Source organism: Arvicanthis niloticus, chromosome X (genome assembly GCF_011762505.2).
Source record: "Arvicanthis niloticus isolate mArvNil1 chromosome X, mArvNil1.pat.X, whole genome shotgun sequence".
NCBI lineage: Eukaryota > Metazoa > Chordata > Mammalia > Rodentia > Muridae > Arvicanthis > Arvicanthis niloticus.
This window is the reverse complement of record NC_047679.1, coordinates 110,187,603-110,238,753: the sequence shown is the minus strand read 5'-3', so window position 1 is coordinate 110,238,753 and position 51,151 is coordinate 110,187,603. Positions and strand designations below refer to the sequence as shown.

General features: G+C 38.7%; 1 long non-coding RNA gene across 2 annotated transcripts; it reads left to right on the top strand.

Moving 5' to 3' along the window:
• The first annotated feature begins 4,264 nt into the window (after window positions 1-4,264).
• On the top strand, window positions 4,265-43,994 carry LOC143435499 (uncharacterized). 2 transcript variants are annotated; one of them, XR_013105863.1, is made up of 6 exons: window positions 4,265-4,640; window positions 34,350-34,427; window positions 36,607-36,716; window positions 38,495-38,718; window positions 39,417-39,479; window positions 41,855-43,994. It is a non-coding gene; the product is annotated as an uncharacterized LOC143435499 (long non-coding RNA). The 2 variants fall into 2 exon arrangements; XR_013105864.1 differs by lacking the exon at window positions 36,607-36,716.
• Window positions 43,995-51,151: the final 7,157 nt, after the last annotated feature.

The following is a 51,151-nucleotide window of genomic DNA, read 5'->3' as shown; positions in this document are numbered from 1 at the left end:
ACCTTGATTTTGTCATTTGGGATAAAGTGTCTGACTGTCAGCCATTGGTGAAGGCAAACAAATCTTAGAATCGGGGACTTCTTCATCTTCCTACGTCCTGACAGCTTTTACTGCCCTTCTATCACAATGACTGTCAGGTAAACTGGGTCAAAGCTGGACACTGACAGCCCCATATTCAGCCAACCATCCCAAAGGGGAAACATCCCAAAGGTCTTTCAAGAGTACCTGCATTCCTGCCTGGACAGCCCCATGATCTCCGTTTCCTCTCTGGAAAGATCTTGCCTGAGTTCAGTTTCATCACCTCCCACCCCCACGTGTCTTACTGCTGAGGAGCTAGTCACACAAGAAGTTCTAGGAGGCTCTGGAAACATCAGCAGTTGTTCACTGTCATGTAACCTGTGCCTCTTAGCACATATCCTGCTCTCCTGCCCTCAGGGCCAGCTCACTCGCACCCACGCCTCCACAGGCAGTTAGTCTCCACAGGCAGTTAGTTTCACTGCGTAGAAGGAGACAGGGGAGGGAGAGGACATCACCCCACACCTATACCACCTCACACCAGAAGAGTGGCAGGGTCCTGTGCTCTTACCCTTGGGGCTGGCTCGCTGGTGTACAGCCTTGATTAGGGTTAGACCTACTGTGCTGCCCAGGCGAGATGCAAAGACCACTCTCCGGAGAGCTGCCGTCAGTGAGGGCCAGGCCTAGCTCACATACTTTCATGACCTGGGAGTCAGCTGTCCTGACTGCCTCAGGTGTCAACAGGTGAGGGGACAAAGAGTATCCCACCCCTCCAGCCCAAATCACCCTACACACTGCTGTGGCAGGGTCAGCTCTCCCACACTCGCGCCCATGAGACTGACTCACCTGCAACCTTGCTGCCAGGAACAGCTCTCCACTGTGCTTCCTGGGTGATGCAGGGCCTGCTCTTCTGAGTGCTGCCGGCCCTCCAGTGATAGATGGGGCTAGAGCTCTCCCGAGCACGGCATAGAGCGAGGAGGAGGGATAGGGCCAGTTTTGCATAGCTCCTGGATACCCAGGTGGTCCCTGGAAGCTGCCCTGACCAGGGACAGCCCCATGTTCTCTAGAGATAATATGAGCTGTGGGCATTGACACTGATCTGTGCAGCTGCATAGTCACAGACTCAGACATGACCCTCAGTGACAGCTCTGGATGGGACCTCACCATGGCTCCAGGTGACGGGGCTGACCACTCACAACAGGCTCCTCCTCTCCATCCTTGAGTTTCCAGTTCCATCTCTTCACAATGCTCCAGCTGCTCCATTTCTCTTTCTCTCACATCTGACCACCACATGTTAGGACACTGTGGTGACTCTTGCTGAATGCTGGCCAAAGAGCTGTCCAGCCCCTGGGTGACATCCTCCATCTGTGCTGTGGGTATCTTGTGGCCATGCACTGGAGGACATGTCTTTGGATAGCATGGTGGTCCACAGATGGTTGTCTGTCTTCTTCCTCCTGCACATTGGTGCCTGGATTTGATTTGATTTCATTTGTTTTTTTTTTTTAATCAGTCCTAGGCATAAGACAGCTTTGCATCAAGCTAGGATGAGCAAAGGACTGCCATCTGCTTTGTCCCTGACCAATATAGGAAAAACACCAACAAGGTGTCTCTTTGTCCAATGCCAGGGGGTGGGTTTTTCTTTTCATCTTTTTTGACTTTAATGTTTTGGCAGCTCTATAAATGAAAGGTAGGGTTTTTATGGGAGATTAGCAGGCACTGAACCACTGAGCCACAGTCCCAGACCTAATCTCATGATTTTTATAAGGAGCCATATGTATTGTATGATCAGCAATTAAGACTTGATTTGGGGCCTCAAATTCATGGCTTAAATTTATTTCTTGAGCATTCAACAAATACAAAGAATAGTCTACCAAGTTCCATGCCAACCACTTGTGAAGAGAGAGAAATGAGAAGAAAGTACTCTTCTGTTCTCACCCCTGTCTATCACAGTTCATGAGTGAAGAGGGGCCTAGCCTTTTATGTTCTTGGCTTTCGGAGCTGCCCATAGCCTCGAATTCTGCTCAAGTAGAATTTTCTAGCTAAAATTTCACTCAAGCCACACAGTGTTTATTTTTTCACTTCAGAGAAGGGAACACAGTACTGGCCTGTGACTCATACACAGAAAGTGTTCATCATGATGTTGTAAAAACTTTCCAAAAAGGATCCAGATATTTGTACTGCCTCCCCTGTAGTTCAGTAGACAAAGAATGTAGTGTGTACCCGTTGAAGCAAACAGCAAAATTTGTTGCTGTACAGGAGCCTGTTAGGACTAGCAGGGTCCACTCTCTGCTTCCTAGCAGATACTCAGATGAAAGGTAATAAAACTTATATCAGGGAAGTCACTCTCTGGAGCTGTATTTCCTGCTTTAAAATGCACATGGTGACAGCCTCCAGTTAGCCCAATACTCCAGAAGCAGAGTGAGGAGAATTGTGAGTTTCAGGGAAACCACCTGAGTTCCAAAGGTAGATGTTGTCTTCTATGCACAAGGTCTGTGGAAGCCCAAGACAGACCAAATTTCAGCACAGAAGATGAAGGTAAGCAGTCTCATATCTAGATGATGACTTATTTTCAAGTATTAGCTGCTAGGAGAGGAAGAGATAGTTTTCTCTAAAAACATACATAGTTCCCAGTAAGCCAACCATGCTATAGTACAAGGCCATGCAGCCAAGAATATGGGCATTATTTTAAAGCACACAAACTTGGGTATGTAGGAATAGGAGTGGGGTTGGGGTTGGTGAATGTGAGAAGAGTTTGAGAAGGGTTTGAATATAATCAAAGAACAGTGCACAGAAGTCTTAATTAATTAAAAATATTTAGAAAACCAAAGATGCACAATGCTGTCTTGGTAACATTGCAAAAATAAATGTGATTAATAAAAAAAAAATTACACTGAACATATTGAAGTCTCAGCCTTGAGTCTTCTCCAAAAGGAGAGCATTGAGATGACTAAGTGCAGATTTCTCTCATGTCCTTGCTCTCTGACCACTTTGAGACCCTGCACCATCCTTTAGCCTCCTTATCCTGGTTTGTACATCAGAGACAATCCTTAGCTTATGCAATGAGAGAGGATAAAAGAAAATCCTGTGGACTGGGGCTCTGTCTTCTCCCTTCTATGGTTTCCTCTTCTCTGTTCAGCCATGAATTAAGATCAACGGTGGGTTAAAACTGTGCAGGATGAAGGCGCCTCCCTAGGTAGTGCCTGGTGACTCACAGTAAGCTGCCTTCCACTCCCTGCTGAAGGGGCAGCATAGAGAGCCCGCCAGGCCACAAGAAGCTTTTCTTTGTGGGATCATCTAGCCTTGGACTGGAAAGCATGAACAGGATTCTTGTACCCCTACAGTTTCCCAGGTACAGCTCAGGCTATCCCAATTCCAGCTGGCCCACAACATAATATTAGTTTATATTTCCAGTTGCTGCTCTTTTTTTTAATATAAATTAAAGAGATTATAATTTACTTGACTAACTAAAGGTAAGAGGCCAGAGTTTCCTCGACTCCCTGCCCAGAATTTTTATTTTCAGACTTAACCAACATAAAAAGACTAGTGAGGGTGTGTGCATCCACTCTCTCATTATGCTTGGCCTGTACACTCCTGTTGCTTAGAGCAAATTATGAGGGTCATGTCAAACCAAGGCTTTATCTCTATGGATTTCAGTAATTTTCCATGGTACATAATTTAGTGTTACTTCTGTAACTAGGAAGTTTATAATGTCAGCTCAGTTGCTGCCTACTGGTCATTATTATTTAACAATGAAGAAGGTAGGCTGGGTCCACCAAGATGGCTCAGTGGGTGAAGGTGCTTGTCATTAAGGCTAATGACATGAGTTAAAATCCTCAGGATATATGTGGTAGAAGAAAACAGGACACTTCCTTAAAGTTGTCTTCTGACCACTACACCCATGTATATGTGCATGCACATACAAAAAAATGAATAAATAAATAAATGTAATAATTTTTAAAAAAAATTAGAAAGGTAGGTTTCATTATCTGAGTTCCTGAACTGGAATTTCTGCTTTGCCATCTTACTGCGTAACCTACCCAGGTACAATTAACTTTGCCTAAGTTTCTGTATCTGCAATGTAAAGATAAGAAGACTCTCTGCCTCATAAACTTATAATGGAGAGTATATGATGCTTGACATGAAACATTGAAAATAAGTTTTGGCTGGGCATGTTGACCCTAGCTTAGTTGTAGTGAACATGGAAGGCGGCTACTGACAGCCAGGCTAGGAGAAGCAGCTAGGAGAAGCAGCTAGGAGAAGCAGCTGACATCCGGGATAAAAGATAAGACCAGCCCAGCCAAGGCTGGGAGGAGATAACCAGCAGAGGAGCCCTGCGTATAGATTAAGAAGTGTGACGTTTGCAGTAAAGTGTTAAGGATGGATAAGGGTAGGATAGAGTATAAGAACCCTGACCAGAGAAGGAAAGTCGGCCCAAAATGACCTGCCTGTGAACTCCACGCCGGTCTGGACCCCACCCAGCCCGACGAGTGGATGAACGAGATACAGACCACCAACTGATCATCAGTGGGCCCAGAGAACTGACCCGAGCCATCGGAGCAAGACTCGCTGAATGCAAAGAGGTGATCCCGAGACGTCGGAGCCCGAGCCTGAGACGCGCTGGTCAGGTCTTGTAATGACATGTCATCTATCCTTCTGTTAGGAATACTAGCCACAGCAGTTACATTCTTTTGTCTGTGTGTGATAGTGGAAGAGGAGGTCCGCTCCTCAACCACAACAATTGTGTGTGACCCCGAGTGTGGAATTAAAGCATTAGAAAACCAGTCTGACGGCTGCTAGCTGCCTTATTGTCTACCCCAAGGGCACCTCCTGTCAGAACCAACTGGCAGTCTAGGGGAATAAGTGCTCACGACATTAGTGGAGCACACCAACTAGCTACACTAATTGGACTCTGCGTCTAAAAACAGAACACTCAAAATTTAGAGAGATCTGTGATGAGGGGCTTGATTTGATCCACGCATATTGTACATACACATCTATGAAATTCTCAAGGAAGTTTAAAGAAGTTGGAGCTGGCCAAGGTTTTCATGAGTAAGTAGTAGCATCACTATTATTATTGTTAGGGACTTTGTGGGGATGTATCTAATTACATATTAACTAGTATTTGTTAAAAAAAAATCCATTGTAATGTATTTGCAATCACACATTTTTAGCAATAACAAGTTACTTACCTTCCTAAGGTTTGCTCCTAATAAGATGAGGCTGGTGGTAGTCATTGAGCTGCTTGGATTGCCATCCAATGAACACTGCATTACTTATTTTTCCTGTTGCTGTGACCAAGAACCTGGCAAACAGCAACTTGGAGGCTTAGAGTTTGCGTAGATTCAGCCCATCATTGAGGGGGAAATGTGGTAGAAGGTGGCTTTGTTGGGTCAGTGTGTAGCTAGGAACCCTCACCTCCTCACATCTTGGTTTAACAGGATGAGAAGAGCAAACCCAAAATGGAGTGGAACTATAACACCTCAAATCCTGTCTCTAGTGACTTAATTCTTCCAACAAGTCTATAACCTCCTAAAGGTGGCATTCTTTTCTGAAACAATACTACCAACTGGGAAACAAGCTCACATCAGATTTGGGGTTGATTTTTAGTTTTCTACTTTCATAGACAGCCTCATGTTATGTGGGTCTTTTACTCTAATGAGGTAAACTACCGTTTTAAGTAGTATACAAACTTGCATGGAACGCTGTTAATATTTGTATACTTTTTACCTGAGATTAGAGCCAATTGAAAGAAAGACCCTAAAGTCAAGTAAGTAGAAATCAAATTAATCTTACTATTAAATGCTATCAATTCAACCAAAAATAGTGTGGCCAAACAAGGATATGGTTCAGACATGATGTCCTACATACATTCATTTGTTCTTGAAGCTACTTCTCCAATACCACTTCTCCTTCGAGATAATCTATTAATATTATTAGTGGGTAATGTAAGTTTTTCCATAATTTTAATGAAGTATACATTAATATTATGCAGCCCAAAACTTGGATTTCATGGCTATAGAGAAATCTACAATCTTGAGGAGTTATCTTGCTCCATATTTATGCAGGGAAACAGAAGCTGATCCTTACTGATGCTACCTATCCAATACTGTCCCCTAAGACACTCATTCTGCCACCCCAGATAATTATTTCTCCTCTTGTCTTCTTATCTCAGACACCAACGAACCAGTCCTTTTCATGTGCACTCTCTGTTTTGTGTCTTGATGACCATTTCACTGAGAGAATAAAAGCTCTCAGAGAGCTTTGTTCTTTTCAAAATCCTCATAATATAAGCTCATCTGCTAGCCCATTATATTCAGCCTTCTTTCCTGTTACTATGGATACACCATTCTGACACTTCTTAACAGAGGTCCTCGGTTTGCACACGACAGCCAATGACCTTTCCCTTGTTCAGGGATACTACATCAATGTTTCTTTGGTCATTCCATTATATTACCAGTTCTCCTTTCTTTGTCTGAGTTTTCTCACACTCAAGAATCTCTTCTGTTTAAAAAACTTGATAGAGCAAGATCTCTTTCTCTATGTACTATCTCCTTGTATGTACCACGCTGGCTTTTGTGTTTACAGCAGAACTCCTTGGAAGTGATGGAGTCCCTGTCCTAAGTTCTACTCTTCTAGTTCTCTTATGGACCATTGCCAATCATTCTTTGAACCTGTCCCTGCACTGACACAGCAGTTATCAAAATCCTAACTGACCTTTCCAGTGCAGGCAATTCATTCTTGGTTATCTTAGTTAACCCATCAGCTGCACTTGACAAAACCTATTGCTTGGTCCTCTTTAAGCTTGGCTTTCAGGACTAGCTGTTCCACCTCTTTTTAACTGTTCTTTTGCAAATGCCTATGCTAATGGCATCTTTACCCCCTGGATTCTGAATATAAGAATTCCACAGAGCTCAACCTCAGAACCTTTTCTTTTTAGCAAATGTTATTACTCATGCTAATAGCTCCAAATTATTTTTTCTTTGTGCAGCTCAGACCTCTCCAAAGAACTCCACATATTACCACTTAGCTATCTAGTCAACAGCTTAAACTTCACATGTCCAAAACCTGCGACCTACTCCCCTCAAAAATGATTTTCATAGCTTTTTTTCTATCTGTGTCAGGAATAATAATTCTATCCTTTCAGTTACCCTAGTACCTTATACCTAAAGTTACTCTAGGTCATGTTTTTTCTAGAACCTTAACAGAGATGATTCATGGGGCTGGAAAGATGGCTCAATGGTTAAGAGCACTGGCTGATCTAGCAAAGGTCCCAAGTTTGCTCCACATCACCCACATGGTAGCACACAACCACCTGTAACTCCAGGTCCAGGGAATCTAACATCGTTTTCTGGCATCTGAAGGCACTAGACACACATGCAAGTACACAACAATACATATGGAATCATTTTTTAAAACTAAAAAGAGATTCATCAGCAAGTACCATTGCTTCTTCTGTACAAGGATATCCACAATGCAATCACTTTTTTACCAGTTTTACTAAGGCTCAGTCTTATAATGGGTTGATATAGTTTATCCCTTGCCCTCTCCACACTACCAGTTCATTTTCTGACCAGAACTCAAAGTGATCTATGTAAAACTTTACTGGTATTATCTCATTCCTCTGCTTAAAACTTTTAACTTTTTAACAATTTCCTGGGTTTGTTTGAATAAAACACAAAGTGGATCTCTGCCCACTTCATGGTTGGCATTATCTAGTTCCATGATCTGCCCTGCTGCCCAGATGACCCTTTATTGTACCCTCTCTAGTCACACAAGCCACCTTGCCACTCAAAACTGTCTAGGCATTAGCTTTAACCTTTGCACATAATTGGTTTCTCTGCTTGAGAGTAAATAAAACTGCTAAGATAAAACATCATGACCTAAAGCCCCGAACAAACAAAACGAAATAGCAACAAAAGCAATGGGCAGAGTAAAACCCTTGGGGCTTAAAATTTTAAAGCATGTTCTATTTCCCCAGAAAATATCTTACAAGTACTATTAATCAACGTTGTTCTTCAGTGTGTGTACAACAAAATTAAATATCAAAAATGAAGATTCATTGGCCTAGAGAAGCTCTGTATATGAGTAGAAATTTTTTTCCAAACAATACATGCTTGGCTTCCTTTCTCACTTTCTTCAGCTCTTCACTGAAGTGTCACCCACTATTTGAAAGCTTCCTTAGGCATCTATTCAAAAAACACAAGTTCTCTGCATTATTATCCTGCAAATACTTAGAGTTTGCCCTGTTGACCTTGTTGTGTGGTTTTTTTTTATTTTTTAAAATTTTTTAACTCTTTTTGCCTACTCATCCTGAGATACAAGCTACTTAAGGCATGAGAAACACATTTAAAAAAATCTACTTTCTTCTTGGCGCTTGTCTAAGGGTTTCTTTTGTTAAGATAGAACATCATGACCAAAGCAACTTGGGGTGTATGTGTGTTTCAGCTTACAGATTCATAACAACATCCATGAATGAGGGAACTTAAACATTGTAGGAACCAGGAGACAGGAACTGAAGAAGAGGCAATGGAGGAGTAGGGCTTACCAGCTTTCTCAGCCTGCTTTCTTGCATCAGTCAGGATCACCAGCCTGAGATGTCACTGCCATAGTGTGCTGGGGGTGTTTTTTCAGCCAAAGTTCCCACTTCCCAAATGACTGTAGCTTGTTTCAACTTGACATAAAACTAGCCAGCACGAGGCTCTATCTTGTTTTGTGGCATATAGCAAATATTCAATATATATATGTTTTAGAAGTAAACCCAAGGTTTATACTGAAAGTGAGATACATATTCAATGCACTCCCCATCAAAACACCAATGAACTTCTTGACTGAAACTAAAAAAAAAAAATAAAAAACAAAACAAACAAACAAACAAAAAAACAAGTTCATGTGTAATCAAAAAGGACACCAAATAACAAAGCAATCCCAAAATCAGAGACCCAAAGCCCAAAACAAACATATGAAACAAAACAGCAACAAAAGCAATAGGGAGAGTAAAAAACCTTGGGGCTTAAAATCTTAAAACATATTCTATTTCTCCAGAAAAATACCCTACAGGCACTGTTAAACAATGTTATTTTTCAGGGTTTGTGCAATAAAATTAAATACAAACATGAAGATTCACCAGCCTATAGAAGCTCTGTATATGAGTAGAAATCTTTGATTTGAGATTCTAGAAAAATGAAAAATCTAAAAAGTATGAGGAACAAGTTTCTAAGAAATGAGTATCAGAATTGCTCACAGTCTTGTCACAGTCTGAAGAGATAGAATTGTGTGGTTTAGGAACTTCAACTCAAATGGGACTCTTAACTGCTGTCCAAGATAAAGTTATCTTGGTCCTCCTGCTAGGTACAATAAGAGCAAACAAAAGTCTGCGAATCAATGGTTTTCCCATTACTGGACGTCAAATCACAAAGTTTGGGAGTCACTAACTAATGCCACATAGGTGAGGATGGCTGTGTTGTTTCATGGGGACTGTGTAACTTGAGAGAGTTTCTGGATTGAGAGTTCCAGGAGAGAGGATGCAGTTAGAACCTACCAAATGCCCTGAGTTAAGGAAACGGAAGCTAGAATTCCAGAAGAACAATGTATTGGGAAACTGCACACAGCTTCCCAGAGAATCTTGAAGGTGTGCTTAAGCATTTAGTAAACTACTAACTACCATGTGCAAATGAGGAAAATAACTAAGGCGAGGGACAGAAGCACCCAAAGAATTAGAAGTAACAGTACTTTGTGCTCACACAGGAAAATAATGGTTCTTGTTTCTAATTAGCCAGACAGGAAAACTTTATAACTCATAGGGCATAGGGAAAATGCTTATTAAGGGCCCTGCTTCAAGAGTAGGGTAGAGTTAGCCCTAGACTAAACATTACTCTGGATCTGTCCAACAAATCGCAAAAGCTAGACCCAAAAGGTTGAAACTGTTTCCAAATGACTTAACAGCATCCCAGCCAGAGTTCAAGAATATTTATAGGAACCTAAGAATCTACACTATCCAACAAGGTAAAATTCACGGTACTTGGCACCTGCTCAAAAATTACCAGGTGTGCAAAGAAGCAGGAAAATACAATCCATAATGAGGGAAAGAGAAAACTCATCAACCAAGAAACTGACACTGCAAGACATGTTTCAGGATATCCTTCAGGCAGAAGGAAAAATGATACCAGATGGAAATATGAAAGAAGAGCATCAGAAAAGCTGACTAAATGAGGACTACATAAGCCTCTTGCTTTCTTATTGTTACAACTCTAAAATACTACTGAAATTTTAAGTTGAATAACACAATAGAACAGGGTATGTAATCCTTGCTTGTAGAATGTTCAACAACAGAAACAGGGATCAGATTAGTTGATAATTAAAAGTAATTGGAAGAAATGTTTCTTGATGATGGAAATTAGAGCTCTCAGAGTTGAGACTTGACAATTCCAAGGTTTCCTGGCCTATATGCTCTTCTGTACTATGGTTCTTCCGTGTTTCTTTTCCATATCCCTTTCAGAAAGGCCCAGCTAAGTTTCTGCCAATTAAATCTTCTAAAGTTTTCCTTTCTTGGTTTTCTTCTGTACTGATTCTGATGGCTTTCCTCCAATTATCACCCTCTCTGCTTTCAGAGGCATTTTGAAAATCAACATCTTCCAACATTTTGTCATGTAAGAAAGATCTTCCCTTTAAGGCTGGAGTGGGTTGGTGAGTGAGAGGCAAGGATGAAGGATGGGACAGGGAGTTTCAGAGGGGAAACCTGGAAAGGGGATAACATTTGAAATATAAATGTAGAAAATATCCATTAAAAGGAAAACAAAAACAAAAAAAAAAAAATCCCAAACTATACAAGCTGTGGGTTTTTTCAAATGCATCCGATGTGCAGACAAATCTTGTCCATCACCACTTCCCTTAATTGCATGGACTAACTCATTAAGATATTTTCTTCTGAATGATGAATTTAATGAAGAATAAATCAGTCTAGATAGATTCCTGGCTGGGCGGTGTTTTCTGTGGCTCATGCTGTTTTAAAAACTTAGACCTGAGTTTTAAAATCTTAGACCCGAGTCTTATGTAGTTCTTTAGTAAATTACTTTAGGATGGAGACAATTCTTATTAGACACACAAGTTGTGTCATCTCATACTTTACTGAGTATTTCTTGGAATGGGTGCTGATTGTACTTGTTTCCTCAAGGAAAGGAAAGAAGTGGGGCTGTGATCTGGATAAAGAGTAAAACTACTCATTTTCATGAAATAAAAAAGAATGATTTCTTTTTTGCTGTTAAATGAGGACCATAGCTTATACAACAACTCTGAGCCTGTAACTACAGATTTGATTCAAGGACATGCTTTGGCACCTAGCAAGTAGAAGATAAGAGGGAACCTTTGCTTTCACTTGAAACAAATTTGTACAGGCTTATAAAAGGGAGTTATAAAAATGAAACAATGAGGCTTACAAGGTTAGGGAATGGTTTTTAAAGTCCTATTAGGTAAAGCTGGGGCATCTGCATAGTATCCCTGGAAAGGTTGGCATGCATTTGGTTGGAAATGCATCTGGCATGCATTTCCATTCACTTTCCCAACTAAGGGGGATAGAAAGTAACTACCATGGCTTTGAAGAACAAAAAGTTGTCTCACCCCAGATACTGACTCATTTAAACCAGGATGCATAATCCTTTTCTGCTAAAAAGAAGTCTCATTTTCTCACTTACATGTATTTACATCACATCAAGCCTTGGCCTTTCTTTCAAAGATCCTTTTGTTGTCTTTCTGATTTATATATCTATCTTTTGTTATATAGCTTTCATCCCTATTTTACTTGATTTTAAAGACCATGTTAAGTCTTTGTTGATTCTCTAAGTGAAGCGGATTGTTACAGACATGCTATTCCAGACCCCAAGCTTTCTTAGCTCCTTTTCCCTTGGTTTCAGTATATTTAAATTTATGTTTTAAATGTCATAAATAATTTAGACTTTTCCGATTGTACAACTGTACAGTTCCATGTGTTTTAACATAAGTATAGATTTGTGGACCCATCAACAAAATGGGGATGCAGATAATTTCCATCCTTACAAAGAATTGCCTGTGCTATATTTTTATAATTACTCTCTTTATTCACCTTTAGCCACTGAAAGTTATTGGCCTATTCTCTATCCCTATGGTTTTGTCCTTTCAGAATGTTACTGAAATGGAAACATAGTAGACACGACCTTTTGAGGTTCCTTAATTCACTTGGTGTAATACTTTGAGATTCATTCAAGTTGTTATGTGTGTTTCAGTTCTTTCTTTTATGGTCAAATGCTATTCCAATCATGAGACATTTCTCGTTCACTTAAGAATATTGGACTTGTTAACAGACTGGTGCTTATGAACAAAGCTGCTATAAGTATGCAGGTGAAGAGGTTTTTTTTAGAAACATATTTTCATTTTCTGTAACTATCTAGGAGTTACACAATTAATACACAAATTTATATTTTAAGTGTACAAGAGACTGCCACACGAATTTTTGAGTTTCTCTTGCATAGCATCCCTTTCAACACTTAAAACTCTCAGTAATTCTCATTTCAGCTGTTCTTTTCTTGTTAAAATTTATTTATGTTTGTGTTTCTGTCTCACTGTGTGTGCAGTTGTGCACAGAGGCCAAATGAGGACATCAGATGCCCCAAAACTAGAATTACCAATGGTTGTGAGCCACCAAACATGAGAGCTGGGAACAGAACTTGGGTCCTCTTGAAGAGTAAAAACTGTTCTTAATCACTGAACCATCTTTATGTTTGTTGTGAGATAGTCTCACTCTGAAGCTCAGACTGGCTTTGAACTACTCAGTTGTCCAGAATTCTCCAGAGTACTGGAATGAAAGGCATAGGAAGGCACTATATTAGGTGTCTCTCACATGGACATCATTGATATGCGATCCATCTTTGTCTATTGTAACATTTTTTGTCATTGAAAAAAAATCTGTTTTCCTCTCTGACACTAGTAGAGATCCTGTAGTATGTTTTGTTATTTTTTATTCGTTTCTTCCAAGATTTATTTATTCACCATTGTTCTCTTCAGACACACCAGAAGAGAGCATCAGACCACATTGCAGATGTTTGTGAGACACCATGTCGTTGCTGGGAACTGAACTCAGGACCTCTGGAAGAGCAGTCAGTACTCTTAACCACTGAGCCATCTCTCCAGCCCTGTTTTGTTATTATTAATATGAAATCTATTTTTATCCTTTCACTTTCAATTTATTTTGTCATGGGATCTGAAGTAAGTTCCTTGCAGAAAGGCATAGATTGTTGATATAAATTTTCATTCATTCTAACAAGAGTGTTTCATTGCTGTGTATATAAATTAGCTACTAATAAGAAAAGATAGACTCTATAATTTTATCATTTGTTTTCCATGTCTTTTTTTATTATACAATTCATAGATCGCTACCTTCTTTGTGGTATAGTTGAATCTGACATTCCATTCCTTTGCCATTTCCTTTTTTATTATTGACATCCTCATTACAGTGTATTTGCATAGTCCTTGTAACCACTAATCAAAGGAAAAATGCTCCATCTAGAGCAAAGGACATGCTTCTTAATACTTTAGAAATATATTACATCTGTCAAGCAGACTATGGCTACATAATAACCTGAAATGTTCCAGGGGCTCAATTCATACATTGACACCCTAACTTCTAATATAATTGTGCTTGGAGAGTTTTGGGGAAGCAATCAAGATTATATTTGTGGTCTTAGTGTGATAGGATTTTGAGGAAGAGGACAGATTTTCAGCACTCTATATATTACTCTGTGCACCAAGGAAAAACCACACAAGGATATAACAAGTAGTTGGTCACCTTCAAGACGAGAAGTAGGGCCTTGCCAGAAACCAAAACTACAAAACCATCTTGATCTTGGATTTCTATCCTCCTGAATTCTGAGAAAATAGATGTCTACTACTTAAGCCACCAAGTATGTTATTTTAGCAGAATATTATGGGCAGCAATGGCTACAACAATGTTCTGGGTTGTTGAAAATAGAAATGGAACATTTAAAAGCCAATACTTAAGGAATATTTCATTTCCTTGCTATTGTAAAGAGAGCAGGGCCAAACATGGATGTGTGAATTATCTCTGTGCTAGAATATCATGTCCTTTGGGTGGATGCCCAGGAGTGATAGAGCTGGTTCAAATAGTAGTTCTAGTTTTAGTTTTCTGAGAAACCTCCACAGTGCTGTTCATAATGGATACATCAGCTCACATTCACTCAACAAAGCATGAAGATTCCCCTTTCTCCACATCCTTGGCAGCATTTGCCATTGTTTGTTTTCTTGATGATAGTCATTTTGACCAAGGTGAAATGGAATCCCAAAGTAGTTTTTATTTGTATTTACATGATGACCAAGAATTGGTTACTTGAACATTTTTAGTAGCCTTTTGTATTTCTTCATTTGAAAACACTCTGTTCAGTACAGTAGCCCATTCTTTAATCCAGTTGTGTGTTCTCTTGTGTTCATTTGTTTGTTTGTTTGTTGAGATAGGGTCTCACTAAATAGCCATGGATGTCCTGAAACTTTCTATGTAGATCACATTGACTTTTTCTATTGTAGATCACTTACAGAAAGCCTCCTCCTGCGTCTACCCCCCTCATGCTTTTCCCAGTGTACTCTACCCTGCTCTCCTGCATGCTTGCAGTTCAGAATGTGAACTCACAGCTCACCTGCTTCAGCTGCCATGCCTACTTGATGCCTCTGCCATAGTGTTACAGACCCTAACTCTCCAGATCAGTGATTCTCAACATTTCTAATACTGTCACCATTTAATGCAGTTCCTCATGCTATGGTAACCCTCCACCATAAAATTATTTTCGTTGCTGCTTCATAAATGTAATTTTGCCACTGATTTGAATCATAATATAAACATCTGATATACAGGTTATCTGATATGCAACCTGTGCGAAAGGGATATTTGATGCCAGAATCTCTGCTATAAAACCGTAAGCCAAAGTAAACTCATCTTGTATAAAGTGCCTTAGGATCATGTTGGCTATCAGCCTGTCATACACAGCCTTTAGTACATTGAAATGTACTGCCATTATTTCTAGTATGTGGAGTACTTTTTATCATGAAGGGATGTTGAATTTTGACAAAGGTTTCTGCATTTTGAGATTATAATGAAATTTCTGTCCTTGAGTCCATTTATATGATACATTACATTTAATGATTAAATATAATGGGCCACTGCTGCATTCCTGGAACAAAGTCAATTTGATCACAATGACTGGTCTTCCTGTTATGTTCTTAAAACTCAGATTTTAAAGTATTTGTTTTGAGAATTTTTGTGTCTGTGTTTGTGAGGGAGACTGGCTCTGGAATCTCAGTTATGTTGTACCCAAACCGATGCTGAGTTCATTAAAAGAGTTTGGAAATGTTCCTTCCTTTTATATTTTATTGACTAGTTTGAGAATGATCAATTTTGGAACTTCTTTAAAGGTTTGGTAATTCGAACCTAGACATTTTTGTTGGGAGATGTTTTTCTTCTCATTTGAATCACAATGCTTGTCCCAGATCTTTTATAGAAGTTCAGACTACCTGTTGCTGCTTTTACAGAGGACCTCAGTTTGGTTCCTAGTACCCATGTATATATATGAAATAATACAAGATTTAAAGAAAAATAAGCACCATATTTGTCTCATTTGTCTCTTCTTGGTCTAATGTTGGTAAGGCATGTTCATCTGGAAGTTCATGCAATTCTTTTAGAATTTCTTAATTGGTGGTATATAAGATTTTCTTTCTTTGTTTTGTTTTAGAGAACACAGTTTCACTGTGATTTTCTGACTAGCCATGCACTCACTATGTAGACCAGGAAAGCCTTGTATTCACAAACCCATGTAACTCTGCCTCCTTAGTGCCTCCCAGTGTTCCCCAGTGCTGGGAGCACCACTGTGAATGGTAGAATATGTTTTTACAGTATGACTTTTTCATTTTCTGAATTTCATTGTTATCTGCCTTCAACTCAATTTTATTAGTTTGGGTCTTTTGTCTCTTTTATTTGCTTAATTAGGCTAATGATACCAGGCATGGTGACATATGCCTTTAGTCTCAGCCCTCAAGAGTCAGAGGCAGGTTAATTTCTATTAGTTTGAGAGCAGCTTGGTATACATAGCAAATTCCAGGCCACCTAAGACTACAGAGCAAGACCTTGTCTGAAAATAAATAAATAAACAAATAGACTCAGTATTTTGTAAATCATGTTTATTTTCTCACAAAACCCACTTTTCTTTTCAGTTATTCTTTGTATTAGTTATCTTCTCTTTCATTAATTTCCCTACTGATCTTTTTAATCAAAGATCTTTTTATTTAGAGTGTGACAATTTCATACTATAAACATGGCATCTTGGTCCTATCTCTCTTAATTCTCCTCTCCTGTTCTCCTTAGGCACTCTCAACATGCTCTCGCCCCTTGCTTTGTGTCCTCTCCTTTTGTTTTGTAACTCACTGCATCCAATTAGTGCTGACTGTTGACTGATATCGTTGGTTTGACCTTGTGCAAGTCATCACAGCTACAGTGAGTTTATAAGTGCAAATGATTATGTCATGTCCAGAACAAGACATGTCACAACCTTCTATCCCACTTTCTGTCTCTCCTGTTCTTTTGACCCCCACTTCAGTGATGCCCTGATCCTTGGATGATGTTGATGTAGATGCCCTATTCATTTCCCCGATCTTAATTATTTCTTCCCAACTACTACTTTTGAGTGTGATTTATTCTTCTTCCAAAGCTTTGAGGGGCACCATTGTTTTATTTATTTTGGATCACTTTGATGGATTAACTAGATGCTCATAACTCTTAACTTCCCTCTAAAGACTGCTTTCATTGTATCCCATAGGTTTGGGTGTGCTGTGTTTATATTTTCTTTCAATGATATGAGTATTTTTTATTTCATTCTTTAATTCTTCAATTATTCAGTACTATGCTATTTAATGAGTCTATGCACTTTCTGTAGTTTTTGATCTGCTGTCATTTCCTAACTTTCTTACTTTCTGGTCAAACAGTTTACAGGAAGTTATTTCTATATTCCTATATTATTTCTTGAGAGATGCTTTGTGTCCTAAAAAACAATCTATTTGGGACAAACTTACATGGTTGCTGAGAGAAATGTATATAGTTCAGTGTTTGATTGGAACATGATGTCATTTAACTGTTATTTCTTTATTTTTTTTATCAGGATGACATGTCTATTGGTGAGAGTGGGGTATTTAAATCACAATACTTTCTATGTATTTATTTATTTATTTATTTATTTATTTATTCCCTTTATATTACTGCCCCCTCCTCCCAGTCCCGCCCCCATGACTTCTTCTCCATTACCCCTTTCATCCCTAAGAAGGAGGAAGTCCTGCCTCCAGATAGCGACCCACTCTGGCATTTCAAGTCACTGAAGGACTAGGTGCATCCTCTCTCACTGAGGCCATATAAGACAGCCTAGTTAGTGAAACAGAACTCACAGGCAGGCACCAGAGTCAGGTAATTCCCAGCTCTAGTTGTTGGGCGACCTGCATGTATACCAAGTTGCTCATTTGCTAGATATGTGTGGGAGCCTAGGTCCAGCCCGTGTATGTTCCTTGGTCAGTGGCTCATTCTCTGGGAGCCCCCAAGTGTTCAGATTAGTTGTAAATCATACAATATTAATGTGTTGGTATTACAATATAAATTTTTATCTATATGTTTATGGAATTCAGTGACGTAGTGTTCTGTGTGTTTAGAAGTATAGTGTCCTCTTTTTTATTATTTATTATTTATTATTTATTTTTTATTTTTATTTTCGTTTGAGGTGTGTGTGTGTGCATGCGAGCATGTGCATGAGTGTGGGTGAGTATATATGCCCATGCAGATGAGAGAAGAAGCCAGATTTTGATATCAGGATGTCTTTCTTAACGACTTCATCACCTTTTTTTTGAGACAAGGTGCTCTTCACTGAACCTGAAGCTTGCAGTATCAGGTCGATAAGATTTAATCTGCTTGTGTCTACTTCCCAGTGTTACACATACACATGCACACCGCAATGCCTGGGTTCTAGGTGGGTGCTAAGGATCCAAACATGGGTCTTCCTGTTTTCACGCTAAGCAATTTACCTGCTGAGACACCTACCCAGCTCCATTGTGATGTCCTCTTGATAGACTGTTTTATAAATCATATTGAAATGAGCTTCTTTCTCCTGATTTGTTTTGACTTGAGGTCTATTTTATCAGATAGGACTGTACTGACACCTGCTTGTTTCTTAATTACATTTTCTGGAATAACATTTCCCATTCTTTCCTCAATGATTATATCTGATATTGATTTTGAGCTACATTCTTGGAGGCAACAAATAGACAGACATTTTGCAAAATCAAATCTGCTGGACTGTGTTTTATTACCAGGGAATTGAGACCATTAATATACAGTTATTATATGAAAATATATGTTCTGTCATTTTGTTGGTTTGGTAATGTTTGGTGGTTTCATAAACCATATCTATTCAATTATTGCTCTAGCAATATATAGCATCTTGAATATATTAATCATTCTGTTCAGCCCAAAGAATTCTTTCTGGTACCTTTTGTAGAGCTGGCTTTGTGGTCATAAATCTCTCAACCCTACTTTTATAGTGAATGCTTTTTCTTTTTCCATAAATGATGGCAGATACTTTTGATGAATATGGAAGTCTTGATTTACTGATGGGGTCATTCAGAATTGAAAATACATCATTCCCAGTACTAATTGCTTTTAAAAAATGTTTGTTTTTGTTTGAGACAAGGTTTCACTGTGTACCACTGGCTGTCTTTGAACTCAGTCTGTAGACCAGTATAGACTTGAACTCACAGAAATCCACTTGCCTCAGCCTCCCAAGTGCTACCCATATTCCCAAAAGATGCCTCAGCATAGCACAATAAACACATACTTCACTATGTTCATAGCAGCCTTATTTATAATAGCCAGAAGCTGGAAACAACCCAGATGTCCCTCAACCAAAGAATAAATGCAGAAAATATGGTTCATTTACACAATTCAGCTATTAAAAATAAAGATACTATGAATTTTGCAGGCAAATGAATGAAACTAGAAAATATGATCCTGAGTGAGGCAACCTAGAGCCAAAGGACATGTATTGCATATACTCACTAATAAGTGGATATTAGACAAAAAGTACAGAATACCTAAAATTCAACCTACAAAGCATAAGAAGTTTCACAAGAAGGAAGGCCTTTGGAGAGTGGGAGGTGGGGAGGAACATCTATAAAGTGCCAGAGACCTGGGAGCTGACAGACTCTCAGGACTCAATGGGGGTGACTTTAGCCAAAATGCCCAACATTTGGGAGAGGGAACTGGAAGAGGCTACCTCCAGTAAAAAGATAGGGCCTCAAGTGGAGGGACTGGGTTACCAACACACAGTCAATATTTCTGACCCAGAATTGTTCCTATCTAAAAGAACTGCAGGGGCAAAAATGGAGAAGACTCTGAAGGAAAGGCTGTCTAATGACTGATCCAACTTGAGATTTATCTCATGGATGAGGGGGGGAAGGCCTGACACTATTACTGATGCTATGCTGTGCTTACAGACAGGAGCCTGGCATGGCTGTCCTCTGAGAGGCTGTACCAGCAGCTGACTGGGACAGATGTAGATACTTACACCTGACAATTGAACAGAAGTCAGGGACCCCTATGATTAAATTAGGGGAAGAAGGTTTTAAAAAGCTGAAGGGGAGGATGACCCCATAGGAAGACCAGCAGTCTCAACTAACCCAGACCCCAGGGAGCTCCCCGAGACTCAGACACTGAGCTACCAACCAGGCAGCATACAGTAGCTGATATAAGGCCCTCAACACATATACAGCACAGGACTGCCTGGTCTAGCCTCAGTGGGAGAAGATGTGCCTAATTCTGGAGAGATTTGAGGCCCCAGGGAAGGGGAAGGCCTGGTGATGGTGGGGAACACCCTCTTGGAGGCAAGGGGGAGGAGGAATGGGATGAGGAGATGCCAGAGGGGAGACCAGGAGGGGTAGCAAAGGTTGGAATGTAAATAAATAAAATTTTTTTTTTAAAAAGTGTGTGCTACCATGTCCAACTGCTTTGAGAACTTTTGTAAATAAATCAACTGTTATACTAATAATCCTACATTCATATATGACTTAGAGTTTTTTCAGATCTCAAGAAGTTTACTTTGTTCTATATAGTTACTGTTTTGATTATAGTATTGCATAGAGAATTTTTTTCTTGTCTGCCCTATTTATGTCTGATACACCTCTTGTACCTTACGGCCCACCTCTTCTCTTAGATTTGGGTAATTTTTGCTATGATCATATTGAAAATCATTTCTATGGCTTTGATATGAAATTCTTCTTTAATGCCTATTAACTTAGAAATGTGTTGATTTGTAAGCACCCACAAGGTCAGGAAATTACCAAGGGGCCACAAGGAAGGACATTCAAGGGAGAGGTAAGGAAATATACTGGTATAAAGAGTTAAAAGGAAATAACAGAACAGAGATGGTTAAACTGGGGTGGGAAACGGGGGTTAGGGTAGAGGAGGGTTTATGAGGAGGGTAAATAACACTAAAGACATTTTGAAAAAGACATAGAGAAACATACTACTGTAGAAGCTCTCTCTATATTCTATATTCACATGCATATGCCTTCATATACTCACATATATATTCACACACACATACGTGCACACACATATATGATATATACGTAGCACAAGAGTTAAAATGAAATTACCCTACAATAGGGGAACAGTGCTGCTACTAAAGAGCAGAGGCTAATAAATAAAAAGTGCAGTGCCAGTAACGGAATACAATTTATTGAGTTGTTGGCCAGTAGAGTCCCATAGAGCCCCAAACGTTAAAGACTATTTTTATTTTTATTGCGTTGTTTACCCTCTTTAACGTAACAGAAATACTGTGTTGCTGAAGATACCAGAGGCCTGACTGAGAACATGTCAAAATCAAGCTAGTACAGACCAGGAAACTTCATTCCTGCTAACTCTCATACTGCTGGAAGGTGCTATGGAAAGCCCTGAAGGACAAAAGTACGCATTAAACAATTCAGCTATGAGTCCTTTGAGCTGTGATAATGATTGACCTGGAAAGATTTGTAATAGTGTCATGAACATCATGGGAGCAACCAACCACATTCTGATTGGATTTAAGTCCCACTCCACAGCATGAAACCTATACTTGGTACCATTATTGGGTCAAGAAACTATAGCTAGATAGATCATAGGCCACAGGGACAATCAACTGCTATCATGCTGCTGCTGCTGAGAACATTGAATTAACCTATAAAGACTTATTATACCCATAGACCAATGCATCTCTCATACTTGATCAATTTTTAGTAGATGCTGACTAACAAAATGTTGCATAACTGACTAAAGATGCAGAGAATAAGACACAGTGTAATGCTCAATCCTAACAGAAGCCAACATATTGCACTCCCCCTTTCCGAGGCTTAAGGACCATTGTGGATGAGTGGGAGGAAGGAATGTAAGAGCTAGAGGCAGTGGATGACAAGTAGGAAACAATATCTTCTGGACACAGCAGGGAAAGTGCATGTATTAACTCACAGTGGTTGGGACTGCAGGCACCAAACATGGCAAAGCTCAAGGCAGATCAAATTTCAATTATGGAGAGAGTGAGCTGGGTACATGATTGCACCCCAAAGTTTAACAGCCATTGGCAATTTTTAGCTGCTGGAAGAGGGAAAAACAGTTTTCTCTAAGAGCGTAGTCCCTGGCAAGTCTCCGATTCTCCAGTGGAGAGTGGCATGGGGAGTTGGATATGATCAAAATCCACTGATTCCACGTCAAAAAATTGTCAAAAATTAAATCAAATATTATTTGTCTACCTGTTAAGAAAAGCAGGATAAATGGGTGATTTTTTTTTAGCAATGTCATGAGTCTAAAAGTCACTAGATTTCTAACATTATGTGTTAGTTCACATATTTTTATTCAAATGGAAACATCATGTGTTTTTCTTAAAAGCTGAATAATGAACCCATTTTTTCTACATTTTCCCCAACCATGCTATTTCATTTTACCAGTTGATACCACTTTCTACTGAACATTAAAGTTAACACATTGAAATTTTCATTCCCACTATTTCAGATTTTTTTCTTCAGAATGTCTAACTCTTTTTTGAATCCTATTTTTTATCCCATATTGACTTTCATATCTCACTCAAATGTTTGGATGCTCTTGAAATCAGTCCAGTTCATGTGTGTTCTCCTTGAGCATATTTATAAGTTTTTCTAAGTTTTCATTTTTTTATCTGGAATTTCATTTAAGACATTCTCCCTGAGAGTTATTGCTCTGGGACAAATAGTATTTAGAAGAGTTGTGTTGTCTTAATTTTTCATGTCACTTTTGTTTGGGTGTTGTGACTTGCACATTAGGAATTAGATCATTGGCTGAAATGTTACCTAGGTTACCTGTCACCTTTGTTTTCTAAGTGGAAGTGTTTGCAAAGTTTGGCAGGGACTAGGTTGTGATAGAATTGTGGTGAGGTTTTTCTCTCTTACATTGCTGTTCAAAACACCAGGCTCTATGTCTGCTCCTATCCTGAAAAGAGAATACTGTGTACAATGATCACCCTTCAAAGTTAAACCCTCTATGAAAACAGAGTAATCTTATCACAGGGAAATAACCTTTTGGATATAATTAAGTATAAATTATGAATTGGCAGTTCTTTGTACTCCAAATACTTAAAAAACTTTATGCCCTTTATTTCTGGCAACCATGGTTGTTTCCTCTTCCTTCCTTCCTTCCTTCCTTCCTTCCTTCCTTCCTTCCTTCCTTCCTTTCTCCCTTTCTCCCTTCCTTCCTTTCTCCCTTTCTTTCTTTTATTCTTTCTTTTTCTTTCTTTATTTTTTTACTATTTATTTATTTATCTATTATTTATTTATTTATTGGGTGTATATAAATGATAGTTATGAGGGGATTATTTCAATGGGGGTAGTGGATGCACAGAGAAAGATAGAGTCCCTTCTCTGACTTTTCCCTCATGATTACCCAACAGGAAGTAGAGCTAAGAAAGAGTCTCAGAAAACAATTACTCTCTAAAATCTCAGGACTGCATCTATGAAGACAAAATGAAAACCAACCATCAATTTTACTGTATGTAGAAAAGGATGGAAAGGATTAATTGTTAAATGGATCTCCACATGTTTTTAAGACAATGGTTCAAGAATGTTAGAAGACTGTGGATGTAGCTTGGGCTGTAGATGCATACACATTGCTGCTGAAGAAGTCATGAGGTTATAGGTTAACATTCTTGCAAATGTAAGTAATAGGAAATACAACAGAAACATACTTAGGGAAAAAAACAGGAAATGTGTTGGCTTAAAATTAGAAAAGCTTGGCAGTGCTGTGTTCCCAGTTAATGCAGGAGTTGGTGTAGCAATGGGATTGGAACATTTTTTCTGCCATCTGTCCACTTTCTTGACTGTATTCTCAGTTCAAGGTCAACTGGTCTCTAGGTCCTAAATTTAAGTCTTAGTCCACTTGGAGAATAATAAGCTTTTTTTTCCTATAGGATACAGATCACTTGGCAGTAATATTATGTTTGAAATATTATAGAAAATGTATATCATGAACTCCCCAGGCCAGCCCTTCCCTGAGGACATGGGGAAATTGTGAAACTGGAAGCACATGGACTAAAAGTGAGCATTCTGAAAATAGTTAAAAGGAAATTGGGCTGTGAATATCAGAGGAAGGTAGCAATGTGTTGGTAGACAATGAGAAGAGAAATAGCCAATACAGGTGGCACATGGAGATAGCACTTTCCTTTCCCCATGCCTTTGAGAAGACCATTTTAATGTGGCTTGAAGCTTAAATGATGCAGAGCAGATTTATCTGGTAGTTAATCATACTACACAGAAGGCCACTAGATCTTGATTAATTATCTTTTATGTGTTAAAAATAGAGCAATAGGAAAGCCACCATCTGTTTAAGTCTGAGACTTGAGATTGTAACTCAAAATGTACATAATGATTTTTTTTAAAAGAAAGAAGATCAGCATTAGAGACTTTTCAAAGAAAATGGGGAGCCAGAGCTGTTCTCAGGGAATAAGCATCACCAGCTTTAAACCTTTTTTTATCTTCTTTATGGCTACAGGTAACTTCAGGAAGCCTTTGTCTTCTGTCTTCTTAGGGAAGTGATGTCAAGATGCTGGCTGTTTCTTAGAACAGAATATAGCAACAACTACCTTGAATATTTACATACATAACCCAGATTTTTAGGGCTACACTTTCCTTGGGATGAGACTAGGGTTGTTCAAAGGCCAAAGAAAATCTTTCCCACACTCTTCTAGTCAGTCCAAAGAAATGCAAGCAGCATCTAAATTGATGGAGTGATGATTTTTCAGAGATCTCTTGGGGATGTGTCATTTAAGGTCTAAGATTCAGATGTCCTGGTTATAGCATAGTGTTTTTATAGCAATGATACTGAATCTGTAAGTTGTTTGGAGGCAAAATGAACAATTTAACAACTGGATGAACATGGTAGACCTTTTCATCTTTTGTGCCTTCTGAAACTACTTTCATCTACATTTTATAGTTTTAAGAGTTGAAATCATTCGTATCTTTTAGAAAATTTGTTCCTGCTGGGCAGTGGTGTCGCACGCCTTTAATCCCAGCACTTGGGAGGCAGAGGCAGGTGGATTTCTGAGTTCAAGGCCAGCCTGGTCTACAGAGTGAGTTTCAGGACAGCCAGGGCTACACAGAGAAACCCTGTCTCGAAAAAAGAAAGAAAGAAAGAAAGAAAGAAAGAAAGAAAGAAAGAAAGAAAGAAAGAAAGAAAGAAAGAAAAAAAAAATTTGTTCCTATATTTTCTCTTTTTGTAGCTATTTTAAATGCAGTTGTTTTCAATAAATTCTTGCTCAATTGTTTCACTATTGATCTCTTAAAAAGGATGTGGAATTTGTACACTGATAACTCATTAATTAGTTAATTAATTCATCCATCCATCCATTCATTCATTATTTGAGCCAGACTGTCATTCTGTAGCCTGGGATGGCCTTAAACTCACTGTTTTGCTCACGTTGGCTTTAAACTCAGAAATGTTCCTACTTTGGTCTCCGAAGTCCTGTTATTAAAGAAATGAAGGGCCTTCTGGTTTCTGTCTGTGTCAGGAGCTAATCCTATGCCACAGGGCACAGAACTGATCCTGTGTCAGTGCTCCATACCAAAATACCACTGGGAGAGAGATAGTCTCCCAAGAGTGCTGACACACCTTTGAGCACAGGTAAGACCACCACTTCTGCTCAAATTCCAGGCCCAAGAGGGACCTCCCCAGAGCCATCAGGACACAGGAACCAAGGAAAAGCCAGGGACAGGATCCTTCCAGTTTCTACATGTACCCCTGAGCTGACCCTGTGCCACAGCTCTCCATACCCAAATTCCTCCTGGAGAGAACTGGTCTCCCAGGAGTATTGACACACAGGCTTGCAGGGGGGACAAGCCACAGTCAGAGACAGCAAGACCAGCTAACACCAGAGATAACCAGATAGAAAGAGGCAAGCACAAGAACTTAAGCAACAGAAACCAGAAACCAAGGCTGCTTGGCATCAGACCTATCAGAATTACAAAGACTTCTCAACAGAGACTATGAAAGCTAAAAGATCCTGGGAAGATGTCATAGAGATCCTAAAAGAGCACAAATATTAGCCCAGGCTACTATACCCAGCAAAACTCTCAATTACCATAGATGGAGAAGCCACGATATTCCATGACAAAACCAAATTTACACAATATCTTTCCACAAATCCAGCCCTACAAAGGATAATAGATCCAAAACGCCAACACAAGGAGGGAAACTACATCCCAGAAAAAGTAAGAAAGTAATTTTCTTTCAACAAACCCAAAAGAAGATAGCCACACAAACATAAAAATTACATCAAAAATAACAGGAAGCAACAGTCACTATTCCTGAACATCTCTTAACATCAATGGGCTCAATTCCCCCAATAAAAAGACATAGACTAAAAGACTGGATACATAAACAGGACCCAGCATTTTGAGTTTTGTACAGGAAAAGCACCACAGTATCAAAGACAGACACTACCTCAGAGTAAAGGAATGGAAAACAATTTTCCAAGCAAATGGTCCCAAAAAACAAGCTGGAGTAACCATTCTAATATTGAATAATACCTCACACAATAATAGTGGGAGACTTCAACACCCCGCACCCGGCAATGGAAAGATCATGGAAACAGAAATTAAACAGAGACACAATGAAACTAACAGAAGTTATGAACCAAATTGATTTAACTGATATCTATAGAATATTTCATCTTAAAACAAAAGAATATACCTTCTTCTCAGCAAATTCATGGTTCCTTCTCCAAAATAGACCATGTAATTGGTCACAAAACAGGCCTCGACAGATACAAGAAGATTGAAATAATCCCATGCATTCTATCAGTTCATCATGGACTAAGGCTGGTCTTCCATAGCAACAGAAACAACATACATATACACATGGAAGCTGAACAAAGCCCTACTCAATAATAAATTGGTCATAAAGAAAGAAATTGAAGACTTTGTAGAATTTAATGAAAATGAAGGCACAACATACCCAAAATTATGGGACACAATGAAAGCAGTGCTAAGAGGAAAAGTCATAGCTCTAAGTACCTACAAAAAGAAACTGGAGAAAGCATACAGTAGCAGCTTAACAGCACACCTGAAAGCTCTAGAATAAAAAGAACCAAATACACCCAAGAGGAATAGATGGCAGAAAAGAATCAAACTCAGGGCTGAAATCAACCAAGTAGAAACAGAAAGAACTATACAAAATATCAACAAAACCAGGAGCTGGTTCTTTGAGAAAATCAACAAGATAGATAAACCCTTAGCCAGACTAATCAAAGGGCAAAGAGACAGTATCCAAATTAATAAAATCCGAAATGAAAAGAGAGACATAACAACAGAAACTGAGGAAATTTTTAAAAATCATCAGATCCTACTACAAAGGCCTATACTCAACAAAATTGGAAAATCTGGAGGATATGGACAATTTTCTAGACAGGTACCAGCTACCAAAGTTAAATCAGGAGCAGATAAATCATCTAAACAGTCCCATAACTCCTAAAGACATAGAAGCAGTCATTAAAAGTCTCCCAACAAACAAAAGAGCCCAGGACCAGATGGGTTCAGTACAGAATTCTATCAGACTTTCAAAGAAGAACTAATACCAATACTCTTCAAGCTATTCCACAAAATAGAAACAGAAGGAACACTACTCAGTTCATTCTATGAAGCCACAGTTGGAGATGGGATGGTTTCTGTCTAATCAGGAACTTGTCACAATTCCCTTTCGTAGAGGACTTTATAAGAGATTTTTTTCTACTTCTATCATGCTTAATGTTCCAAATAGATTTTAAAAACTGATTGAGTGCATATAACTTTTAGCTTCATAAGATATCATGTACATTTAAGAGTTGTTTAACTATTATAAATTATTTTGATGACTAAATAATGTTAAAGGTGGGGCTCTTAGTAAACCCACAGAACAAAACTAATTCTCTTTGCCTAAATCTCAGAAAGCAGCCTCCATAATACAGTGAACAAAATCTGAAAAGAAAAAAGAAGTGAAGGGCTGGTAAATATTACCAAAGTATGTTTACAAAGTTATCAAAACATTAATAAAATATTATTTTAAAAGGATATTCTTTTTCAATAATTAATTTCTTCATTCACTTTACATCCCAATCACTGCCACCTCCCTCCTCTCCTCTCAGTCCCACCCTTACAAATCCTTCCCCCACTGCCCCTTCCCCTTCTTCTCAGTGAAGGGGAAGTCCCCCTTGGGTCACCCCACTCTGGATCATCTAGTCCCAACAAGACTAGGCATATCCTTTCCCACTGAGGCCCAGCCAGGCAGTTGAGGCAGGGGAAAGGAGATTAAGTTCAACTGACTCTCTCTTGCACTTTAATGGCATTTGATAAAGAATATCATGACAAGCTACTAGAGTTTGCTGTACCCACCTTGATTCTTCCTTGGGCATCAACAAGTTTAATCTACTTGCATCATCAGTACATATTTCAATGAAAAATGAAAATGATGTTTTAAAAATCTTATTGTGGACAGAATTTGAACCTCATGAAGCTCCTTACAGAGTCTCATGAACAGTGAGAGGCCTGTAGAACATACATTCAGGACACTACACTAAGGTAACTATTAAATTAAATACCAAAAAAAAAAAAAAAAAAAAAAAGACTAAATAGCCAGATGTTAGGAAAAGAACAAAACAATATGTGCATATGTGAAACATACATTTAATCATGTATTTAAGCCCATTGAGATACATCTCTTGCTTACAAGAAGTTTCTGACAAGTACTCTCACTTGTTCTTTGTCTCAGACAGACTTGCAAACAAGGATGCTCATAGCTAATGTCCAATCTAAAACTCATACATCAAATGAAGGATGAGAGGTAACTATGCTCACCTTTTAAAAGCCACATCAACTTTAAAAAGAAATGGTATGGAAAAAGAACAACCTCTAACTTGCTAAATGAAGGCAGTGACTTATCACCAATTTATTTACAAATTGAGATTTAACCCTTCAGGTGAAGATCTAAGATTCATAGCATCTCAGGTTCCAAGAGAATGTTATGATTGGCATATTCATGTGCTTTCTATTTTTAAAGCAAACCCAAGGACAAACAGGAAGAGTTCAGAAAGCATCTTCTTAATTCCTTTTCAACAAAGACGAACTGTCTAATTCACTGCACTCACCAGGGCTAGGATTCATCATTCATGCCTTCGCTGTCCTTCTCCATTGTGAAGGTGTATCTATTTCATTGATTGGTTGTCCATCAGATCTGAATCTAATCTATCTCATTGACAGACTTATGCCTCTCACAATATGCCTGATTAGTTTACTGAGAGATGTTAGTCAATTTATTTTGAGCTGAATTACAGATTCTCTTATAGAGTTGTAACTATAAGTTGAAAGTGACCTTTGTAGTCTTCTCCACTAACCTACTTTGTAGCGAAATTTCCTCAGTAACATTTGTTAGGGTTTTGAGGTAAAGTGCCCCTAAAGGGTTATGTATTAAAAGTTTGGTCCCTTTGTAGGTAAGAGTTGTGGGTTCCCTAAGAGCAGGAGCAGGGGCTATCTCTTACTACAGTGCCTACCTTTGGATCCCTTTCCCCTAAGTAGGCTGCCTAGTCTAGCTTCCATAGAAAATGTTCTTAGTCTTACTGCAACTTGATGTGCCAAGGTTGGTTGATATCCATGGGGCTTCCCCTTTTCTGAGGAGAAGGAGAGAAGGGGTTGATGTGGGTGAAGGAGGCACTGGGAAGAGAGGAGAGGAAAGGAGGGTGGGGAAGCTGTAATCAGGATGTAAAGTAAATAACCTAAATAATAATTTAAAAAACACTTAAAAAGTTTGGTCCCTAATTACAACATTTAATAGCTGAGGATCTGAGGAAACAGATGAACCATGAGAATTCTGACATCACAAATTTAGCACATTTAGTGGGTCCATAATTAATTGGGATTTTTGAGAGGTGATGGGAAATTTTCTAGGCAGGGCCTAGTTGGGAAAAGTACATCATTTAGATCATGCTCTTGTCCTTGAGATCCTTTCTGTCCTTTTTTGTGCTTCATGACTGCTCTGATTGAAGTAAGTGGTTTTCTCTATCACATACTCCAGCCATCATAATGTTCTGTTTCACTATAGGCACTATCAATGGACTAAACCTTCAGAAATCATGAATCAAAGCCAACTCCTTTGTTGACTCTTTATTTTGTCAGTGGTAGAGGGTTAACTAATAGAACTCCATTGTTCTAAAATACCCTCAAAAGGCTAACTTAGGGGAGAAAGAAGTTTACTTTAGTCAATTTACATTCTGGGTAACCATTGTGGGGAGTTCAAGGCATGAACTTCAAATGTCTAGACATAATATTGCAGTCAAAAACAGAAATTCTTGGCTGTTTGTCTCAGCATGATTTCCCTATACTTATACAATTCGGGACTCCTTGCCTAGGGTATGGTGTTTCCAATGGTTGATGGATCTCCCTCATCAATTTAAATTAATTAAGATATTCATACACACACACACACACACACACACACACACAGAGACACACACACACACACACAGAGAGAGAGAGAGAGAGAGAGAGAGAGAGAGAGAGAGAGAGAGTCCTAAAGCAAATCCAATGCAGACAATCTCTTAATCTCTTATTGAGACTATCTTTCTTGATAATTCTAGGTGTGTTGAGTTGACAATTACAGATAACCCTCACAGTAAGTAGGTCATTAGATATTGCCTGGTAACAGGGAATTCATGAACTTAAGAAAGAAGTCAACCCTGTCACAGTTTATTTATTCTCTCTTTATTTTCCCCATGCAGATTCACTTGTTTGTTAGTGTTTTCCTTGTTTAGCTCATGTTTGGGCAATCAGGATGATGAAACTTTACAGGGATAGCTTCTGATATTATTAGAAGACACATTCTCACAGCACAGTATGGGGTATTTTACTTCACTAGATTTGGGCAAATGGACTTGGAACTGAGATGAAAGAGAAGGGACCTCTGTTTACATTGGTGTTGCAGGATTATAGGTTGGGATTTCCTCCAGCTCTAGTTTGCACAGAAGCAATGATTAGAAGGGAAATTAGCCTTTGTGGAATGTCGATTACAGGCTGATCACTTTTCAATACTCCAAGTCATTGAAAGCTTGTGAGAACTCGGTGACCTGGCACATATGGTAATGTGGGACGTAATGTTCACTGAGGTTAAATAGATTGATTAGTATCATGCAGCTCTTAGCGAGCAGAGGCAAGATGCAATATTGAAAAATTGTAACTATATGCTTTGATTTTGTCATATACTGGGCTGTGCTCATACTCACCCCCAGTTTTGTTCTTACATGGGTCAAAATCCAGTGCTGTTTTCATTACATTATTTGTATGTAATTCTGTTCCAGCTAGTTTCTAGTTACTCTTCTCACGCACGCATGTGCACACGCCTTGTTAAAATCTCTAAACCATGGTGAGTACAGTGTGAATCAAATATAAGGTTGTAGTAGTCTGTTGACTATTTTATCATTGATTTTGTTTAGCAAATTTAGGCTACAGGGATAATGAAAGGCCCTCTGAATTTAGTCAGTACGATTTACTTTGAATTCCATATACACATTTCATTTCTTTATTGCTATCAGCAGAAGCAGACATCTCTTTAAGGTCTGCTTCAGACAGCTCTCTCAGTGCCTATATGCTATGTATCATTAATTTTAAGACCAAAGTAAGAAAATATTACCATAAGAATGGGACTCTTAAACAAACTTAGTCTTTCCAGTTAAGATGAAAAGACACAGGCTTAAGTTGGATCTCTACTGACAAAACAGAAAACCCTGAGGGTCAGGAAGATTACTCTTCCTCCCAATCATGAGTTATGGTGGGGAAACTGTTCAAGGGCAGTCCTTTTAAAAAAGCAAATTGCTTAATGTATTACTAGCAGAAATGTGTGTGTATGAATGTGGGTATGTTCTTGTATATAAGCCAGAAGACAGCTTCTATTCTCTTCTCTACCTTTATGTAGGTTTTAGGGGTCAAATTTATAAGGTCATCAGGTTTGCCAGAAAGGCACATTTACTGGCTGTCTTAGGGTTTCCATTGCTGTGAAGAGACACCATGACCAAGGCAACTCTTACAAAGGACAACATTTAATTGGGGCTGGCTTAGAGGTTCAGAGGTTCAGTCCATTATCATCAAAAGAGGAGCATAGCAGCATCCGGGTAGACACGGGGCTGGATTGAAAAGGAGTGAAAAGTTCTACAACTTGATCCAAAGGCAGACAAGATCAGACTGACTCCCAAGTGGCTAGGAACAGGGTCTCAAAGCTTACCATTACAATGACAAACTTCCTCTAACAAGGCTACACTTACTTCAAGAAGGCCACTCCTCCTATAGTGCCACTCCCTGAGCCAAGCATATTCAAACCACCACATCCCACTCCCTGGCTCCCCATAGGCTTGTGCAAACACATGAGTCTATGGTGGCCATACCGAAACATAGCATAATGTAAACTATATTTAGTCCAACTTCAAAAGTCCCCATAGTCTATAGCAGTTTCAAATACATTACTAGTCTGAAATTCAAGGTCTTTACTGAGACTCATGCAATCTCTTAAATGCAATCTCTTAAGAAATCAAAATTAAAAAGTAGCTTACATACCACCAACATCTCAGGATATGCATTATCACTCCAAAATGTCATAGTGGGAAAATAATGGATTAAAACAAAACCAAAAGCCATCTAGGCAAACTCCAAACTCAGCATCTCCATGTCTTCAGATCTCCAAATCCTTTGATCTTTGCTAACTGCAACATAACTCTTTCTCTTGGGCTGGTTCTACTCACTGATAGCAGCTTTCCTCAGCAGGTATCCCACAGTTCTAGTATCTGTAACATCTTAGGGTTTCCAAGGCAACTTCAACATTAAACCTTGGTATAATGTCTGGGATCCACACATGATCATCTGGGATCTTTCACAGGGCTTGGGTCTCTTTTTCTAGCACTCTAGGCTCTGGTTTAGTCCACTCCTTTGCTGCTGTTCTTGGTGATCATACCATGGTACTGGTATTTCTGATTCACTGGAGTCTTCCACTACAATGAGGCATCACCAATAACCTCTTATAGGCTCCCTTTGTGGTGGCATGCCTCAAATTCTTTGCATGACCCCTTCAGCCATAGGCCATCAACTGCAAGTGAGGCAGGACCTTCACCAGTGGCCTTCCCTGGCCTCTCTCGGTGCCAAGCCTCGGCTGTTCTCCATGACCCTTTCATGCCTTCAAATCCAATACCATCTGGGTGATTCTTACGTATTACTAAGTCCAGTGCATCACAAGGTACAACCTTGGATATCTCTGGAACACAGTTTCCTTGTGCTCTCAGAAAAGACTTTCCACAAGATTTTACCCCAGTAGCTCTGGTCTTTCTTGCTCACTGCTAACTTCTTAGCTCCAGCTAACCAACATCAATTGTCCCAGTAGTCCTTTCTATTCTTGACTCTAAACCCAGAGCCACATGGCTGAAGCTGCCAAGTTCTGCTGCTTACTGTAGCTGAATCATGATCCCTTTGTTCTATTACATCATCACCAGCTTCCTGTTTTCCAACTTCTTCACTGCCTAAGCTTGGCTGTCCTGGAACTTGCTCCATAAACTGACCTTGAACTTAGAGATCTGCAGTTCTTCTGAGTCTCCTGAGTTCTGGGATTAAAGATGTGTACCACCATGTCTGGACCTAGGCTTGTCTCTACTTGGAACTTGCTCTGTACCAGGCAGGCCTTGAACTCAGAGATCTGCATGCCTCTGTCTCCTTGGATTAAAGATATATACCACTTTGAATGGGCCTAAGCTTATCACAGCCAGTATTTCTCAAGACCCTGATCAAAAGCCTGTGTCTTCCAGACTCAATATCTGGATCACAGTTGTGCTCTCCATTTTTGGATTGTAGTTCATTTCAGATTAAAAGTTCAAATGAAAACAATAACTAAGTCTCTTGTTCAACTGCAAAAGAATAAACAGTATTCTTAGCTGTGTGTGATCTTGCCCTAAAGTCACTACTCTCAATCTGTTTATCTCCTTGAATATAAGATACAATGCAATTATTTGAAATCGCTTTACCTTTGCCTCAGGCAGACTCTTCAGACAAGGGCAAAAACCAGCCACATTCTTCAACCAAAATACCACAAAAACAGTCTCTAGGCCACATACTGAAATTCTTCACTGAAACCTCTTGGGCCAGGTCTGCACAGTTCAAATCACCTCAGCACCAATATGTTCCATATTCCTACTAGGATGGCCCATTAAGCCCCACTTAAGCATTATCATTGCTTTCCAAAGTCCCCAAATCTACATCTGTCCAAACAAAACCATATTCTGGCCAATCAGAGCAATACCTCAGTTCCTGGTCCTCTGTCTTAGTTAATGTTTCCATTGCTATGAAGAGACACCATGGACCAAAGAACTTTTGTAAAGAACAACATTTAATTGAAGCTGGCTTACAAAAGCTTAGTCCATTGTCATCAAGAGAGCATGGTAGCATTGAGACAGATGTGGAACTAGAGGAGCCAAAAGTTCTACATCTTGATCCAAAAGCAGATAGGAGTTAACTGGCTCCCACATGGCTAGGAGGAGGGTCTCAGAGCCCACCCCCACAGTGACACACTTCCTCCACTAAGGCCACACCTACTCCAAGAAGGCCACACATCCTAATAGTGCAACTCCCTGGGCCAAGCGTATTCAAATCACCACACTGATTCATCTAACCTGCCCATCTCCCAAAAAGATGAAAAACCTTTTTTGTGTGTGTGTTTACAGTGTCAGCCCCATTGAATGGAGCACAAAACCAGATTTAAATTGAGAGAGGTGACTATGGATTTCATTTTGGAGTTGAAGGTAAGGAATCTGTTATCTGTGTTAGCACTAGTTTGTAAAAGGCAGAAGGATAAGTGAACAATGTGTTTCTGAAAAAGAAGCAGCCCCAAAGCAAGTCATGGTGCAAGATGCCACTGCCAGAATTGTAATGCTCCCTTAAATGTATAAGCAGTCATCTGTTAAAGCACATACAGTTTCTGTAATAAGTGTGTATGCACAAGTATTTTGCTTAGTGATTTGCGTGCACAAACAGATGGTTCATTGAATTATATTAAAGAATCCATCTCTATACTCAGTAAAGGGCAATTCGCCTTGCAGTGAACAGTATGTAGTGATATAAAAATATGCTATGGCTATGGAAGTACAAACTATGGCTATGCCATTTTATTTGTATGGTAGATAACTAGAAAGAAACTTTAGTATAGTAACAATAATTAGTGTTTATTGACTGATGTCTGTGTGATAGGCACTGTTGGAAAAAATATGGCTGGGGAACCCAGGGTTCCTCCTGCCATGCTGTGGGTAGTTGGCTGGGAACGCTCTGGGTTCCTCCAGCTGGAAGTTGGGCCCGGCTGCTCATTAACTAAAGGCCTCTCCACAGTTCCTCACAATTCCTCACCGCCCGGCCCCAACACACGAGGAAGTCCTTGGGTTTCCAAACCCAGTTTATTGACATGGCAGATGGTGGATGGATCTGGATGCACACTCCACAAAACCCAGGGCGGACCTGAGTCAAATAGAGAGGGGAAGAGGGGGGAGGGGCTGGGGAGGAATGTTTAATCGGCTCCACCCTCTGGCCTTCAGGTACCTCATTAGTATGTAAATCTCTCTAGGGCCTGTTCATCACGCCCTCCACCTGTGTACTTGACTGAAGGGTAAGGTGGAATGAAGATTAGACGTGTTAGGCCCGACAAGGCACTATACACACTTACATACACAGTATCATTTAATTTTCACTGTAATCTTATGAAGTAGTTATGATAAGAATCAGAGATGGAACAAAAATAAAAAAACGTTATGGCTCAAATGATGGAATCCAAGGCCATAAAGACTAAGACCATTGTCCAAGAGGACCCAAAGAACAGAGAACATATCCATAGCACATCCTGCTGGGCATTGAAACTTAGTGGAAATTTTCCTTCTGAATTAAAATTTATAAACTAAGATTTATAAACTTCTTTCCATTCATGAAACTTCAAACTCTCTCTCTCTCTCTCTCTCTCTCTCTCTCTCTCTCTCTCTCTCTCTCTCTGTGTGTGTGTGTGTGTACATTTACATGCCATTATGGATGTGTGAAGTCAGTTATCTCTTTCTACCATAAAGATTCAGAGGACCAAACTCGGGTCATCAGTCTTGATGGCAAGCTCCTTTACTGACTGAGCCATTCCATTGACCCTCGCGCCCCATTTTTGCCTGAGAAACCTTTACATAATGCTAGGTATATAGGTATAGAAAACAATATACAACTCAAACATTTACAGATAATAAATCATTAAAAATTAATTTAAAGCAACATCGTGGTTGCATAAAAATTTACCTTTTATAAAACATGAAAACAAACTTGTATGCTAATGAGACAGCTGTAGTTGCTCATGTTTACATAAAGAAGGCAATCTTGATTGAATATTTGATAGTACAGGATGTAGAGCATCTTTATAATATTTTTAGAGTTTAGCAGCATTTTGATTTTATAATCATCAATATTGAGAATGCCATGTCACATAAATACAAAGTACAAAATGACAGAAACATGTCTAGGCAAGACTATTTCATAAAATTATGGAATTGTGTCCTAATGCAAGCCAAAATTTCACTTAATTACTTCTATAAAACCCAAAAGTGACAACTAATTGGGTCATTTATTCCACTGAATCTTCTGGGGTTTTTTGTTTTTTGAGTTTTTATATATTCTGGGTAGTTACCCTCTCTCAGATATATAGCTGGCAATGGTTATTTGCCATTCTGTGGGTTTCTACTTTGCTGCATTTATTGAATGTGCAGAAGCTTTTAGATTTATGAGGCTGAGGTTTGAGTTGTCAGTTGTTGGCCTTAATTTCTTGGTTAATGCAGTCTTGTTCAGAATGTACTTTTCTATCCCTATATCTTGGAAGGTACTGCCTATGGGTTGTATCCCACCAATTTTATAATTTCAGGTTTCAAATTGAGGTCTTCAAGCCACTTAAATTTAATTTTTGTGCAGGGTGATAGATATGGGTCTACTTTTCTTCTGCATGTGGACTTCCAGTTTTCTATTGGCTGAAGATGGCGTCTCTTCTCCAATGTGTTTCCTATCTCATTGTCAACTATCAGGTAGCTGCTTTTACAATCATGTGTTTGGGTCTTCCATTTATCCATTGGTCTCCACTTCTGTTTTTGTCATAGAAACTTCTCAATATAAGAAATAAAAAATGGTGGAGAAAGAGGCCTTCCATGAGATTCAGTTGTAGCTGTGCAGATGTTGGAGCCCTGCCCACCAATATAGTGCTGTGGAAAGAAAGAAAGAAAGAAAGAAAGAAAGAAAGAAAAAAAAATGGCTAATAAAGATTTCAAGATGTGTTCATCACCTTTAACAATTATGAAAACGTAAATTAAAACAACTTTAAAATTTTACCTCACCAAGGCAGAATGGCTAAGATTAACAAAACTACTAACAATAAATGCTGGCAAGCTTGTAAGGAAATAGGAATTCTTTTTCACTACTGTGGATATCTAAATTGGTGCATCCACACTGGAAATCACTGTAGAGAATCTTAGGCAAACTTACAATAAATCTACCATATGGTCTGGCTATGCCACTAGCCACTCATTGGCATTTGTCCAAAGGATTTGACATCTTACTCCACAAATACTTGCTTAGCAACATTCATTGCCACAATAGCTAAGAAATAGAAACAGTCTTAATGTCCATCAACAGATGAATAAAAATTAAAATATACTACCTATACTATTTAGCCATAAAGAAAAATAAAATCATATAATTTGTAGATAAAAGAGTGGACCTAGAAAATATTACATTGAATGAGGTAGCCTACACTGTGAAAGACAAATGTTGCATATTTTCTCTCATTCATGGTCCCTGGCTCCAAATATTTAGATGAGAGAATACAGCATAGAATAACTGCACCAGTCAAGAAAATATAAAGAGACCATGGGGAGAGGTAAAAAGTGTAAATAGAAGGGTAGAGTGATATGAAGCAGAAAACAGAGAAATGGGGAGGAGTCATTAACTGGAGATAAGAAATGAAGTGAATACAAAAGGATAAGGAGGAAGGAGGGACAACGAACATCAAGGTTGTTTGATAGAGCCTCAAGGAATCACTTTATATTTATATACAATACATATAAGTACATACTCACATATATTTTATGTGCTATATATATGTGTGTTATATATTATGAATACATAACAAAATACATAGTATAATATGATATAATGTATAGTATAGTATTATACACACACATATATATACATATATATGTATAGTATATATATATATACACACACACACACACACACAATGATATTCCCCACAAGAACTATAGACTAACAAAACTAACAGACATGACAAATCTTTTTTCACAAGATTTGTTCAGGGTGGTCCAAATGATTACCAAAACAATATACATTATTGATGCTGTCATTGGTTGCCTTTCATAAGTTGGGCGTGACCCCTTGTTACTGAAGAGACTGCTCACTCAGTACAGAGGACTTAGAGAGTTTGAGCTGGATCTAATATGAAAGCCTCTTTACTGTAGTCTAGTTTCCATGATTCTAGAAAATTATGCAAGCAGCCAAGGGAGGGAAGCAATTAAACAGTCCTACTCAGTGGCACCAACTATGATAAAGAACAAGTACCAACATAGCAAGATATGCATAAAGATTCAGTAAGGCATTCACATGTTGGTGGTAACCAATAGCTGTCTAATTGGGCTTAAAGGATAGAAATCATATCTACATGATGAAGGAAACCTTACCACCTTCTGAGGTTAGTGGCATCTATAGGCATTAGAAAAGAATCTACTATCATCATTGTGCTTGGCCAACATAATTCCTTACTGCATTCTAAATATTGTCTTTCTAACCACAGATACAAGTATCTACCATCCTTTGTCAAAGAAACCTCTCTTTATAGAAAATGGAGACCATGACAGAAAACCACAACTGGACACAATACAAAGACCAATGGATGGTGGGGAGCCTGGTCCAAATAGATACAACTACATTACAGCTCCTGCATATATGACCCAATGAACATCGTGGGAAAAGGCCCAGAATGAATGTAAAACCAGAAATACCAAGAATTCTTCTGTGGTACAGTCTTTCTTATAAAAGTCTGCAGAAACATTGCGATTCTAAACTTGTGAAGGTGGGGATGGAGGCCTGACCTCCAGTAATTAAAGGAGACCCTGTAGTGGCTCCAGTCCTCCTGTCGTTCTCCAGTGAGGCATGAGGGCCATACCCATCCCAATGTCTTTTTCCTGGAGAGGGGATACTTTGGATATCAACCCCTATGCGGTCAGGCTTGTCCCTCAGGGAACCCAGAAAGATATTTTAAACTATTATTTATATTCCCTTGCAGTGCTTAGCCTCGCAGCCTAAGCAAAAACTCAGATCGCCAGTCAGAGGGGGTTCTGAGTGGCCCCTCTCTGCTTAGTCTAGGGGCAGAAGTCCCCTCTTTTAGGTTGAGCGGAGATGTGTTTTGGGAACACCCTGGATAGAGTAACAACCTCATCTTGAGTCTCGTGGTCCTCCATAGCTAACTTATGACAATGTACCTGAATAGGTTTTGCTATCAAATCATCTATCTGTTGTTTCACAAAATTAGTAAGCCTATTTAGGGCCCAGGGAACAAAAGAAATAAGCAGAAGTAATCCAATTGATGGTCCCCAAGTTGAAGGAAGTAGGGTTGACAATCATGGAGAGGTTGAAGACCAATTCATGTACAAAAAAAATGAGAGCTGGCACAAGATTTGGTAACCCTCATACTGCTTTCATTTTCTTCCTTTTAGAGTGACAGCAACTGATAAAGCATGCCACTTTGTATTTGGAAGAATGACACCAACTTTATACATGTGAGTAAAAAGATTTGGAAGCAACTAATGTGTGCATGGTTAACAGTGGCTCATAAATGCTCTTGCCTTGGTGCTCAGTTGGCTTGAGCCTTTTTACATAATCTGCTTCATAAGAAGCTTGAATATCCAAATTCCTGAGAAGTCATTCATTTTCACATATTTGATTCTTTGATAATTTTATATATTTAAATAATACATTCAGTTATCCATCCTACAGTCCTGTTCTCATCCCACTGGACTTCTCTGAGAAGTCCTGCTGCATGTGTCAATATTATTAGAAATCAGGGTAAAATGGTTTCGAGGTTAAATGAATAAAGATGAATCCCTTAAATATCCACAGCCTTGCCATATTGGTTAGAGGAAAGTCTTGAACCATCTAAGACATTTGCTCAAATAAGTGACAAATTGTTTCACTTTGAAAGAGAAACTGAGTTAATTTAGTCTCAGAGAGAGACTAAAGATTTACTTTACTTATAAAGATTATTACTAAGAGAGTAATAATAGAACAGACCTCTAGGGCTTTGGAGCAAGACCATACATCATCTATGTCAGAACAATAACAAAAGGTCTTTGAAGAACCTTCATCTTATGCTACTAAGTCTTAAAATGTTCACATCCCAACAAAATAGTAGCTATTGAAGTATTTTTTTTCTACAATTGGAAACAAAAGGCCTTTTTCAGTTATACTAAATTTATACTAAATTTATAGTGTTCTTTTATACAGCCACAAGCAAAAGTCAGGTTTCATGGTTAAAAGACAGTGTTGACTTTTAATAAATTCTAAATATTTTTTAAACTACAAAATCATAATGAGAGACAGAACTCTCGAATATAATTTATATATATTATTTCAAAATGCTATACATTCAATTTATTTCCTCATTAATAATGTGAAAATGTATATTAAGTCAAATTAATATAATATTAAAGATGATAAAAATCAATAATTTTAATATGCATATAACTTCCTTGAAAGCACCAAAAGAAGAAATTATTTGAACAAAATAAGGGAATATGTTCATAAAATCACATTATGGCTGCCAAGCAAGTAATAGCTTCTCTTCTCCCAATAGAAAAAAAAAAAAGATCACTAAAAGAAAGTGTTGTATTTACAAATATGCTACAGCCAGCGCACTTATAATTAAAAAACAAATGTGAAAAATAAATTTCTCTTTTTCTAGATTGGATACAAAGTAACATCTTAAAACTTAAAAGATGGAAGAGTGGACTAATATCATGACTCATGACCTTTTAAATTACTATTTGATCTGACAGTAATGAAACTGAACTAATGAAATTCTGCAAACAGTGATGAATGCTACATTGTTAGATGATTGTCATGTGAGGAACTAACTCTCTGACATGGTTTTCTACAATTTAGTGTGATTACCCTAAATAGTTAAAGCATTTCAATGATTGTCTAAATATATTTAACTTCACAACATTATTTGCTAGTGAAGCATGTGACACCTCAAATTGAAAATTTATTAAAAATGTGTAAGGACATGGAGGAGGAGAAAATAAGATCAAAATATATTTAAATTTTAAAGTGTTTTAAAATAATAAAACCCAACTTTCTTCAAGGGGCTAAAAAAAACAGGATCAGTGATACCATGCCAAAAAAAAAAAAAAATGGGGAGAGGAGCGAGGAAGAAAGAAGGAAGGGAGGGAGGAAGGAAGAAGGAAGGGAGGGAGGGAGGGAGGGAGGAGGGAGGGGATAAGCAGGGAGGAAGGAGTAAAGCAAAGAAGAGAGAAAGAGAGGGAAGGATGAAGAAAGCAAGCAAGGAAGGAGGAAATGTTATTACAGACCAAGGAATTTAATGATATATGAAATATCATATAATATGATGACCATTTCAATTAAAACCAAGTGTTAAAGCAAAAGAACTTTCTAATTTTTATATGGTACTCAGTTTGATAAAAACAAATATATGCATTGCTCTTATAGCATGAAGAACTTTTCTAATAGGTGTAATTTAAAATTCAAATAATTTATTTTATTGTATTAAATGTTTCATAAGAAGTTATTAACATAATTTGTCTTGAATGACTATGTATTTGTAAATTAATAATATGCAAAATAAAATGTGTACTTAACAAATGAGTATCCCCTTAAAATTTACATAAAATGTCTACTGTTTGGGCAAAAAATGACCTCAAGTGAATCCCTTTTGTAAAGCCAATTGAGCAATTAAACAAAAGAACACAGGCAAATATTGCTTATTCTTCTACTTGTTTGGACTTTGAGTTTATTAAAGTTTAATGTAGATATATAGATTGATAGGAAGTAGATGAAAGAAAAAGTACGCATATGGACTAATGATAATAGACTATCATGAACAGAACATTTTAATTAATTCATTTTTATTTGCTAGTGATCCATTAAAAATGTGACTGAGGGAAGATTAAAGAACACAGTGAACTACCCTTTCCTTTCTGGCCTGAGCGAAGCAGGCTTGTGGGCCAGTGACACTCAGAAATAAAGAGGTTTTGGAACCTGGGAGAGAAACATCAAGCAGAAGGATGACGAGAAGACTCCACAGGGAGCAGTCCCTGCCTGTCTGCTGGACAGAGAGGGGAAGTTGAGGGCAAAAGTACTTTCCAACATGATTAAGCAGAAGCAAAAAAGAAAAGGCAGGAAAATGGGAGGTCCCTCTACCCAAAGTTCTTGCCTGAGGAGAAACAGAAGTGTTGAAAGTTATTTGAACAGTAAAAAGAATAAAGAAGACATGGAAGAGAATGACTAATAAAGTCTGCTTTGTTGGTAATGGTTTTACAAAAAAAAAACCAAAACACCTAAATATGAAAGGTTCATTACTCCAATGGGTCTATGTTTCAAAAAAGCCCACATCACACACCCTGAGCTGAAAGCAATTTTTTGCCTGCCTATACTTGGTGTCAAAAAGAATCCATCATCCACATTATATACAACCCTGGGTGTGATCACCAAAGGTACAGTTATTCAAGTGAATGTGAGTGAGTTGGGCTTTGTGACACAAGGAGGCAAGGTTATTTGGGAAAGTATGCCCAAGTTACCAACAATTCTGAAAATGATGGGTACATAAATGTAGTCTTGCTGGTTTGACAGTGACATGATACAAGTCATTCCACTCACTACTGAAGACCTCAACACTGTCAGGAAAACACCATCGCTGTGACATTTCTGAACTACCAAGCAGCCTTACCCCATGTACCATCATCAGGAAGTATTTATTAAATTATAAAGGAAAATAAAACACTGCCAGATTTAAAAAACAAACAAACAAACAAACAAAACATAATGGGTTGACCAGATGATTCAGTGAGTAAGGACACTTGCCATCAAGCCTGACAACCTGAGTTTGATTGTGAAATCAAAAGGGGTGGAAAGAGAAAACCAACTCCCATAAGTTGACCTCTGACTTCCTTTTATATAACATATAATATACATTCCTTGCAAAATAAACAGCTGAATAAATAGTTTGACAAAAATAAAGAAAAATGAACTTGAAGCTAGAACTATGGCTTAGGTGTTGAGGCATGTATGAGGCAATAGGTTCAATTCCCAATAAGGAAAAAAATATGGTACTGTAGTTCAGTTGGTAAAATGCTTGACTATCATGCATGAAGCCCTGGGTTCAATATGTACCACCTCACAAAGCCAGGTATGCTGGCACGTGCCTTCACCTTAGCACATGGGAGGTATAAGAAGCAAAAGCTCAAGATCATCATCAACTACATAGTGGGTTCCAGGTCAGCCTGGAATACTTGAAACACTGTCAGAAAAAAAGAAGAGAAGAAAATATAGGTAAACATGGTGGTACACTTCTCTAAGCAGAGAAATCAGGTGACTGAGGCAGGATAATGGCCAGCTTGAGGACAGTCTAGGTTGTGTAGCAAGTTCAAGGTCACTTGTACAATATGCTAAGACCATGTCTTAAGAACTCAAGGGTAATAAACACGGCTCAGTGATACAGCATTTCACTTACATGTACAAGACCCAGAGTTAAATCCTTGACTGTAAATGAGGTAGTAGGAAGAGGAGGAGGAAAAAGAAGAAAAACACTGTTAGATTATAGAGAAATGATGAACCAATATGCAGAAGGCTAAAAAACTAAGATGAAGTAAAAGTGACACAGAAAACCAGACTTGAATAGTGTAGAGTAAGAGTCAGGGATGAGGGAAGGATAGGATTCAAGTTGGCAAGAAAGAAGGAATTTCACAATGTTTGGTCTTAAGTTAGGTTCCTTATGCTTTATGATACAGCAAAACAATAGAGTGATGAAAAGGTTTCTTTGGCTTCCATATCTTGAGTCACAGTCCACTGAGGGAAGCCAAGACAGGAACTCAAAGCAGGAAACTGGAGACAAGAGCCAAACCAAACCAAACAAGAATGAAACATTCAAACGGAACAAGTTTAGACACAAATTTGAACAGTTTTTCAAAGATTTTTTTCTTAAACTTAATTACAACTTTAATTTCCCTTCCCTCTCCTCCCATCAGACCCTCCCATAACGTACTCCTTGCTCTCTTTCAAATGCATGATCTATTTTTCATCAGTTTTCGTTGAATGCATATATGTATAGACATATAGATTACTAAATAGAACCTAGTGAATAAAGTTGCCCATATGTATAATTTCAGGGCTGACCATTAGTGTTTGATAACCAACTGGTGTGCTCTTCCCTAGGGAAGATTCTTTCTCCTGCTATTAGCATTCTGTAATTGCATGTGACTAGCTCTCCGTGTAGCCCTGAGGCTCCCCCCACCCCGGGCTTTCTCCTGGAATTTGGACAACTGTTACTACCAAGACATTGAAGGATTCTAACACTACTACTTAAGCCATGCTGACTAGTACTATCTGTTGTTCTAAAAAGATTTGTCATGTAGCATGGATGTAGAGGAATGGGAAGAACCCCAAAGGAGGTAAATTTAAATTTTCAATATGATGACACTGGAAATGCTTAACTAAGCCTAACAATCACCACTTAAGCAGTGCCCTTTCTTGCATGGAGTAAGGGTTTCATAAAGTTATGGTCACACTGAAAGAAAAGCATGCTAACATTAGTACATATTTTCCTCCTCTATCAAGTAAAGATAATCATCAGATGCTGCTACTGTCTTTGTTCTCCAAGGACTAGACTAGCCTTATAGTAACAGTATTGTATAGGCATTGTCACAGAGATTTTGAAGAAGACTGACTCATAGGAAGTTAAATTACCCATGTGGGACTCAAGATGGTAAATGGAATATCTTTGAAAGTACACAAGTGAGTAATCTAGGAAGGAAGAATAGTCAGGGATAAATCAATAGATGATAGAAGATAAATAGGTTAGTAGGTAGATAGATAGATAGATAGATAGATAGACAGATAGACAGATAGACTGAAACTCTTTTTTAGGAAGTGAAGCCATTTAACATCTATGTTGTTCAATACTGTTCACACAAATGGTAGCTGTTACATAATCGTATTGTGGGTAATATAACTGAGAAGCTGAAATTTAAATTTAATCTTTTCATTAATTTGGAACCTGTGGCTAATGGCTAATGTATTACAGAATACACTTCTCTAGAGTATATTCTCTAAATCATTCCTAATTTCCTCTCCATTATTCATTAAGAGGATGCTGGGTGAATCTCTGGGGTCACTAGGATTCTGGAAAATGAGCTAGACAACCATGAGTGTATAAAGCCGTAGAGTACTGAACTGGACAGACTGGCTTCAGTACAGTGCCCGATAAGCCTGTGGAACAGAGTTGAAGCACTGGCACTCATGTAAAAGCCAAGCACGGTGGTATCTGCTTGTAATCTCTGTGCTAGGGAGTAGACATAGGAGAATCCTTTGGCTTGCCCGCCAGCTAGTTTATTCAGACAAGCAAACTCCAGGTTCAGTGACAGATAATGTTTCAAAACATAAGGTAGAGAGTGAAAGACACCTGACCTTTGGACTCAGCACACACTTGCACCCACACATGTACACACGTACATAAAGAGATGACAAAGGGTCATGTAATTATTTAAATGAAGTTTACATTTCCATGTTTTAATGTATTCACCACCCTCTGAATCACTGACATCAAGAACATTCATATATTTTTAAATATTTGCTATTTATTTTACAAATATGAGTGTTTTGTTTGCATGTATGTAAGTGTAGTGCATATGTGAGTGGTGCCGATGGATACCAATATTGGCTGTTAGATCTCCTGGGACCAGAGTGAAAGATGGTTGTAAGCTAAAATATGGGTAGTAGAAATTGAACCCAGGCCCTCTTGAAGAGCAGTCAATGTTCTTAACCTCTGAGCCATCTCTCAAGCCCCAGGCATTTACGAATCTGTTTAATTTATCTAAACTGACTTTTCATTGATCACATTTCCCAGATAAAGAAACAATTTCTCCCAAGGCCAAGGTTTTCCAACAACTGGAGACTGCTTTCTTTCTCCTCTAACCTGACGCACCAGGACCTTTTCTTCTCTGTAGAAACAGATGTCTCCACCAGAGAACTTGTAGCAATCTTTCTGTAAGAGGATCTCTGGAGACATTAGCCTGTGTATATATCCTTAAGCTCCTTCCAGCTATAATCAACCACCTGGTTACCCTGGGTGTCAGAGAATTGTTGGTTCTGAAGACTGGAGGAACCAGGTCCAGGGGCCTCATCACTAGGGACCATAAAATCAGAAGACAGCATCCTGGAAACGTTCCAGATAACTTGTAAGTCCAGCCAATGCCAGATGTGATAGTCTCCATGCTTGGGAACTCCACAGCTGCTTTTATTCTGTTCAGGGTGCTTTCCTTTCCTTTTGGTAGACCACCAGCTGTCCTGTTTGCTCCAACTCGGGTTACAAAGGCAAAGTTCACTTTAGCCCAGGGAAACTGATCTTCCTTCACAACTCCATAACAAATTCCTGAAGAGATGACCTCAATCACAAACTGTCTCCTTTAAAGTAGACTTGCAGGGGCTGCTCAGAACAAAGCTGTAAACATCTTCCACCACATCTGAAAATGCAGTAACCTGAGGAGAGACTTGCATAGCTGATATCTGGGATTTGGGGTTACATTGTATAACTAGAGGCTTATCCATCTACTTAGGGTTATTTGGAGGGCAGTCACTGCAGTCAGTTAAGTAACAGATGTGATCTCAGTGACAGCTGCCTGTAAAGTGCATAGTGTGCACAACACAAGTCAATACGTGTGCTGTTTGGACATTAGCTGAACCTGAACGCCTCTTTGTTCTCTATGAGTCTTAAAATTTTCTCACACTATCATGGGCTTCTTCCATATTAATAAATGAATGTTCTTGAAATGTCCCTTAGATATGTATATAGTTCTTTAAAGATTATCAATTCAGCATCACACAACTAGAAATACAGTGTATCCATTCTGCGAACACTCAACTTTGAATGGGGCTTGAGAGCTAAGGTTTTGTTTATGGGCTAAGGTTTTGTTATGTCACTTTAACAGAGGGACTTATGAGGTATTGCTACTAACACATGAGGTGTACATAGGATTGGTATAATTTGAGAATAGAGTCATCTTTTGGGCTCACAAGATGGTCCAGTGGGCAAATCCACTTGCCTCCAAGCTTGATGTTCTGAGTTCAATCCCCCAGATACATGTGGCAAGTGAGAGAACCAAATTTCAGAAGTTGTCATCTGATCAATGCCTGAGTAATGTGAAATATAAATGTATGTGTAAACATGTGTGCACACACTCATACAGTAAATGAATAAACATAATGAAAAATTTAGATTCCTCTTTTTTTTTATATGTAGATAGTAGCTGTCCACTTGTGCTTAATTTGTGGTTGGTACGCAGCCCAGGAGCACCTGTTTTTAAAATTGAAAACTTCAGAGATTACCTTGTGTGCTGCAGATGTGGTATGTTGTTCTGTGGAGTGCAACTGCTGCCATTGTCTGGCACATCTAACCCATTCTCTGTTTATAAGAACATGATGTATGGGCCTATGACATGAAGCACATTTGTGGACATAACTTGGCAATGGTTACACATGTGATCGGACAAGCAATCTCTGTTTATTGTGGGATTGACAATAGCATGGCTTGAGGTAGTCTTTGCCATTGACAGAAATATATTAGAGACAGGTGGCTCAATACTGAGGCTAGAAGGGAGCAGTCCCCTCTATCATATTACTTTAGTGTTTGTACACGAGACAAGTGGAAATTAGGCATGATTCCTACATGTGGGGACACAAGATAAACTATGTATATAATGGGCACGAGCTAAAAAATTTAGAAAACATTAAATAGGACTAGGTGAGGATTTGGGAGAATTCAGAAAACAATAGTACATCACTTTATTTAATACAAAGCATGATTTTTGTTTGTTTGGGTGTTTGTTGAAACAGTGTCTCACTGAATAACCTACACTAGCTTAGAGCTCTAAATCCTCCTGCCTTGGCTTTCTGAGTACTGGCATTACAGGCATGAGCCTCCGAGCCTGTATAATATGAGAATGTTTATATAAGAGTGGGGTGACCTGAAATGTAGTGATCATTTGGCAACAATTGGAAAGTCTTGTGCCTGAAGTGACAGTAGAGGACCTGCTTGTTATGAATTTAGTAAATCTAAAGTACAGATAGGCTCCATTGCCATGAAACCAATCAAGAAGAGGACAGTCTAGACTGGCGAGAGCATTACATAGACAGAGAAAGGCAGCTGAGTTTCACTGAGCATTTCTCATGATATTATTTTGTTTCATCTGCTTGGGATTGATTGGGATTTCACTCAGTGTGCTTGCCCATCCATCATCTTTGCAGTTCAACATAGTTGAAAATTTTTCAAGCAAATGATCCTAAGAAACAAGCTGGAGTAGCCACTCTAAAATTTCCAGCCCGAGAACACAAAGGGAAGGACTCATGGCTCCACCTGTATAGGTAGTTGAGGGTGTGCTGAGACAAAGAATGATGTTGACCTGTGAGCTTGCTGAGTGCTCTGAGAAGGGTGACTGGAGAGCTGTATTGGACATACGTTCTTGACCTACCTTTGTTTGACTATATCCCAGATGGGTCAAGCTGCCTTGCCTCAAGTTTTCAGACCTTGTGGGATAGAGAATAGAAAAGAGAAACTATGTCTCTTGTATTCTTCATAAAGGTGCCCAGCTATTAGGACTCAATCATGTACTGGTCTAGAAATCAATCCAATATTGGAAATAACAATTTGGAAGACTGGATCTGGACATTGTCAGTAATCCCTCATCTCTTAAGTTGTTTTGCTCAGGCCATTTTATCACAACAGATTTTAATCAAATCCATTCCATAATTACCAATCCCATTGAAGCGGAGTTTTTTTTTTTTTTTTCCTACATTAGAGTTAGAAAAGGCACAAGAATTGATAAAGATGAATAAAAGAAGGGACTGAGAAGAGTTGATTAAGATAGACAACATCCATTTATGAAAGAAGGTAGTGGTTCTCAACATGGGGATCGTGACCCCTTTGGGGGTCAAAAGACCCTTGAACAGGGGTCACATATCAGATACCCTAAATATCAGATATTTAGATTATACTTCATAACAGTAGCAAAATTACAGTTAAGATGTAGCAATGGAAATAATTTTATGGTTGGGGGCTACCACAACATGAGGAGCTGTATTAATGAGTCACAGCATTAGGAAGGCTGAGAACTGGATTAGATAATCTACTGGATTCGATAGACTAGATGGTATTTATTGTACAAGCTTGAGGACCAGAGTTCCATCACTAGAACCAACATGGTTTGTTTTAAAGCTAGGCATAGAGGAGTTCACATGGAATCCCAGCACTGGATAGGTGAAGACAAGGAGATCCCTGGGCACCCACCATAGCCTAATTAGTGGGGAAAAGAGGAAGAGACGGAAAAGAGAGAAGGGGGGGGCAGAGAAGGAGAAGGAGGTATTAGGATAGACAAGAAAGGAAGATTCAATTTCAGGTTGTCTAGGAGTGCACTCTCTGAAGGCTTTAGAGGCTACTTAGCCAAGACAATAATTAAAAGGAAGTTACATAATGTATATGGGGCCTTATAGAGATAAACAGTTATGATCCTGGCCATGGTTCTCTGCAAGAACATAAATGCTAAGCTCATGAATGTGGACAATGAGCAGAAGCCAAAATAGCCAGAAAGGTTGCTGAAGTACAGCATGGAAGAGAAGGCGAAAGCAAGGACACAGAGGGAAAGAACAATCATTCCCATTATCTTTTTTAATGAAACTTGATGTGTAATAGAAATATATTTGTAGAAACAATGTTGAAGAAACATTTATTAATACGTAAAATACTTTAAAACAAGAAATTCTAAGAATAAATAAAAATAATTCATACAATAATACTTCTAAATGAAATATTTCAAATGCAAAAAAATTATCATGAGATAGAATTAATATAGGATTTGAGGCTCTAATGTGCACTGGTTCACACAGGATCAGATACTGGTAAAATAAGATCTAAGGAGAAATTTCTAGATTGTGCTCACATAAATGCTATCTTTTTATTTTATTTTTTATTGGATATTATATTTACATTTCAGATTTTATTTCCTTACCCAATTCCCTCCACCACCCAGGAACACCCTATCCAATCCCCACTACTCCTGATTCTATGAGGATATGTCCCCACCTACCCCCCCAACTCCCACCTCCCCACCCTCGAATTCCCCCCAACTTGGTGTTCAGCCTTCATGGGACCAAGGATCTCCTCTCCTACCTATGCCCGACAAGGCCATCCTCCCCCACATATACAGATGGAGTCATGGGTTCCTCCCTATGTGCTCCCAGGCTAGTAGTGGTATAGACCCTGGGAGCTCTGTTTGGTTGGTATTGTTGCTCTCCTCATGGGGCCACAAACCCTTTAAGCTCCTTCAGTCTTCTCTCTAACTTCTTCATTGGAACCCCTTGATCAGATCAGTGGTTAGCTGTGAGCATCTGCCTCTGAATATGTCAGACTCTGGCAGACCTCTAAGGAGACAGCTATATCAGGCTCTTGTCAGCATGTACTTCCTGACATCCACATCAGCGTCTACCTTTTCTTATGTACCAATTCCATTCTCCATATGTGACAAGAACCAAAAAGCCTTAATTCACACAAAAAGAAATGTGCCATTTATCTCATGAATACCTTATTCAAGTGCACTTTATATGGTGGTAATATCATCCTCCTTCTCCTCCTCCTCCTCCTCCTCCTCCTCCTCCTCCTCCTCCTCCTCCTCCTCTTCCTCCTCCTCCTCCTTCTTCTTCATCTTAATCTTTTCCTTCTCCTCCTCTTCTACCTCCTCCTCCTTCCTCTTTCTCCTCTCTTTCGTGTGTGTGTGTGTGTGTGTGTGTGTGTGTGTGTGTGTGTGTGTGTGTGTGTGCCTGTCAAGGCCAGAAGAGGTTTTCAGAGCACCTGAAGGTGGAATTATAGATGGCTTGAGCTGACTTATATGGATACTAGGAACCAAATTAAAACTTAAGACCTCTGCAAGAATAGTTAAATGTTCTTAACCACTGAAACATTTCTTCAGCCCTGTAATTTAAGAAGCAATCTGCTACAGTAAATTAAATCTATATTTTCAAAACAGCTAGTCAATTCAATGAAAATAGAAGTTGTAAAACTGGTACAGAATAAATTAAACAAATGATAGACTGCTTGAGAATTATATTTAGGTATAGAAATTCTTCTATAAATTGTAATAAATAAATGTTGTATACTTTTAATGTATTATTA